General features: G+C 48.2%; 1 protein-coding gene across 1 annotated transcript; it reads left to right on the top strand.

Annotated features, from left to right (window-relative positions):
- The first annotated feature begins 30254 nt into the window (after nt 1-30254).
- On the top strand, nt 30255-70250 carry Cdh5 (cadherin 5). Its single transcript, XM_059264252.1, has 12 exons — nt 30255-30344; nt 41526-41748; nt 54333-54621; nt 55410-55526; nt 56934-57098; nt 58170-58357; nt 59781-60031; nt 64078-64220; nt 65173-65297; nt 65646-65754; nt 67837-68082; nt 69651-70250. Exons 2-12 carry the CDS (start codon nt 41545-41547, stop codon nt 70172-70174), a joined length of 2361 nt encoding a protein of 786 aa, XP_059120235.1. The 5' UTR covers nt 30255-30344; nt 41526-41544; the 3' UTR covers nt 70175-70250.
- The last annotated feature ends 1681 nt before the right edge of the window (nt 70251-71931 follow it).

Raw genomic sequence — 71931 nt, 5'->3', positions numbered from 1 at the left:
AGAGGGAGGGATGCATGACCTACAGGACACAGACTTAGGTGAGCAAGCAGGTGAATGAGGGGGAAGAGAAGGGAGGGCCAGTGTACCAGGCACAGTAATACACACACATAATCACAGCTCTCAGGAGGCTGAGGCAGGAGAATCATGAGTTTGAAGCCAGCCTGGGCTCCATAGCAAGATCTTGTCAAAGACCCAATAGAGAAGCAGAATTGAGAGGATCAGAACATCACTAACAGGTGAAGGGCCACTGCTACCAAGGTGGTACCAGCAGGACCGAACCCCAAGAGAACAGTGATGAGAGAGGTGTTAAAAGATTTCTAGAAAGTCGCTGTGGCAGCTTGGACTCCCGTCAGGAATTGGCAGTAAAAGCTGGATGAGAAGAATGAAGTGGCTTGCTAACACACGGAGCACATTGAAATGAGAGAAATCAGGGTTGGGGAGCTGGGTTTACTGCAAGATGCTACAGTTTAGGTTAGAACTGTCTCCCACCGACTTGTGTTTTGAATGTTTGTTCCTCAGCTGGTCACCCTACTTGGGGACGTTCTGGAAACTTTAGGAAATGGAGCCTGGCTGACAGAAATAGATCCGCAGGGATGGGCCCCTGATTCCTGCCATATTTTGCCTCCTGTTACTTGGTGATGTGGACAGTCTCTACCAAACAAGCCCACGACACCATGAGCTTCCTGCTCCGCCATACCTGCCACACACTGGACTGAAACCTTGTGAAACTGTGAAACAAAATAATTCATCCCCCGTAAGTTGTTGGGGTCCGATGTTTTTGTCACCACCATGAGAAACGTAACTAAAATACGAAGGCAATGTGAACCAGGACTGTAAACAGGTGTCTTTAAAAACAAGAATTTATTGCTTCCATTCTGGGTTCAGAGAATCTGAAATCAAGGTGTTGTTCCAGCTGTCCTTCCAAGAGCTGTGATCAAAGTATGTACTCCCGGCGCCCCACCCCCACCCCTCGTGTGCATCACTACATCACCTTCCCTCTGCATGCATGTGTCCAAACAGCCCCTCTGTATACAGACATGCAGGATGAGCCCACCCCCCACAACTTCATTTTAATTTGTTTACTGCTCCAAGTTATCAATGTCCAACAAACATCCTGAAGTTTTGTTAATTAGGAATCCAGCATAATTTTTTGGGAGGGAGGGGAGACATTTCAACCCCAAACACCCCCAAACCAAACTGTCTTAATAATAAAACTGACAAGGACCCTGGGGTTGTACATAACACCTGTGTGTCATAACCTCATTTATGGGGGCTCCATTCTGCACAGTTCTGATGCCCTGTTTTCACAAGAGAACAAGGCTCTATGCTGTTTTCAAGTTTTCCATTCCAGTCACTTATTTATTGTTCCTGCAAACTCATCTTCCTAGGAGGACAAATGGCTTCATTTGTGCCCCTAATTGAGAATCAACACAGTGCTTTGTGTTGGCTGGGCTCATTAGAGCGAGGCCCAGGCGGGCTCATTTTCACAGAGCTGGTGAATGAACCCAACCTCTTATGAAAATCAGAGTTTGCAACTTGAAGTGAACAAACACAGTTTTCTCCAAACATTCTAATAAATTTAGTCTCTGTAACAGATATTCATGGTCTCCAATGTGAAAGTCTACGGTCCTTGGAACTATTAAAATAAACCTTTCAATATTTTAGGAAAACGCCTCGCCCCTTAGGAAAGATACTCGGACAGAAAATCAACTTTATGATGACAAGATACAGAATAAATACAGATTTAACTTGAATTTCATGGTAACTGGTATGTAAATATTTGGAGCACTTCTCTCGTCTGTCTAAATAAAGGCTGATAGCTAATCCTGAGGTTTGCATTTGCAGATTGCTCATGCCCTCTCAAGGTACCTGCTGCTCAGGCTTCAGGCCTCCAGCTCTGCCTTTTAATCAAGTCCGACTTAAATGTTGAGTTTATAAGTTTTTTTTCATACTGGGACTCAAACTCAAGGCTCTGCTCGGACTACACAAGTGCTCTACCCACGAGCTATGTCCCCAGCCCTTGGTGTCTGTGAGTTTTAACTCTACAGAGCTACTGAGAAACACTGAGCATTTTTGTAGGAAGGGATCATGGGGTACCTCCGGAAAGATGAAGGCTCTATCACACATTGGCACCATGACCTTGAATGAGTGGCTTGTAGAAACTCCCTTCAGCCTCAGTGTCTTTATTTGTAAAACAGACACAACACTGAGACCCATTTCCTTAGAGTTCTGTGGGAATTAAGTGAGATAATGTGTGGGTGGTGGATGCTATGATGTGCCCCCGCTTCAGAACCAAAATCCCTCCTTCCCCAGAGGCTGGCCTCTGCCAGGAGACAGTCTTCAGCTACCAGCTGCAGAAAACAGCCATGTTCAAGTCATACCTCCTTCCAAGGGAGCCTGTGACAATGCTGATCAGTGGAAGGATGTGAGGGCCTGTCCCAACTCAGTCTCTTAGTTGAGACTACATGAGCCACAGTTAAGCCACCGCCTCTACCCAGCCCTGGTACCTGCTCGTTGCTTCCCCCGGTATGGATCCCAGGCCCTCTCCTCTCCTCCAGGAACACCCATCACCTCTATCATAGATGCTGCAAGAACATGCTAATAGGAGAGGAGCGAGAGAAAAGTGCAGGGTGCATAACCATCACTGTTTTTAAATGTTCCTGCTGCACTGGAAGGGAGAAGAGTCAGAGAATGGCCTCTGTGTCCTGGGAGCAAGCCGGTGTCTGGATCCAAATTTGTCTTAGAGATTGACACTTCTGGGAAGGTCTTAGAACAGTGGTTCTCAACCTGTGAGTCACGACTCCTTTGCGTATTGAACGTCCCCTTCCACGGAGTTCACCTAAGACCGTCCTGCATATCAGATATTTACATTACAATTCACAACAGTTGCAAAATTACAGTTATGAAGTAAGAATGAAAATAATTTTATCTTTGGGGGTCACCACAACATGAGGAACTGTATTAAAGGGTCCCAGGGTTAGGAAGGTTGAGAACTCACTAGTGGAGAAAGCATAATCAGAGTGTGTGCTGCCTAGCCAGGAGAGCCCTGCCCAGCTCCCTGAGGGCGGCTCTGTTCCTCTCTGTCCTGAAACCATCCAGCAGAGTCTGGTGAAAAGGTAAGAAATATGTGACTTCTGCCTCACTGTCTCTCTCTCATGGTCTCTCTCTCACGTTTTCATATTGGTTTTATGTAGTGTGTGTGTGTGTGTGTGTGTGTGTGTGTGTGTGTATGTACATGCGCATGTGCAACCATGTACTCCTACAAGCATGCAGAGGTCAGAGGACAACTTGTAGGAGTCAGTTCTCTCTTTCTACCATGGAGGTTCCAGGAATCAGAGTTCCCGGGACCAAACTCAAGTCATGAGATTTGGCAGCAGGCACCCTGACCCGCTGAGTCATCTTGCTGGCCCCCTGAAGTTTTGTCGTTTAATACGGACTCTCCAGATGACTTCTGCTCCTATGGTTCAGTGTTGTCTTAGAGCAAGAACAGCTCTGGTAACTGGAGAAGCAAGATTTAGAGCAGACGTCAGGAGCAGCTCCTAGCCACAGGGGCCTGGGGCAGGATGTGAGTCTTCCACTAAAACTTTCAAACGCACAGTTTTTAAAAAGTTATTCTGTATTATTGTGTGTGGGAATGAATAAATGTGTAAAAACAACAAGGGATAAAGAGAGATACACCCCTGCACTGATATGCAGACACAAATAAGCAGGATGTTTAAGAAAATCTTAGGTGATTTGTTTGGGCTGGAGTTTGTAGGAGATAAGAACTGTCTTGAGAGGAAGTCATGGAATTATGGAGGGTTCCGCCCAGAATCCCACACCAAAGAGTTTAAATTTTACTCTGAAGATGATGGTGTGTCCACAGGCTCTCTGAAACAGAATGTGTCACTTGGGTGTTGGTAGGGGAGATAAAGTGACACCCTCAGCTTGTGACAAGGATGCCTTTCTTGATTGGGCTGCTCCACGAGAAGACAAAGACCCACGTCTTCTCTTCTACAGGAAAGCCAGAAGACAAACATGGGTTTGGAAAAGCCAGGAAGCTCCCAGTTGGAGGAAGGCGAGAAACTGAAGCTGCCTCCCTCAAGCAGCTGTGATGCGCAAGCCTTGGATTCGGTTTGATTATTTAAATAGAATGTGCTTCTCTCTGTCTGTCCTTGTTTTATATCAACATCTGAGGTGGCCGCAACAGTATCCAAATTATCCAGGGACTTGCTCTGCAAACAGCAGACGTTCAGCCACAAGCCACAGCTGGAAAGCCCATTTTACTATGAAGTTCTCAGCTGTAAAGGGATCCAGATGTTCTCAGATGATGGGGGGGGGGGGGGCTGAAAAGATGCCAGAGTTTTACAAAGACCTGCCAAGTCTTGGAGTGAGTTTCTTAGGAACCACTCCAGAAGAGATGCTGGGAAGTGTCCTGGACAAGAAACTTGTGAGAAAATGGGGAAGGCAAAGCTGGGCAAAGGGAGGAGCTGACCCTCAATATAGCAGCTCTTGAGGTCTCAGCCAGTCCTACAGGAGCTAGGGAGGTCCCATATGAAGAGAAGGAGGCTCTTCTTACCACCTCTGTCAGCCATCACTCACCAAGGCTCATCTAGGATCTACAAGTGTCTACTAGTGGATGGCAATGTTCACCGAGTGACCCTTTCAGCTACTGAGAAATGGGAACATGCCTGGAGAGGGGATCTGGCAGAGACTCCTGTCATAGCTAGCTTCAGTTGTCAACTTAACACAAGAGTCACCTGGAAAGAGAGAACCTTAACTGAAGGGTTTCCTCTATCAGATTGGCTGGTTGTCACATCTGTGGGGACGTTTCTAAATGGCTAACTGATGTGAGAGGGCCCAGGCCACTGTAGACAGTGCCATCCCTGGGCTCATGGTCCTTGGTTGTAAAAGAAAGTTTTAGCTTGGGTTTTTATTGCTGTGAAGAGACACTGTGACCATGGCAACTCTTATAAATGAAAACACTTAACTGGGGGGCTCACTTACAGTTTCAGAGGTTCAATCCATTAACATCATGGCGGGAAGCATGTCAGCATGAAGGCAAATGGTGCTGTAGTTGAGAGTGCTACATCTTGCAGGCAACAGGAAGTCAACTGACTATCACACTGAGTGAAGCTTAAGAAAAAGACCTCCAAGCCCACCCCCACAGTGACCCACTTCCTCCAACAAGGCCATACCTCCTAACAGTGCCACTCCCTTTGGGGGCCATTTTCTTTCAGGCCACCACACCAAGTGAGCCATGTGGAGCAAGCCTGTAAGTGACATTGCTCCATGGTCTCTGCTTCAGGCCCTGCCTCCAGGTTCCTGTCTTGAGTTCCTGCCTTGCCTTCCCTTGATGACGGACACTAATCTATAAGCCAGGTTTTACCAAGCCATTTTTATCACAACAGAGAGGCAAACTAGAAAACCTACCATGGGAATCCAAGTCAGCCTCCTGACCCAGGGATTCTCAAAGCGTTCAGACTGTGTGGCCAGTGCTGGGTTCTAGGACAGATCCAGGCAGCAAAGAACATTCCACATCTAGCATGGCTCCAGGCACTTGGACCTGACTGGGGTGGCAAAGAATGAAGGAAAGACAAACACGGAGACAGAAAACCTGAGGCTGGGTGGTCTGAGCTCTCAATTGGAGAAACCGCAGCACCTTGGAAGCACAACGTATTCTATATAAAGTTAAACAGGGAGGCAGGGTTATTGTGTACAGCTGAATAAGGAGACAGGGTTATTAATGCAGAGGAACAAAGAAGGAAGTGTTGTTAATGCAGATAAACAAAGGGGGCAGGGCTATTACATGCAGATAAACAAAGGGAGTGGGGTTATTACACACAGATAAACAAGGAGGCAGGGTTTATGATGTACAGCTGGATCACAGGGAAGGGTTTGGCTAATCTCAGTAGGAACAGTCTCTGTAGGGGAGCAGTCTTCAGACCGTAAATATCCAGGGAGAGAAAGCTACAGTGGACATTTTCTACACACTCTCAATGTCCACGAATGGTCCAGAGGAGGGCTCTGCCATTTCCCTCTGAGCCTCACCCCTGGAGAGAAGGCATTGCCATTTTCTCCATGGGCCCAAGGCTCTGAAGTCCTTGACAGAATGTCTTTGTCTTGGGTCAATAGGACATATTCACCTAGACCTCACTCACTCAAGACTTTCTCCACTTCTTACGAGATACCTACTTCCCTTCCCTAAGTTAGGCCTCTGATACCATCTGGGTCAGGAAAAGACTTCAAAAGTGAGGAGCTGGATTGTTAGACAATGCTGCCCAGAGCCTGGGAGCAGCCACAAAGCCCAGCTAAAAGTTCAAGACACCCGATGGCTAACCATGCTGTAAAGAAGCCAGCTGAAGTAACCCAAGTGGACATGTGGTTTTAGTCAGTGTAACACCACACACATTGTCAAAGGCTTCCCTGAAAGCTTTCTCCCAGGCAAGCTTGAACTAGCTGCTGTGTAGGTTTGTGTAAGTCAGCACAGACTAGGTCACGCACTCAAATGCTCAAAGGAATCAGGCGACCATCACAAAAAGTGAGAAAGCATAAGCCCCCTCCTGGAGAGGGCACTTGAGACTCAGCCCCAACTAGTAACAGGAAAATGGGAATGAGGTCCTAGTGAGGCCTGTGCTGTCCAGTAAACTAGGACTCTAGGTTAAATTTCTATGTTAAATTTATTGGTCTTCGTGGTGGTTTGAAAGAAACTGGCTCCCAAAGGGAGTGGCACTATTAGGAGGTGTGGCCTTGTTGGAGCAGGTGTGGTCTTGTTGGAGGAAGTGTGTCACTTTGGAGGTGGACTTTGAGGTCTTATATATGATCAAGCCACACCCAGTGCTTCAGATAACTTCCTGTTGCCTCTGGATCAAGATGTAGGACTCTCAGCTACTTCTCCAGCACCATGTCTGCCTGCACACTGCCATGTCTCACCATGATGGTAATGGACTGAACCTCTGAACTGTAAGCCACACAATTAAATGTTTTCCTTTACAAGAGTTGCCATGGTGTCTCTTCACAGCAATAGAAATGCTAACTAAGACAATCTTGAAATATTGAAAATCAATTCAAATAATTTAAACACTTCATAAGCCACATAAAACTCATTAGTGGATGTATGCTTTTAGTTCTTGGGAAATTCATGCATGACTTCAGGTGTCAAGCATGCCATACCAAGCATATGGAATAATATATACTGTGCATTGTCCAATATGGATGGACTGTCCAGCAGTTGATAGTCCTGAGATGGGCAGTATAAATTATAATGGATTAGCCAGTGTGGGTAGTCATAAATTGGACAATGTGGATCCAGTATTCTCGAGGGGGGGGTGCCTTTAGTGGATATTTGTTCAACTTTAGAGATATATTTTATTATCACAACTTGGGGGTTCACTAGCATCCAGTGGTTAGAGGTCGAGTTGCTGAGTACCACACAATGCACAACATAGCCACCCCTGCCCCAACAAAGGACTACCTGTCATAAAAATCAGTGCTGTCACCCTTGAGAAACCCTAGTGTAGATCATCTTGGATGGAAGTATAGCCAGACCCAGGCTGGAAAATGTCAAACATCCTGAACACAGCAACAAAGACAATCTGGGTCCACAAACAGCGTAGACAAGTGGTTCTCAACCTTCCTAACGCTGTGACCCTTTAATACAATTCTTCATGTTGTGGTGACCCGCAACCATAAAATTATTTTATTGCTACTTTGTAACTGTAACTTTGCTACTGTTATGAATCATAATGTAAATATCAGATATGCAGGATATCTGATAAGCAACCCCCAAGGGGGTCGTGACCCACAGGTTGAGAATCACTACTGTCTAAACAGAGACGAGATGGAACAGAGCCAGGTAGCATGGCACATGGCTGTGACCCCAGTAAACCAAGAGGCAGAAGTAGGAAGATCATGAGTTTTAGGCCATCCTGGGCTACATACAAAGGTAAAAATGTCCAGCAGACAGTGGGGCTGTATCTTCCTTCTCATTGCATCCTCTGTGCCTCATACAGATATGATGACAATAAATACCTGAGTGACTCAGTCAGTCAACCAATGTGACGACGCTGTGGGAGCCTCTGGATTCTTCCCTACCCCCAGGAGTCAGGGGAGTCTTTGCCTCTTTCTCCTGAATACATACTAATTCAAAGCTCCTACCTTCTCACAAAAAAACAAATCAATTAATTAAGTGAAGGAAGACTGAAGAGGAAGTCACCTCGCAGAGGGAAACTTTCTTATTGGCTGCCATCCCCCTTCCAATTCTTCAGCAGGATTATGTTGCTCAGAGACCAGAAGTGCGAAGCCTGGGATTCATCTTCCCCAAACAGTGTGCTTCCCTCCTGTGCAGAGGGAAGAAATCGTGGCAGAGACTGGCATCTCCAGTACAGAGAGGTAAGTGCTTGGGGGCCACAGGAAGAGCAGGGCGTGGTAAGGGCCTCAGTGAAGAGCGCACAAATGCCTCCTGTGGCGGGGACTCCAGCCCTGAACACAGAGCTAATGGTCCAGGCTACATAGTGTTGAGTAAATATGTGCACCCTCCCAGGCTCATATCCTGGTCTCCAGAGGGGGTGCTACTCTAGCCCAGTGGACACCTTCAGAGGACCTGGTAGGAGGTCCAGGGATTCAGAGAGGAGGATAGAGTAAAGCACAGGAAAGCAGAACCAGCAACTTCTGTTGTTCTTGGGGCAGTGTCTGGCTCTGGGGGCTACAGCTTCCTCCTAAAAGGAGAGGGAAATGTACTATCTTCAAGCTGAGCTCTCTCCGCTGTGGAATGTGTGCTAAGTGAGGTGGGCACTGCAAAGTCCGGGGGGGGGGCACTTATACAAGAGCAGCCTGTCTGAGTGGACATGGGCTCCTGTGGACTTGGTAGGGGCCTGGCTGACCCCTATACCTATTCACAAATGCCACAAGGAATTCTCTCACATTCCATTCCTACAGCTTGGCACTGCTCTGCCCTCCCCAAGGTGAGCAAATCAACAAGCAGGCCTGTTGTGGGATATCTGTATACTGTCAAGATGTATTGCTGTGATTAGTGTAACAAAAAGCTGAGTGGCCAATATCTAGGCAGAAGAGATAGGCGGAACTTCTGGGCAGAGAGAGAATGCTGGGAAGAAGAAGCCTGGCGTTGAGGAAGCAGGATGGGCAGAACAGAGTAATAGTAACCGAGCCATGTAAAAGAATGTAGACTAAAAGATATGGGTTAATTTAAGTTTTAAGAACTAGCTAGAAACAAGCCTAAGCTAAGGCCAAGCTGTCATAATTAATAATAAGCCTCTGTGTCATTTTTCGTGAGCTGACAGCCCAAAGACAAATCCATCTACAAAGGCCATTTTATATTGTAACTCCAGGAAGGCTGGAGGCAACATACTGGTGAGAAGCAGCTCCATGTAGTGAGGGCTCTGACTGATTCTCAGTCACTGCATCCTGAAGATAGAGTGTGAAGGGTTTCTAACTACACACACACACACACACACACACACACACACACACACACACCCCTCCACCTTCACAATCAGTCCCCACAGGGAGACCAAAGTGAGGTCTCAAGGAAGGTGGAGAGGTTGGAGAGGTAGTTCAGTCAGTAAAGTGCTTGCCATCTAAGCTTAAGGACCTGAGTTCAACCCCCAATACACACGTAAAAAAACAGCTGTAGTGGCATGCGACTGTAACACAGTGTTGGCAACACAGAGGCAGGAAGGGAGGCTCATGGGACTCACTGACCAGCCAGCCTAACCTAATTGGCAAGCCTTAGGTCCCAGTGAGAGACCTTATCTCAAAAAAGGTGGATGGCATCTGAGGAACGACACCTTAGGTTGACCTGTTGCCTAGACACATACACACACACACACACACACACACAGGAAGGTGGGAAACAGAAGTGAGCAGAAAGCTGAAAGTTAATAGGACAGGGAAGGCTCACGTTTATCAGGAGACACAAATCCAGTCCCCTCACCCTACTACATCACCTAGAGACTCCTAAGCAGCCAGAGAGGTTAACCCAGTGATGGATGTGAATCATTTACGGTTCCCCTGGGACAGGGATGGAAAAAAAAAATGATTCTCTGCCATTTGCTCCCCTCTAGAACACAAAGAACAACTACATGGACACCTAGTGCATGTCCTCTGTGTGGCTTTACCCAGATTCCAGGTGCTCTTCTGGGCCATATCCAGAGACCATGGAGCCTTGCACTCCCTCCCTTCCCATTGACACCCAACTCTGCATTTCCTGACCTGCCAGGTCTCCTGTTGCTTTTGCAATATGGACCAATGACCTGCTGTGCCAGATGCCCACATCATAAGAGTCCTGCCTCATCTTCACGATCACTGAAGCTGAGAGCAAAGCCATTCCTGCTTGTCAGACTGGGACCCCTCAGTTCTCCTGTCTGAGCAGCTGATGGACGTTCGCTGTGGCTGGAAGAACCTGGTCCTGCAGTCCTGCTTCCTCCTTGCTGTTACCACCTGTTTCCTTTCTGTTACAGCATTCCAGGGTCCATGCCAGAAGCATGGTAAGGTAGAAAAGGCGCAAACATTGGCAGCAGACATACCAGGGTTTGAACCCTGGCTCTGCCACTGACTAGGCTACATGATCTAGATAAATGGCCTTGTCTCCTCATCTGGCTGGAAATCAATAATCATAACTGCAAATCAAGGACATTGTTACTCAGGCCTGCTGAAGTTTCCATCTGGAATATCTCCTAAAGGCCCTGTACTGAAGGCTTGGTCCCCATGATGGTGCAGTTGAAAGGTAAAGGGCCTTTAAGAAGTGGGGGACGGAGGGGGAGAGTAATGAAAGAGATAGGAGAGAGATATCATGGGGATAGAGAGACACCTGGTGCTAGGGAAATTCCCAGGAATCCACAAGGATGACCCTAGATTAGACTACCAGCAATAGTGGAGAAGGTGCCTGAACTGGCCTACCCCAGTAATCAGATTGGTGAGTACCCTAACCGTCATCATAGAGCCTTTCTCCAGTGACTGATGGAAGCAGATGCAGAGATCCAGAGCCAAGCAGCAGGCCGAGCTCTGGGAGTCCAGTCCAAGAGAGGAAAGAGGGATTATATGAGTGTGTGTGTGTGGGGGGGGGGGGGGGGTATCAAGATCATGATGGGGAAATCTACAGAGACAACTGAACCAAGCTCATAGGAACTCACGAACTTTAGACCAACAACTGTGGAACCTGCATGGGACCAGACTAGGCCCTCTGCTTATGGGACACAGTTGTGTAGCTTGGTCTGTTTGAGGGCCCCTGGCAGTGGAATCAAGATCTATCCCCAGCGCATGAGCTGGCTTTCTGCAGCCTGTTTATTACCTATTGTGGGATACCTTGCTCACCCTTGAGGCAGTGGGGAGGGGCTTGGACCTGCCTCAACTGAATGTACCAGGCTTTGCTGACTCCCTGTGGGAGCCCTTACCCATTTGGAGGAGGGAAGGGAGGGTGGGCGGGGGGAGGAGGGAGGCTGTGAGGGAGCGGGAGGAGGGATGATAGGGGGATCTGTGGTTGGTATGTACAATGAATAAAAAAATTTAAATAAAAAAAGAAGTGGGGTTTCGTGAGAGGTTCATTGGGGATGAGTGGGCCTCTGAAGGAGAGTGCTCAATTCATTTTTCAATTATTTTTGTTTCCTGGCTGATGAGGTAAGTGCATTTACTTTGCCACATGTTCCTACCATGATGGGCTGCCTCACCATGGGACCAAAGCAATTGACCCAATCAATCATGGGCTGGACCTTCCAAAACCATGAGTCTAAGGAAGTCTTTGCCCTTTTTAAGTTGATTATGCTAAGATTTTTTTTTTTTTTAAGGTGATGGGCAGCTGACTAACACGAGCCCAAGCAATAACCAAAAGGAGACAATTCTATGTGTTGCAGCTCCTTGCACCAGGTCACGATATGTTCCAGAGAAGACCAGGGACCCAGAGATGTCACACAATTTGTACAAGGTCCCACAGCAGCAGGCAGGCATGGGAGCTGGGCTTCACGCTCAGGTCTCTCAACTCCATGTGCGGGGCTATTTATTCCTCCCTACCTCTTTTTCAAACTTGGTTGCAGAATAAAGCAGGTTGAGCAGCCGACAACCCAAGCGTGACAGAGACCAACAGACAAGGGAACTTGAACTTGTTTGTAAAACATCCAACCCTACCCTTACCACTTCCCCACCCAGCTGCCCAGCTCAGGAAAGGAGGACAGGGCTCAGCAAACACAGCTTTCTGGCATTCCCCCCAGGCTGCTGGCCATCAGCCACAAGCAAAACACTGCCAGGGAACTGGGGGAATCTCATCCAACTGAGCATTTAGGAAATGCCCATTGCTGCCCTCCAGTGTCCCCATTAAGAAAGCCAGCCTCTCCCAGGCTTGGCATCCATGGTCCAACAGGAAAAAGAAAAGACTTGTGGGGAACAAAGAAAGAGCCGCCAAAGCTTTAACTTATTATTATTATTTTTTACACTAAATTGTATTGTACCAGATCTTTTTTTTTTTTTTTTTTTTTTTTTTTTTTTTTTTTTTTGGTGTGGCGTGAAGCCATCCAGTGCTGTCCTCTAGTGGTGGATTCTATATCGCAGCCATTTGTCACATGGCAATTTGAATTTAAATGTTAAATAATTAAAATGAAACTAAAGTTGGTCTCATAGTCCAAGCACTCTGTGGCCACAGGTGGATAATAGCCGCCCTATTGGCCATCGCAACTGGAGACTGTTTCTCTGAAACACCGAAGCGTGGAGAGTAGTTTTCTCAAGATCAACACAACTAAAAGTAAAATCAAGTACAACTCACATTTGAGCCCATGCATGGTCAACAGGCATTCCTCGTCCATTTCAAGTTCTTTATCACCCTACAGCATTGAGTGAGCCCCCAGATCCTGTCCCTTCCAAACATAGCCTAAGGTAGGAGCTAAGGTGTCTGTTGCCGATGACTACACCATAGTCAAAAGCAGAATAAACATGGAGGGATGACCTGTGCTCTTCTTCCCACATTTCCCTACCTAGCTGTCTTTTGTTAGCCAAGATCCTGGAGTGGACAGAGATGGAGAAGAAAGATGTCTTTAAAACAAAACCACACAGTTTAGGAGACTCCTCATTTTTAATGTTTTGGGTTTGTTTTCTTGAGACTGGGTCTTATTATATAGCCCAGGTTGGCCTTTGACTCACCCGCCTTAGCCTCCTGGATTCTGAGATTACAGACATACACCATCATGCCCAGCTAGGAGAAAATGTTTTATGACAGCATACAAATCAAATACATGCTTATATTCTGGAATGCACATACTAATCACACACACACACACACACACACACACACACATGCACACACACACGAAAATAAAAATATTTAAGGACACCCATGATTGTTAATACTGACAGACAGTACCACACCCAGAGCTTTTCAGGAAGACAGCTGAGAATGTGTCTCGAAACATGTTCCCTCAGAGCTGCCTATCTTAAGGTTCTGGCTTTTCAGATTTGTCTCTGATAATTCTCCCAGTTCCAGAAACATCCGTGAAGGCTGGTTGTATGTGAAGCATACAAGCGGTCGGTCTCACAACTGGCTGACAGCCAAGGGATGCAGGTGGAGAGAGAGCGGGGCAAGAACACCCAGGGCTGAAAGGCGGCCCACAGATGTGAGTAGCAGTAAAATCAGAGAAGCAAGCACACCACATCCCCAATGTTGTACCCAGACTAAGGCTGCCAGAGTTACCTCTGGACCTCCCGCAGTAGGGTAAGACACCACAGCATCATCACAAGCCCAGGCCAAATACCCTATGCCACAGCAGCCAAACAGGTGCCCACAGAGAGAGGGGAGCAGGATAGACGGCCAGGACTGCAGCACAATAGGACATACCAGGCACAGAACAAAGCCCCAAGTGAAGGAAACGCTCTGTCTATAATTGTCCCAAACAGGAAAAAAACCCAAGTACAAATGGGAAGATGGGTAAACAAAAGGCGACAGATTGCATTGTATACAGTACATAATAGAGTATTTCCCAGCAAGTTAAAACTCCATACAATAACTACAAATGAATCTCACAGGCACAATGTTGAGCAAAAGACCTGTATGCAGGGGACGTGTGCCTGGGGACTGGGTTTATACACAGCTCCATAACTTGTTGGAGGGATCTCTATGGCCGGTCTCACTAAGCTCACCTCTGGCAGGGAAAGTGGGGATATGGACTTGGCAGGGACATCAGGCAACCTCTGAGTGACTAGAAAGGAATTTTTCCCCCATTGTACCATATATTTAAGTTGTGTGAATTCACTGCACATGTTGTTCTTCAACAATGTCTTTTTAAAAGAGAGGGAGCATGCTAATTATCTGAACCAAGTGTTAACTGTCTGAGTGTGAGAGGCTGCACGCCTGAGTGCACCTACTGAGCTTGGCCTGAGGGGGCGCCTTTTCATTGTGTGGTCCCGTCCTGTTCTCCACCCCCACCCCATCCCACCCCACCCCACCCCACCCCTCTGTAATCTTTTCCCAAGAAGCTGCAGAATTGACCCAGCAGGCCTCACAAAGTGGAGCTTGTAGGAAATGTTCCAAGACAAACAAAACCTTACCCTGATAGAAGGAAGCGCTTAGTCTCATGTGTACCCCATACCCTATCCATACCTCAAGGCCGCCAGAGAGCCCCACTGCAGGGGTGCAGGGAGGAGAAGTAGGCAGGGCAGGGTGCACCCTCTGGTCCCTCCAAACCACTCCTCTGTCCATTCAAGACCGCAAGTAGAGCCCTGCCGTCGAGTCCCTTGAAGTCTGACATCCCTCATCCCTATTGCACCGTCTCCAGTGGCTGAGCTCCCGTGGGGGTGGAGATCCCTTGGTTCTGGGGGTCCTGGGAAAACATTTCCATGGGTAGAAGGGTGTTAGCTCTGCAAGTGATGTTCCCAGATTTACACAGGGGACAGATCACTATGGCAACCAGACTGGAGTCTGGAGAGTTATAGGGCAGCTAAGCTTGGCCTCGAGAGTGGCCCGTGTCATAAAGAAACCCCATGAGGGAGTTGGAGAGGGAGGCCTGAGGATACTTGAGAGGAAGCTTTCTCATAAACGAGAGCTGATGTGTGAAGGATGGAGAGGGGAGGAAGATGAATGGTGGAACTGCTCTGTGTACCTAAACCTGAGAACACAGACCAGGAAACAGATTTAGTCCGGAAATGAAGAGTCCATTTCGGAACTATGTGGAATGCTGTGAACTAAATGGGCCTCATATTAAAAAGAATACTCAATTTGATTTTTAAGTATCAATTAAAATATGGAATAAGTGAGGCAAAATAATTATCACTGGTGGCCAAGCCTGACTGGTAGTGAATGCTGGGAAAGGTTCTAGAGCTGTGTGTCAGCTCGGATAAGTGGCATTAGCTGCAATAACACCCAGCTCCCGAAACTTGGTCACTTAAGAAAACAGTAGCTTAGTATTGGCTCACATTACAAACCACTATTTTCTTAAGTGACCAAGCTTTGGGGACTGAGTGTCAGTACAGCTAATGCCGCTTATCCGAGCTAACACGTAGTTCGAGAACTTTTAGTCAGGGTATTTTATCATAGCAAAAGGAAAAGAAACTAAGACAGCCCCACATGTGGAAGAGAGAGACGAGGGAGTTAGAGTCAAGGAAGGAAATGTTAGGTAAGAAAAACACAAGTGGAAAGCATGCCGTTGCTGGCTTTGAAGACGGAAGGAACCATAAGCCTAGGAATGCAAGATGGCTTCTGTGATGGTTAATTATCAACTTAACATGATCTAGAATTACCCAGGAGACAACCATCTGCACGTGTCCTTTCGAGAGTGTCTAGATTTGGGTTAATGGAGGTAGGAAGTTCCATCCTAAGCGTAGGTGGTGCCATTCCGTGGGCTGGGGTCCCCGACTGAACAAAAAGGAGAGAGTGGGCTGTGTACCAGCGTTCGTCTCTCTCTTTGCTTCCTGACGGCTGCAGAAGTGACCAGCTGCTGCCTCCCACTCCTGCAGCTGCGCCTTCCGCATCATGGCGGGCTGCACCCTCTAACTGTGAGCCAGAATAAGCCCTCTCTTCTGGAAGGTGCTTGTGTCAGGTATGTCGCTCCAGTGACGAGGAAAGTAGCTAATGCAGCCTCTACACCCAGGAATGGGCAAGGCGCTGTTTGAAACTGAGAACTGTTGTTTTACATGCGTGTTCCCCGGAGTACGGCCTTACTTCAGGGGGCTTTGGAACCTTTAAAGGGTGGGGCCTGGTTGGCAGAAGTACATCCCTAGAAGCAGGCTCTTGAAGGTGACAACCCAGGCCCAGTTCCAGTCCTGCTTTCCCCTTCCTGGGCCACCACCTTGTGGGAGACTTCCGAATCGGGAGAGGGTGCAAGCTCCAGGGATCCAGCGACAATGACAATGTATCCGCTGGGATGGCTGCAGCAGAGCTGGCAATAGAACAGGGTATAGTAAGGAAAGGCAGGGTGTAGCTCTTGAGGAGTAACCCCAAACTCCTTGACACAGCCCCAGAATAGCAACCCTTATTTAGCGCCTTTTCTATTTTGGAGACAGTTTCTACTTTAACTCTTACATGTGACAGTCATTGCTGGAGCTGACACATGCTGGGGCACTGACTATGGATCACACCATCCCAGCAGCTTGCACAAAAAATGCCTGAGGGAAGTGTGTTTTGTTTCCAGGTGTTAACACTGAGGCACAGAGCTTAAATACCTGCCTACAAACACACAGATAGGGGCCTGGATTCACACTGAAGTTGGTGGTGGAAAGCAAGGACTGAAGAGGACCAGGCCTCCCTTATGCTGCTCTGCTGGTGTCAGCAGTGGAGAGTCCCAGGAAGTCCTCAGAGCCCCCTCTTCTTCCCCAAACCCACCGCAGACCAAGCAGCCCTGCCAGCTCTCTGCAGCTGTGGCCCATCCAGCTCAGGGTGGGAGCAGCTCAGAGTGAGAAGATGGGAATTGAATGTCCCACCTTGCCCGCCCCTAGCAGCCGCCTGTCCATCCCCTCAAAGACAATTCTCCCTAGTGTTTATCGCCTTTGCAAGTGTTTATTAGCCATTTCCTTGACAAATTTATGCCGAATCAATGTTGGAATAACAGCTAGGCTGCGAGGATTGATTTCCTGTATTTAAGATGAAACTAGTTTAGTTTGGAAGCCCAGAGCAAAAGTCTCACACAGGCTGACAAGATAATGCTTAGCTCAAGGATTCCTGGGAAGCCTTCCAAAGCCAGAGCCCTGGCAGGCAAATGGCCTTGGCCTTCAAGGTTGGGGCCTGGGAACTTGGCCCCATCTGTGCCAAGAAGGACCAGGAAGCAGGAACATGGCCACTGAGTATTTCCCATATGCAGAAGATAGCATTGGACACTGCCTGAGCAAGTATGTCTCTTGCCCACCCTCTCCTTCCTAAACGGGGAAACTGAGGCTAACTTGGTAGCTTGGGTTTGTCTTTCTCTACGTAGGTGAGACTTCTCTGTATCTAGTGGTTACAGCTTTCTAACCCCAAAGTAAGTCCTCCTGGTTTCTGAAACCACATCCCAAAGTGAACTGTGAGCCAGGGCATGTGACCCCTTTAAAAACAGCATGAGGTATTCAATCTTGCTACTAGCAACTGAACATCCAGGTTGGGTAAACAGCCCAATCCCTGCATCCTAAACACATGAACAATAACATTGAAGCCATGATGATCGGCTGCAGGGTGAACCCCAAACATTCATGTGAAATCTGTCACAGGCCCCAAGCTCAGGAGTAAATTTGTATCATAGGAGAAACCCAAAGTAGTATCGATGATATACACTTTCCCTATATCAAACTTACCGTTATCCTGCATCACAAAGACTTTGAAAACTGCCCAAGGAGCTGGGGAAATGGCTCAGTCAGTAAAGAGCTTGCCATGCAAGCCTGAGGTCCTGAATTTGGCTCCCCAACTCACACACAAAAAACTGAGTAGAGTGGAGTGGGCCTGTAATCCCAGTACTGGGATGGTGGAGACAGAAGGAAGGATTGGATCCCTAGATCTCACCACCCAGCTGATCTAACCTAATCAGAGAGGTCCAGGATCAATGAGAACCCCTGTCTTAAAAGATACAGGGGAGAATGATTGAGGGAAACACCCAACATTAACCTCCAGCTTCAACACACATGTGCACCCAAATAATGACTTGTATATACACATAGCACACACAGGAATGGCGGGGGGGGGGAGTTCTGGTAGTACCTCTGAATTGCAGGGGGAAAGTGACCTTAGCTATTTTCCCAGTACCCGTCTCTCTGATGCTGGCAGGGTCTTCCAGCTGCACCTTGAGCAGCCGCTGGGAGGAGGGATTCACTATTTCTTGCCTCCTATTCCACCCTAAGGTAAGCTTCCTTGCAGCCATTCCCCATGCATCTCCTGCTCGCTCAAGGAGTGAACACAGTGCTCCAAGTCAGGCTCTGTCCAGGCCAGAGTTAGCAGACCCTGAAGGGGGCTTGTCCCCATTTATGCTCCGTCATCGGCCAGCGCTGATGGTCTTAGGCTAGGTATGAAATCTGTCGGATATTCTAGTCCTGTTGTTGAATGGGGCTCGGTGGTAAGACAAAGGATTGGAGATGTAGCTCAATCATGGAGCACTTGTGTTGGGGAATATTATTTTAAGGTGTGTTACTTTTGTTGATGTTGCATTTGTTTAACTCTGTGAAGCTGTGTTACTGTGCCTGTGTAAAACACATGATGGTCTCATAAAGAGCTGAACGGCCAATGGCAAGGGAGGAGAGAGGATGGGCAGGGCTGGCAGGCAGAGAGAAGAAATAGAAGGAGAAATCTGGGAGAAGGAGAAGGAACAAGAGAGGAAGGAGGAGGACTTCGGGGGCCAGCCACCCAGCCACACAGGGGACACGGAGTAAGAAGGAAAGAAAAGATACAGGAACAGAAAAAGATAAAAGACCCAAGGCCAAAGACAGATGGGATAATTTAAAGTTAAGAAAAGCTGGGTAGCAACAAGCGAGGCTAAGGCCAGGGATTTATAAGTAAGAATAAGTCTCCGTGTGATATATTTGGGAGCTGGGTGGTGGGCCCCTCAAAAGAGTAACAACACACTCACCTAGCATGTGCAAAGGCCTTGAACTCAGTCTCCATAGTGTAAGAAAATATATTTTTAAATAAATAAATAAAATTTAAAAAGAAAATATATAAGTAAATAGTACCTATCTCTGCTCTTGCATTTTAAGCCCAAGTTCAGGGTCTTCAACTCACATTTGCAAAGTTACATAATTCTTTTTTAGCCCTTGGATCCATCACTAGCTCAATCCCCACCCCACCTGGGTTCACATGGCCTATCAGCTGGATCAGTGGGCAGTCTTCTAAGTCCATCTAAAAGGACTCTTGACAGATCCCTGCGGCACTGGAGACTTTCTTCCTGGTCAGTGTTTCCCAAACTCTGTTCTTTGACATTTTTGCCTTCCTTGAAGTGTGCAGGTGTGTTTGGCAGGTGTGTTCGGGGCTAAAGGACCCGAGACGGGGAGCTAAAATAACATTAATGTTAGCAAACAAAGGCACAACATGTAATGGAGACTTCCAGGCCTTACCTTCAGCAATACAAGCTCTCAGATCTCTTCTGTCCACACTGAGCTATGTTTATGAAAGAATCACCTGTTCCCTTGCCCTTCCCCAAGCTTGCAACATACCCTTTCTCCTCCTGAAATGGCCTTCTTCCATGTCCTGCTAGTGAGACCCTGGGGCAGCCCAGTCCTCCTCGACCTGCTGTAGGGATAGGCAGCAGCCATTAACTCTGATTCATCACTGTGAGCCCCTGTTAAGACCCTGGCCAAAAAAAAAAAAAAAAACCCAAACCCAGGAGGTGGTTCCTTCCATGGCCAAACCACTGTTCTTCCTGCTGCTGGCCCACACAACTCCCTGGAAGCCTTTTCTGGTGAGAACAGTTTGCTGGGCCTTGGGGCACCAAACACCTGGAATAATCCATGCACCTCCCCAGACGTGTGAAAGACAGTGCACCTTCCTCAAGCTGTTTGTCACAGGAATGTCCGTTAGCCCTGAGGGGGCACAGAGCTGTCCTGCCTGGTGAGTGTCCATCATTTTCCGTGCTTCCTATCCGGCCTGGGACCCAGCCTTTCCTGCTTCTCTTCTAGGAGGTGGTAAGTCAGTCTCCATCTCCGGTTCAGTTTAGTTTTTCTGAGACAGAGTCAAATAGCTGGACCCCACTAACCTGTTCAACTCACTATGTGGCCAAGGACGGCCTTGCACTTCAAATCCCCCTGCCCCTACCTCCCCAGTGATTGAGTTTCAGATGAGCACCACCATGGCCAGGTTTTACACAGTGCACAGTGGGGATCAGCCTAGGGCTTCCTGCATGCTAAGCATGTATTCTGCCAATTGAGAACACCATCCCCATCACCAGTCTTTAAACCCATTCACTCTTTCTCAAAGAAGACCTTTTGTAAACTAGACTCCTCTCAGTAACGTCTGTCTCAGCACTGGCCACTAGATGGCGACAATAATATTTTTCTTCTCCAAAATGAACTACGGGAATCTCAGAGGGTTTCTCAGTAAATAAAGGGATAGTAAGAAGGGGAACGTCTGCATTTAGAACGCTCGCTCCTTCCTCAACGGTGCCGGTGCCATCCTTCACTCAGAGATGTTGTTTCTCCACCAGGGGTATGACCCTGGAGGCACCTTCTCCTAAACAGTGATTCAGCTCAGGGTGGACACTCAGACCTCCAGGAGCTTTAAAACTAATGAAGTCTCACCATCCCAGGCCAATTAGGTCAGAACATCTAGCTAGATCTGCCTTCCCCTTCCTAGTGCTGGGGACAGGACCATTTCACTGCAGCCCAAGGCGAGAGTCACTGGCTTCCTGGAACCCTGGTGCCCAAGCCTGGAGGGACTGCAGGATTTACTAATGTTGCGGGCCAAATCGCACTTCAAGAACCGTCTTAGAGAGAGGGAAAGTTCTGGAAGACAAGTGTATGAAACTCGAGGTGCTGGGATGTCCCAAAGGAGACTGTGTGGTTTTACTTCTACCTTTTCTTCTATTGCAGCGCGCCGCTGGAGTGCCCAATAATTCTAGCGAATTCTGATGACAACCAGGCATTTAGGGCAAGTTACAGGTTCACCACAAAGTCGGCTGCAGCTCTAACCCAGTTATTCATGGCAGCCCAGGTGGTTCACACTGAGAACAGACCACAGCCTACAGTCTTCCCTCACTTCCTTGGACTAACGGCTTCTTAGGTCCCATACTACAGCCTAAAATATGGGACCTTGGCATTTGAGAGATGAGCAGAAGGTCTTTCCAGCCTTCTCACCGAATAGATCATGAGACCCTCAGCAAGAACTCCCCTCCTGAACCCAGCCTGATGGTACAAGGCTATAATCCCAGCCCTTGTGAGGTACAGGCAGAAGGATCAAGAATTAAGGCCAGCCTGGGCTACATAGGGAAATTCTGTCTCAAAATAAACAAAAAGAAGTATCCTCCTTATATCCAGAGTAAAGGAGACCGTTGTTTCAGGAGATGTAGAGACACAGAAAGGAATCTGAGCACACAGGCCCTGCTGGACCCCCTCCGTTTATTGTGCTTGGCTTACAACTCCTTCATCCAGCACGATTCCCACAGCTACACTATGGCTGAGGTCAGAACACTCCAGTTCCCCCATGTCTTTGGCTCTTCTTGTTTGTCATGATGTAAAAATTACAGTAAAGAAACTTGTGTGTCCATCTCTTTGTTGTTGTTGCTGTTATGGGGACTCAGCCACGAACCTAAAATGGGAATATTTAAATAATTTAAAATAAAAAAATATTTCATTTCCCTCTTAATATCAAAGGACAGCAAAAATAGATACATTGGACTTCATTAAAACTAAAAGCCCTTGTATTTCAGAGACACCTTCAATAAGATTAAAAAGCTTGGAGTTTGGTTGAAAGTATTTATAATCATATATTTTATGATAGATTTACATCTGAGACACTTAAAAACAAAAACATCACTTTCCCCCTCCCCCCCCCAGTGCTAGTAATTGAACTAAGACTTCACACATGTCTAACTAAAGCTAGACAAGCACTCTGCCATGGAGCTACCTCCCCATCCTCTAAAAACCCTTAACATCCATCCAATAACAAGCAAGCCAATTAAAATTCTGAAAGGCAAATGATTTGAGTAGACATTTTCATGTGGCCTGTACATATAAAAAGTCACTGGAGGAACGCAGATCAAAATCACAATGAAATAAGACTTCACACCCACCAGGAGCAGTCCAATCAAAAAGTCAGTTAACGACATGCATTAGTGAAGAGAGAGAAACTGTGAAACATCCCCTCTACTTTGGGAAAATGATTTGACAAATCCTGCAAAAATTCAAGATGGACGTGTCAGTTCTGTGATTCAATAGATCCATTCTTAAATCTCTACCTCAGGGAGTATTAAAAAACGCTCATACCAAACACCGTACAGCAATGTTCACAGCAGCCTTATTTATAATGGGAGAATGGCAGACATGGCCCAGATGTCCATCAGCTGATGAATGGATCAACCAAATATGATAGACCCATATAGTGAACATGCTTCACCATGGAAATATAGGAGTTCTGATACATGTTACATTGTGAATGGTCCTTGAAAACATTGCACAGAGTGAAAGAAATCAGTTACAAAACAGCCACCTCATAAACATGACTCCATTTGTGTGAAAACCCATTGCGACAGAGAGATTATCACCCGGGGATGGGGGAGGGAGAAATGGGAGCCACTGCTAAGGGGCTTCTTCAGGAGGTGATGCCAATACTCTTGAGTTAAGTACTGGGGATCAGGACAAAGTTTAAGAGTGCACACACACACACACACACACACACAGAGACAGAGACAGAGACAGAGAGACAGTTGGAGAGGTCAGGAGTGGAATTCCAGGCAGTGGGCAGTGGAAACCGTCTGTACAAACGCCCTGTGACCTAAGAGCATTGTGCTTGTTGGGAAAGCACTAATCTGAGAGATGATGTCTCTGACCTAGGCAGGGGAAATCCCAGAGGAAGCCAGGTTCTCGGATAGGGAGTGGAGGAGGGGTGCAGAAATAATACCCACCCCCCGTGGGGCATCTGCCCTGACCAAAGACCCCTGCTTCCTTTTCAGTTGGCCTGACTGTCCCCTAAGGACTCAGGGTCCCCACAGAGTTCCTGTCCTTTCACCCTGCCTCCTCCATTCACACTGTCAAGTTCTGTCCCCTCCCCCCCCATCATCTGTGGTCCCCTCTGGCCTTGGTGACAGTCACAGGGAGGCAAGAGCCTTCATCACAGTTTATGGAGTTCTTAGAGAGCTGTTACTGAGTTGATTGTGAGGTCTGAAGTCAGTCATTTCACAGAGTAGACTGAGGTAAAGGTGCTATGAGCCACCAGGGGCAGATCCCGAAATGAAGAAGACTCTAATTAAGGGTCTGCTGCTTACTTCCACTGAGCCCCTCTGCCCTGGAGAAGCCCACTTGTTAGCTTATTACAAGTTCATAGAAACGAAGTCCACAATGTAGGCGAAGAGGAACTATTTCTGTTTCCCCGAAGGTATCAGTGGGATGGAAAGTGGGGCAACTGGGAGGTCCCCAAGACCCCAAACAGCTTGAGGACTTGGTTCCATCCAACCCAGCCTCTCTCTAGCAGCTGCCCTTGCAGGACTAGCACATGCTGCTGCCTCTCCCCGGCTGCACTGTGCTCAGAGGACGGGCCTCAGACCACAGGAGGCATTGTACACTGCATTGAGGGTCTGGGAAAAGCTGGAAACGGAGCTGGAGGGCTTGTTTAGATGAGAAACTGGTGAAGGACCCAAGTCTGTTTGCCCCATCAAGCTGGCCAGGCCGGGCCCACCTTCCTGCCCCACAGATGGGGAAGGCTCCTACCCATTGTTCTCCAGGATGCTTTGACAGAGAGGGAAGGGAATGTGGGGCCTAGAGACAGGAAGGTTCAGCTTCCAGGCACCAAGGTCTGCCAGACTCAGGCCTGCCCTCCAGACAGGAAGGCTGGTCCTTGGTCCCGTGCAGTCCTGCCCAGCTGCTGGGCCACCCCAAGCAAGGCCTCACCCTTTCTGGGCCCTTGTATGAGATGGGGTACAGGAGGATTTGTAAGTGAGCTGACACAGGCAGAAAATTCCAGAATGTGGAGGAGGGAGATGTCCAAGGTTTAGACCTCCCTGGGCCCAGCTATGCCACTCAGTGCACGATGGCACTCCAAATACTGCACACAGGACACATCCACAGGAATGCCTTGCACACGCCACGCTTGGTCTCACACACTCACATCATCAGACAAATACCACGCACACAATAGCATCTCCTACGTACTCACTGTTGCCCATTAACCTCTTTGCTCTTTCATTGTCAACGCTTACTGAGTAACTACTGTATACTTTGCGTAAATCTCTATAACTCCTCCCAACATCCTTTGAGGAAGGCACACCATCACCCCCATAGTACAGAAAGGAAACCAAGGCAGCAAAAGCTATGTGGCTGGTCTGGGATCAGCTAGACGAAGCTAAGTGGAAGATATGGGCAATCCCAACCAGCTCTCTTCAAGCTCCACGCTGAGCTCTTTCAGCCTGGCTGTTCCAGCATCAAGGTCCGTGGTCCTCTAGTGGTACTTCCCCAACAACTTTGGTAGGATGTCTGGGAGAAAGCAAGCAAGACAGCTGGGAAAGTGCTCTAGGCGAAGTTAGGAAGTTAGTCCCCTCCGCCCCAGGAGCTTTCTAAGCGGCATTGTTCTCACCATCAGGAATGCAGTCCCCATCTGCTCCTTCCTGGCCTAGGACGGGCTGCCCAGCACCCCTCTTCCTCCTCAGGGTCAGCAGCCGTAACTGCCACAGCATCTGGACTCTCCTGTCACCGTGATTCAGATGATCCCACCCCCCACCCCACTCCAACACACACACACACACACACACACACACACACACACACACACACACACGGGATCACCCCATGGGGAGCTTACACCTAGATAGAGCAATCTTCCTAAAACAGAACCTCTTACATTTGGCCCACATTTCAAAGCAGCTTGGGGGACAGCAGCCAACCTCTCTGACAATGCCCAGCATGAAGGCACGTTCCCTGTCACCAGCCTGGGTCCCTTCCATATGGCTCGTGCTCACCTGGGGATCTCCCACTAGATGGTAAGCTTCCCCACGCCTGGCACAGAGCTAGGAAAAGCTTGGGTGTCATTGGGTGGGTTTGTTTGTTTTTAATGAGACGAAAACACCGACAAACAGTGACAGGGTCCTGGATGTCTCGTGGCGCTTCACAGGGAGCACTGACCTCCAAACACAAAGGAAAGTTAGGATCCTGGCTCTGCTACTCTAGCGGAGACTTTGGGCAAGTCAATCGGCCTCTCTGAACTCCACCTCCCCCATCGGGAATGTGGGTGGGTGGCATTTACACCTCAGGAATATTGTGAGGACTCCCGCCGGGAAAGAGCCTGTGTTAGTGATTTTTCTCAGCATTGTGCTAAAACTCATGACAAAGGCAACTTAGGGAAGGAAGGGTTTGTTAGGCTCAAGGTTTGAGGGGCCGCAGTCTGTCATGGTGGAGAAGGCATGTCAGCTGGAGCATAGGCAGCTGATCACATCATGTCGAGACAGGAAGCAGAGAGAGATGCATGCTGGTGCTTAGCTGGCTTCCTCCTTTTCCCCTGTTTATTCAGTCCACAGTCTGGTGCTGCCCATCTTCAAGGTGGGTCTTTCTCCTCGGTGAAACCTCTCTGGAAACCCTCTCACGGTCACATCCAGGGGTGTGTTTCCTAGGTGATTCAAATCAAGTCGAGTTGCCAATGAAGAGTAACCATTATGGAGTGCTGACGGCAGGCTTCGCAACTGAAGTGTGGCAGGAGTTGGGGGTGGGGGAGGGGAGGGATCTGGTAGACTGGGTGAAAGGTGGTGCATTCGAGCTGGGCACTGAAGGGTTGGTTGGGAGGGCCTGGGCTGGCACAGTGAGGAAGGAAGAACATCCTAGAAGAGAAGGACAGCCTGGGCGAAGGCTCAGAGGCAGGAAGCAGGAGTGGCCTGGCCTGGGCTGATCTACAGTGTTCAGCAAGGCCGAGCAAGACATACAGAAAGGAACTTTGGTTGGAGCTAGGCACAGTTACATGGGGGCAGTCACTCAGTGTTGTAAAAAGGCTAGCTCCACCCCCTGCTCTCACAGCCACCATATCAGAGATAGGATATAAATCCTAGGACCAGGATGGCACACAGTAGGACCCACAGGAGGAGCCTCAGAGCTGCCTCTGGTATCAAGAGCATCTATAAGAAGAAAAGGAGAAAAAAATAGGAAATTTTTTCAGCAACCAAATCTGACTGCAGACGGACTATAGGGTAGTTAGGTGCCACACAACTTATCTGAATAGGATCCACTCCCTGTTCCTCAGCGACGCTCAGCTCGGGTCAGAGTATCAGGTAGTCAGCCCACACTGGCAAAAATCGAGACAAAACCAAAAGGAATCAAGAGCCAGGAATGACCAGTGCAAACCTGTGAGCTCAGTATTCGAGGGAGGGGCTGAGGCAGGAAAATCATGAGTTTCTGCCCAGCCTGGGCTACAGGGCAAAACCCTGTCTGAAAAAAAAAAAAAAAAAAGAAAAGAAAGAAAGGAAGGAAGGAAAGAGAAAAGAAAGAAGGAGAAGAAAAGAAAAAGAAAACCAAGAAGGAAAGAACCTTTCCTTGAGCTGATCTCAAACTCCCAGCAAGGCAGCCCTGGGCTGGGAAGGGATGGAGGGGTACTGTAAGCCCTCTACTGAGTGCACATAGTTAGGGTGGAACACGGGACAGGCTCCTGGGGAAGCTGTGGGACATGCAGTCACTGGGGAAGCTGTAGATCCGCCCTCAGTGCCCCAACAATGGTTCTGATGCATGCACAGCTCCAAGTCCCCAATTAGGGAGAACCCCATCTATACTCCACATCAGCACAGCAATGAGACACATGTGGGTAGGACAAGAAAGATGAGCTGGTGAGTGAGATCATGAATCCTAAAGCTGCTGCAGAGGAGGTAAAATCAGGCAGATCAAGGGGCTTTGCAAACAGAAGAGAAAGGAACGCAGGAGATGGAAGAGCATGGGCAGAAGGTGGAGGTCACATGGCTTTACAACAACCGCCTGCGATGAAGCCAAAGGCATCACCTCCTGCCCTAAAGTTCAATGCTCAGGACTGTGGGGAATTTTTATTGACAGAAAACTAGAAATTTTTATAGACAGAAAAACCCGGAAGAGTTCTGTTGACGCACTGTCGCAAGGCAGGAAAGCCTGCTGGGTAAAGAGCTTCCTTGTGGAGCCGAAGGCCTGTTTCAGAATTGGCATTGCACCAACAACAAGCTCTCTGACCTCAGATAGCCCTAAACTCCCAGACTCAGTTTCCCCATCTGTGTAGCGAGACTAATAACAACTAACCCCCGGGCTTGTCCTGGGAACTAAATCAAGAGCTCTAGGTGGCAGCAGCATGCAGGGAGGCTGTGGTCATTGGATGTGTGGATGTGCGCGCTCAGTCACAAGCCCCAGGGGCTGCCAGCCTGTAAGTATCTCCAGGCATTGTCTCCACCCACCTCAGGTGAGGTCAAGGTCCAGTCCCTTTACCCACCCTGGTGATTCTGAGGTAGGAGGCTTAAGGACCGCACTCATTTTTTTAAAAGATGTATTTATTTTTATTTTGTGTGTGTGTGTGGGGGGGGGGGATTTGCCTCCTTATATGTCTGTGCACCACGTGCGTGCAGTGCAAGAGGAAAGCCAGAAGAGGGCATCAGATCCTGTGGAACTAGAGTTACAGATAGTCATTAGTGGCCATATGGGTGCTAGGAACAGAACCCAGATCTTCTGGAAGAGCAACATCACTCCTGCCCCCAGAGACCACACTCACATGAAGCACATGTTCAGTATGCCTTCTAGGGTTAATGATTCCCGATGTGCATTTGACCCTCCTTACAGTCCTGAAAAGTATGACCTGAAGGCCATCCCAAAGGTGAGGAAAGCAGCCCAGAGAAGCCAAGCAACTGCTCTAGGTGACACAGACAGGATCTGGCCCTGGGTCTGCCAGCCCCACAGCCCGCAGTTCCTCACACAGGACTCCCTCCCTGGTCAGGCTAGGTGGGCATCCCCTGGCCCCTCACAGCCTTCCCTTCCACGCCTTCCTCTTCTAGCTTGCTGCTAATCAGCTATAGCGGACCACTGCATTTCCTGCCTCCCTGACAGCCTCCTGGGCTCCCAGTGCCATGTTCCATGCTGTGCCCTCCTGTCACCCTCTTTGCCTCCTTTAGGCTTGGAGCAGGGGTCAGGAAGTTCATGAAACCAGGCATGAGACCCACAGGGGCATTAGCCTGGCCTTTTAAGGTCTGAACTTCCTCTGCTATGGAGATCTCCACTGCCATCCCTGGAGCCCCGGGTACATTCAAGGCTTGTCCATCCGTTGTTGACAGATGACAGCAATGACAGTATTCAGGGCAGGCATACCCACCAGGACTACAGTACCAAAAGAGTTGGCAGTTGTAGCAGGACAGGCCCTGCCCCTGGTGGCCTGCTAGGGCTGAGTATGAGACCCAGTGGAAAGTACTGCCCAGGCAGACGTATTCCTTGAGTATGCAGACCACCAGGACAGGCAGACCTCACGGGAGAGCAGGCTATGCTGGGCCAGCCCACCCTGAGGGCAGGGGACAGAGCTGATGCTGGTAGAGAGGAAAATGTGGAGCTATTGTTTGCTATTATACACACACACACACACACACACACACACACACACACACACACAGAGTGGTTGAATGTTATGGATCCTTCTCAGCTCCTGGGACAGTTCCCCTGTCAGCGGCTGCCCTCTTTACTCTTATGTGACCATCTGTCTTCACATGGCTTCGGAACATAAATATTCCATCCAAGTTTAGACTCCATCTCCGTGCCTCTGGTCCAGTTCAGTTCTCAGGGAACCTGGAGGGAATGACTGGCTACACTGACTTTGCCTCCTTGTCCCCCTCCCCAACCCTGACCATCCCCTCCAATCAGTTTTGTTTAACCTGCTACGATCAAGTCTATGACCTCATTTTTCAAGCCCAATGTCTGAGACCGTCCTAGCCACACCCTTACCAAGGGTGACTCAGCTGTCCACCCTACTGACCTCACTAGCTCCCACAGCCCCTTTATTACAGCACTATCTTGTAATGGACCCACAAACTTCAGAGGGTGAGCCCTCCCTCCCCACAAGCTGGTCTACTCCTATGGATCAACTTGGCTTCTCTTTGGATGTCACCCATCCACTTACCAACCCCATGCCTCTACTTGGTGTCTAATGGGAGTCTCCACAACCACCTACCCCAAACAGAAAATCTTCTCCTCTATGCTTTCTCCATCCAGTCACGGATGCCTGACAAAGGCCTGCTCTCCTGTAGTCCCCCTTTGCCTCACTGAATAACAGGTCAAGTTGGTGACTTCCCACCCAGGAAGAAACCTGGGCAACTTGCCAAAGGGTACATTCTTGGGGCCTGCCTTGTAAGACTGCAAGTCAGTTAGTCTGGGCCAGTACCCTGAAAATTTTACTAGCCCACTCCAGAATGAATGAACAGAATCTTGACCTCATCTCCCCAACATCTTGGTTCTGAGGGACTCTGGTCTACCTTCTGCTTCACTGTTTTCTAAGTTCCTCTTTTGCTGACTCAAGCCCATGGTTGTACCCATTTTACAGATGAGTAAACCGAGGCACAGAGCCCTGACTGGCCCACAGTCACATCAGAAGTAAAGCTATATCTCTTTGGCTTCACCCAATATTTGTAAAGTGAGATGGTGCCCACCAACTGACTCAGGCTGGTGTCTTGGAACTGAAATCCACACCACCCTGCCCAGAAGCCAACAGGCACTCCAGTGCTGAAAGTGATCATCTGCCTCATTTCTAAGCCACCCCAACCCTGAGGCTGCCACTACCCCCTTTTCGTCACATCGTACCATGGAGTCGCTGTGGAAAGCCATCTCTGTGGAGAGGCTGAGGCTGGATTTCTGTCTTGGTTACTCCGTCCAGCTGGGAGTCCCTCAGACCCACTAAGCTTCAGCTTTCTGGACTGTTAAGTGGGGGGGATATGACAGCTGCCTTCAGGGTATGGTTGAAGGTGCTGATAAAAGTCCAGGGCCCCACAGCTGGTGCTAGCCTCAGCCCCAGGGGCGAGACCTGGAATTAAGGTGTGAGTTGAACACCCGCGGGTCCAAGACCTCCACAGGGCCAGGCTGACGAGGCTGAGGCCGCCCACCATGGGCTTGCCGATCTGCAGGCAGCTCACAAAGGAACAATAACAGGAAACCATCCCGAGGGGAAGTGGGCCAGGGCCAGTTGGAAAACCTGCCTCCCTCCCAGGCTGGGTGTGGCTCCCCTCTCCCCTCCTGAGGCAGTCAGCAGAGCTCTACACAAAGCTCAGCCCTGGACAGTCTGAGGAGAGGAGAGTCTTCAGCTCACAGACACGGTAAGTGAGACTCCCAAACCTCCCTCTTCTCCTGTCCCATTGAGCCCGAACTAGGAGGGCCCTGGCTTGTTCATATGGAGGATGGGCACGGTAGGACTCCTAGGGGACGACAGCCTCTCCAGGGCCTGAGTCTCCTCTGGGGCCAGAGTAGGGCTAAGGAATGTATATCTCTTAGTGTGCAAGGACGCACATGTATCTCAGAGCCAATGTGGGAGAAAGACTCGGAAGTCTTACTAGTAGACTGTCTCACTCATGAGACTCCAGTGACCTGAAGTTTCGATGGATAATAGGTTCAAAGAGGACAGGATTCCCAGGGTCACCCAGCATGCTAGAAGACTGGCCTGGGCCTTGGATTTGAGTGGGATCTGCTTTGTGTGGAATGGGCAAACAATAGCTCTGCGCTTCCCTGTCTACCAGGAGTAGCTCTGTCTTCTGCCCAAAGAACAGAGCTAAAGGGGAAGGTTTATCAAGGTCTGACTTACCCTCCGTCGTTGCTACCTGCAACTCCTCAAGGGACTGGGGTGGGATTTTGGAGGGCTGAAAGGGGTACTCATTCCCTCTGTCAGTGTCTCCCACTTTCTTTTCTTTCCTTCTTTTTTTTGCGGGGTGGGGGGTGGGGGTGGGGGGGTTTTCATGACAGGGTTTCTCTGTGTAGCTTTAGAGCCTGTTCTGGAACTCACTTGGTAGCCCAGGCTGGCCTTGAACTCACCGAGATCCACCTGCCTCTGCCTCCCAAGTGCTAGGATTAAAGGCGTGCGCCACCACTGCCCGGCGTGTTTCCCACTTTCAGGATGGGCATTCTGAGGCTCAGCTCTGGACACTTGAGGCCCTGTTTGTGAAATCTCTTCCCTCGTCTCCCCCAGACTCTCGGGCCAATTTGTGCTTTGGCCGCTGTAAGCAGGAAGGCAGCCTGTCATTTCTCCCCCAATACCAGATACTCAGGGCCTAGAGCTCAAGAGCTCCTGTGCAGCTGCTGTGCAGCTCAGCAAAGTCTCTGGAAAGCCCTGGAGACAAGGACCTCTGAGCCAAAAGCCCGGCTTAGAGACAGTGACTCTTAGCACCGATCTCAGCCTACTCACTTCCGTGTGGCCTTGGGATGGTTACCTAAGGTCTCCAAACCTTCATTAGGAGAGGCCATTTTGGGGTGTAGTTCTATTCACAATCCATGGTGGGCAGTGAAGACAGTACATGTAGAAAGAATACTCCAAAACAGAGGCTACTGGATTTGCTATCCAGTCCCAAGGAGGTAGGTAGAGTCTCTCTGTACTCAGAAAAAGCAACTGAGATTTGGAGACGAGTCAGGATGAAGATTTGAACCTAGAACTCGTCCTCCACAGCACAGGCTCATTCTGGTAGCTGTGGTTACCCAGGGTCTCTGGCTTCTAGAACATAAAGTGGGGGAAACATCTTCACAGTCCTTACACGTGATTTACACCCTTGGCTCTTGAAATGGCTCATAGTGAGAGGCAGATAGCCAGGGAATCGTGGATGGATTTACCCACTGCCCCAGAGCAGTAGGTGGCTGTGAATACAATAAAAATGTGGAACCCCAAAGCACAGGCACAAGCCCCCTCCTCACCTCCTGTCAGGGGGCAGTACCTAGCATGGGAAAGGAAGAGCTGAAGTGAGAGGCCATCTATTCAGATGCCCAAGCTGTAAGCTCCTTCGGGCATCTGTGGCTTGTTCCCTACCCCTGGAGGAAAGAGCTAGGCAGGCAGGGCTCCAAGAGCAGGTGATGGGGACACGTGGAAAGCTTGGAGGGTCTGGGAGGCTGGTGGGAGGCTAGGTTCCTCAGAGCAGGGCACAGAGGAGGCTGAGTAGCAGGAAGGTTTATGTCAGCCCAGAACAATTAGCTGTCCTCAGGTGGGCAAGGGGGTCACAAAACTCTCCTGCATCTCTGGCCTGAGCCCAGCCATGTATGGACTGGAAAGTACCGAGCGACCCCCAAGGGGCCCGGGGGCAGCTGAGCCTCAGGGGAGCCCTGCTAATTCTAACTTTCAGAGCTAGGAGCTGGGAGAAGTTCCCATACCTTGAAGGGGTTAAGCTGTCCACTCTGTAGCCTCAGCCCAGCCATTGTGCAGCCAAACAAGGGCCGGACATGGGGCAGGAAGCCAGAAGGGCCACACTTATTTTCTCTCAGAGTTAGATGACTCACAGTAACACAGCTACCTCAGAGACCGCAGACACGAGCCATCATCCCCGCAAAAACTCAAGCCCCTGGCCGAGAGGACCATTTCCAGGTGCTTTTATCACCTCTTGGGCACCCCTCAGTTGACATGACTAATTCCCATGTGGCTGATGGGACCTCTGAGGTCCAGAGAGGCTAAGCAGACATTCTGAGGTCACACAGTAGTATAAAGTGGACGGGGATAGGAGTGAGACCAGGTCTTCTGACCCCATAGCCATATTCCATATTGGAGTTTAGAAAAGAGACAATCAGCTGACTTAGACCACAGTAGCCTGCATAAGGACAAGCCAGGATCCTAGAGGCTCCGGGGACTGCCCTTACAGACTGGTTCTACTGCTATTGGAGAAATACAAAAAGCCCATCATAACTCTGGTCTAAGTTGGCATTGAGAGGAGAATTTACAGAGAGCTTCTTGAAGGGAGAGTAGGAACTTGGAGTTCTGGGAAGATTACTACAGATCCCACAAATTCAGCCTCAGTCTCCCATCTCTCTGTGGCAGAGGATGGTCCTTAAATCCACTCAGGGACACTCCCATCCCCCCCCCCCACACACACACACACCTGGCAGATACACAGCCAGGCAGGGACAAATGGGGCTCAGGGGTGGACAGACAATGATGAATAACATTATCCCTTAAGGAGAACAGGGGACCAGAAGATGAGCCTAAGGCAAGACCAGGAAATGAGGTCAGATGTGAGGCAGCCAGGGGAAGGTACAGCTCTAGACTGGAGAGGACAGGTAGGCGGAAGTCAAGCAAGGTACCTGCCCACTTGTGTCGGGCTTCGCCTCTTCTTATCCTCCTGTCCAGGAATTCAGCTTTTGTTGCCTTTACTAGAGATGCAGCAGCTGAAGCCCAGATACAGCAAAACCTACAGCCAAGACCACAAAACCCAGGAGTAAAAGCACAGGTTCAAACAGACAAACATAAGGACCTCGTTCTGATTCCCCATCATTGCCACACAGCCCCAGCTCGGAGGAGGTTGAAAGGCTCCCTGGGGTGGGAGTCCTCTGCCTGATACTTGAGCCTGTCCACAGGAGACAGGGAGACATCACTGTGATTGACTAGTGATGTCTGCCATGGGTGTGGGAAGAGGTGAGTAGCAGCAGCCTATGAGATCTAGTGTGGCTGCTATGCCTTAAGAGGCTCACTGCTCAGGGGTATGTGCGTCCTCTCTGGGGACCTGTATGAAAGATGATCTCATTGTCCTGAAGAATCAAATCTTGATGGGATCTAGCAATGTGATGGCTGTTAGAGGGCCTATTTGGGAAGAAGCAAGAGCTTTTCTCAGTTAAACCACAGATGGTGTTTGCTCTGGCCACCCCTGGTGCTGTCTGCAAATATGCATGCTGGTTTTTAAATCCTGTGAGTGAAAGCAGAACGGAAAGCAGTTTCAGAATGGGAGACTGAGTCACAGGAAGGGGTGCGGATTCTACACCCTCAGGTTCCAGATCTGGACGCTAGGATGAAATACAGAGTTGGACCCAGAATGTTTCAGGGCAGAGAACGCTCAGGCTAGGAAGCAGAGGCTGGGCTGGGAGCTGGTGGCAATCGGAAGACTGCATGGAGGAGGTGACCTGGGGCTGCATTCACCCAGGGAACAAAGCTAAGGAGGGGTACCCCAGCATGCTGGGTAGAGGGCAAGCATTGTGCATTCTAGAAGCCTTTAGGATGCCTTGGGTTGGGAGGGGTAGGAGGGTGGAAGGTAGAAGAGCTGGGGGGGGGGGGCTGGCAGGGGACGTGCTCTGCTAGCTGGCTGGGGAGCTGCAAGAAGAGCTTAGACGGGGAGACACAGAAGGGAGCCAAGCCAGGAAACAACCCCAGGGCAGCAGCAGGTCTGGGACCCCTAAGCACAGGTCTCAGGGCTCAACTGAGCTACAAAGGAGGACAGAGCCCCACGGGGCCATAGCTGATGGGCTTCACTCTCCCATCCTCCCGATGCCCACACTGACAAAACCCAGTTGCAAACATGGAGCCTCAGGAAGGCAGTATAGGAATCACTGGAGAAGGCGGTGTGTGTGTGTGTGTGTGTGTGTGTGTGTGTGTGTGTGTGTGTGTGTGTGTATGTGTATACCTTTAGATCCCACTCCTGTCCTAGCTGAGGCTCAAAGTGTGGGGTAGGCAGCAAGAGCTGCCCAGGGCCACACACAGCGCTCAGGCTCCAAAGCCACTGAACACGCAGGCACACCCCTACATGTTCTGAGCCATCTCCGCCCACCGCCCTGCCCCTCATCCCTGACCCAGGCCTCCAGGCTGGAGTCCACAGTCTGCAGGGGGCTGGGGTGGGGCTGAGCATTCCGTCCTCAGAGGCCCTCCCTGGGGCTCCGCTTAGCTGCCAGATCCAGCCCTTGTCCTCATTGAAGGCCATAGGCCAGCTAGGGGAGAGCCCTTGTTCAGGAGTCACCTTTGTAGAGGTGCTGTGGGAACACGCCTATATCCAGGGCCATTGGGGACTTAAACAGTCTCCTTGAAGGATATTGAGGCTCCAGGAGAGAGAGAGAGAGAGAGAGAGAGAGAGAGAGAGAGAGAGAGAGAGAGAGAGAGAGAGAGGAGAGGACAATTAGTTAGTTAGTTAGTTAGTTAGTTAGTTAGTTAGTTAGTTAGTCAGTTTTCCTAACCCCCAGAGCCCTCCAGGATAGTGAACAGCCTCCACAAAGCCAGAACCTGGCAGCTAGAATCTACTCAGGCTTAAGCGAGGCCCCATCAGATGCCTGTGGCAGGGGAGGACAAACCCAAGACCCTGGCCTTATGCCCCGCTGAGGGGCTCTAGCTGGAGCCAAATTTCCTACATCTGTTCAGCTACAAAGCCAGAACATAGTCCCAGGGAGCCCCAGAGACACTCCAGCTCCTCCACAGCCCCTCTTCGGTGGTGTCTAAAGCCTTCCTTCTGCCTGCAATCTGTAGATTCAAGGTTGAGCCCAGCTCACATTCCCTTTAAGGCCAAGTCCTAGGGATAGATGGGCTGTAGAGACAAGGGAAAAGGGGGACCTTGCCTGATCTCTCACAGTGGATGAATGAGAAAAAAGGGCTTCCTTGTGGGACTCAGGCTGCATGCCAGTCTGTCCCTCCACACACACCCTCTTACAGCTTCTTAAATCCTTTCCTCCCAGCACACTTCTCATTTTTGTGTATGGTGTGGTTCGTGCCCACCTTCCCAAGGGTCCACAGACACAGAGGCCTAGGTAAGGTATGTGCTAGCATGCGAGTGACTGTGTAATCTTGTGCTCTCTGAGCTTCCTGAGGAAGTGATGTTGTATGACCTAGATAGGAAGGAACAGCAAGCCGGTGGGAATAGGAGGTCCTGGAGTTAAGGTCTCATAGCTAGGACTATGTTTGGAGTCTCAAAGGGAACCCAGAGAACAGCAGACAGAGCCACAGGGCCCTGTCCCATCCTACTCAGCTTGGCCTTCAGAGCCACCTCTCAGTCCCCAGACTCTGGCCTGGGTGTCTTGTCTCTGGCACCTTGAACCATGGCCACTCTATATACAGACTCCAAGAGCCCCCAAAATCCTTACCTATCAGGGCAGAGTTGAGTTCAGCCATACTCAGGCTCTCAGAGACTTGTGTCCTCTGTCCTGGGCTATGCTCCACATTGGCACATTCTTTGTCTTCGAATCTGGGATCTTCTTGGCATTCTTAGACTGATGGAAGGCAGGGCAGGCACTGTCGTATTTTTGGAATTTGTCATGAACATGGCCCCAGAGTTGGGGCATCATGGCAAGGAATGGCAAAGGATGGCAAGGAATATGGGCAACCCCTGAAGGTCCCACACCCACAGCTGAGCCACTAGGCACTTCCTGTTCCCTGGCCACTGTGTTCACACGAGTTTCCAGCTGTCCAACTGGGATGCTCAGCATAGAAATCCCCAGTCCTCAACCCTTCCAAATGTCATTGGTGCTGTGATCCCACCAGAGACAGTCTAAGCATTTTCTGAAGCTGGTAAGAAGCCAGGGTGATAAAGAGAGTGTCACCTGGACAGTGTCCAATACTTAGGAGATTTTATTTCCATTGAGACTACAGCCATCCTAGCTCCTAGACAGAAGGAGGGGACAAGGGTTGTCCTACAAAACCCTTCCCCTCTACTAAATTGCTAACACTAAAGGCAATAGACTCAAATAAGCATGGCTACTGGGTTAGAAAGTCCCCTGGGAAAGTCCCCCTCTGAGGCCATATGCAGAAGGTCAAAATTTAAAAGAAGGCAGATGTGCCATGGGCAATCTCTAGACTTTGATTTCCTCACCTGTGAAATGGGAATGAGAATGTCTGTATCCTGGATGTGCTGGGGAGAATGTGAAATTTAAGTGAAGAGGTAGCTCTGAAAGCCAAGCACTGGAAACTGTTATGGTAAGTGTTGCTGGAGCTAGAGGTGATGCTACAAGGGCTATTTTAGCCTGAGCTTCCATGGAGCCTTCCCTTCCTCATTTGAAAAAACGGACAATTGGTAGTTGCCTCGAAGGGTTGTGGCAAGGTTTGAATCAGATAACATGCTCAAGGAGGCCAGCCCACGCCACACCCCAGACCCCAGCTTTGGGAAGGAGACAGCCTTACACGATCCCACCTCCCAAGGGCCCAGACTCCATGGCTCTGCCTCCTCACCCACAGCTGACCGACAAGAGGGCTGAGTGAGCAGATCTCCCTGTCCCCTGATGTAAGAGGTGCTGTGAGAGCAAAGGCCATTCCTACTAGAGGTGGGGCACTTCCAGGTGACCTTGTGGACCAGAGGCTTTCTTTCGAGGGCTCACAGCAAGATCTCTGTTGGACACAGTCAACTGAGAACTCTGCATGGCCAGCCAAAGCCCACCAACAGGCTAGTGTCCCCTATGAGCCAATGAACTCTGCTTCACTGAAGTCCAATATAAAAATGCCGTCCTATAACTGACTGCTGTTGTCAGCCCTCAGAACCCTTCACTCACCCCAACAGGTCCCAGGAAAGAAACCATGTTTGCTCATTGCGTCGTGCAAAGTCCCCGCAGGGAACTTAATATCCAACTCAATGTCCAGTGTAGGCTCTATGAAGGGACTGCCAGCCAGGGTTATGGGGCAGGAGGAGGCCGCAAGGACCTTGAGGAAGCACCCAGAGACCAGCAATGGAGGGAAGCTATTGTCTCCAGGGCCGAAGGGGCAAAAGGGCAGACACTCTTGGAGCCCAGAGCCCAGAGCCTAAATCCCACAGATGCTGCCCACTAGGAGCTGGCGTGATGGAGGATGCAACCACAAAGGGAAAGACAGACCAGAGGGATGGAGAAGAAGTGGCCTATTTCTCTCCTCCCATAACCATAGTACTCACTGGACACCTCGTGGCCAAACACAGCTGGAGGCCAAGGCCAAGGCTAGGAGTCCCAGGGGAAACTCTGGGGTTCAGAGCAGAGGTTGGTGAGGGCGAGGAGGAGATCTGGGAGACAAAATGATCTACACAAACTCTCAGAAAATGATTGGGTGGAGTATTGTTGTTATTGCTCTTTTGAGACCCCATCTTGCTGTGTAGCTCAGACTGGCAGTCATCCTCCTAAGTCCTGGGATTCTAGGCAGGTGCCACTTAAGGATTGTCTGTTCAGGAACAAGTACGATAAGCGGGCCATAATCCTCCGATGATGGTGACAAGCTACCACAAATCTGAGGGCTTAAAGCCGCATGTGTTTATTTATGTATCGCTTTACAGTTCTGAAAAGCCAGGAGTCTGAAATGGATCGCAGAGGGCTGAAGTCAGAGTTGTCACCCCTCTCCAGGCCTTGCAAGGAACTCATGCCCAGACCTCTTCCAGCTCCAGGGGCTATTTGTGTCACTTAGCTAATAGTCTCTCAGCACCTCAGATGAGTCTCACTACATCTCTTTGTGGTGCTGGACTCCAGACCTTCACATATTCGAGACAAGTGTCCTACTGTATAACTGCATCCTGAGTCCTCTCTTTACATTTTATTTTATTTGACTTTATTTTTGAGGCAAGGTTTCATGTGTCCTGGGCTGGCCTCCAGCTTCCTATGTGGCTGAGGGTGACCTTTGAACTTCTGAACCTTCCAAATGCTGCTCATTTGCATGGTGCTGGAAATAAAGCCCAGGCTCTGTGCATAATGGGCAACAGTCTACCATCTGAGCTACATCCTTATTTACGACAAGGGTCTCCCTAGGTTGCCCACGTTGGCCTTGAACTCACTCTGTAGCCAAAGAAGACCTTTATCTTGAGACCCTCCTGCCACAGCCACCTAAGTAGCTGGGATAACAGGCCTGTCCCACCAGGCCTAACTACATCTTACTTTTGAATCTGACCCTCCTGCCTCTATCTTCAAAAAACCCTGGGATTATCCTGGGTAATCCAGGATCAACTCCCCATTCAAACCTCAAGCAAGATCCTCCATTTAAGCATATCTGCCCAGAGTCCCTTTAGCTGTGTAAGGTGACCTTTCAGGTTCCAGTGTATAGGACATGGATATTTGGAGGATATCATTCACCTACCACACTGACGTAGCCCCTCTCCAGTGCCTTGGCCCTTGCTGCTCATTTCTGTCTGACCCAGGGGACATCATTGCTTCCTCAGACACGGTAACTGCTCTTCTAAATTGGTGCTTCACTCCTGCTGATGCTGCGTCCCCAAATCCTCTTCTTCCCTTGGCCTCCTTAAAACTGACACTCAGGCATGGTCTTAAATAATTTTCTGCAAGGGCTGGAAATGTGGCTCAGTGATAGTGCACTTGCTTAGCATAAACGAGGCCCCTGGTTATACCCCCAGTGCTACAAAATACAATAAAAACCATCTCTGAAAGGCTACCCATGGCCCTCCAGTCTCTCATGGCCACTTCCTCCTCACAGTTGCGTCTCCCAATAGGATTCCCACTGTCTTATCTTCCTGTTGGTCCCAGTGTGGGGAACAGCTCCAGGGCAGGTCTTCCCATCTCGAGGCTATGCTCCATGGACTAGCCATCACCCTCAGCAGCGCAGAGTTTAGGCTCTTGTCCTCTGCTTACCCCAGGCCTGAGAACTCTTCCCTTCCTTCTCTGTTTCACTTCCTACTATATTACTTTTCCATTTCCTAGTCACTTCTTACTTGAGGGGAACAGAAAACCCCCGTGCCTGGCAGTTCTTCCCCGGGCAAAGAAGGAAATGACTCACATAGTATGCCTGTAAGGCAGAGGCAGAGAGTCACACTACACCCCCCTGAGTCAGGACCAGATTCCTGGCCGGTCTTCTGCCTCCACTACCCTCCCCCACCCTTTGTTCACTGCCTTCCTCCTGCCTGGCATCTTATTCCAAGGGCCCCCAGAATGTTCTAGGCAGACCCCTTTGTTGATGGTTGAATAAGATGACAAGGTCTGGGGAGAGAGAGCTTCCCCTAGGCACATAGCGTCTATATCCAGGGTTCCATTCTAGGATACTGGAGTCCACTTCCTTCTAGGACAGACTTGGAGGAGCTGAGGGGAAGGAACCATGGGTGTTAAGGTCAGCACAGACAGCCCAGCCCTTGCTGAGGCCAGCCTGGCGCCAATGGTCCAGAGATGATGTTACTAGAGTTTGCAAACCTCCTGTGATGCACAGGGCCCACGCCTTCCCTCAATAGTAGGGGAGGAGATCGTGCCTTCCAGCTCCCTGAAGGCACTCAGCTCTCTCCAGGCACACTTTTTCTTCCTCCATACCATCCAAGGAACTGCAGGTCAGTGACACAGGGACCCGGGATGGGTGGCAGGGGAGGTCAGGGCTGAGAAGCCAGGGGGATGGCCACAGACATGGGCTCCACCACCACAAGACACTGGAGATTTTCCATTCTTGAAACTTAGAATAGAGGCGAGACTTGATCTCTAGGTGACCCACATTCCAAGCCTACAGGTGGCCTTCCAGAATGCACAGCCCGTACAGTTGCACAGGGCCCTCACTTCAAGGGGTCTCTGTGATTTAAAATTCTTCCATCTTTATCTCAAAATTCCTCATTTAAAAAAATAAAGACCCACAGCTCTATTTTACATTTGGACCCACAAATTATGAAACCAGCCTGTATACACACAGTCTCTCAACTCCCACCCAACCCACCCCCTAAAGTGGCCATCACCTGTGAGTTCTAGACTGAAGGGCTAACCTCTGGCCATCACCTGTGAGTTCTAGACTGAGGGGCTAACCTCTGGCCATCACCTGTGAGTTCTAGACTGAGGGGCTAACCTCTGGCCATCACCTGTGAGTTCTAGACTGAGGGGCTAGCCTCTGGCCATCACCTATGAGTTCTAGACTGAGGGGCTAACCCCCCCCCCATTAAGATGTTTAGGATTCCTAGGAGATTCCTTAAGGCAATGTCAATGCTAGAGGCACTTTCAGGCTGGAGCGTGCTGGAGAGATGCTTGGAGGAGCCTTTAAATCTACCCCAGAGCAGCTGGTGGGACACGGAAGGCATCGGGAAAGAGCTGGAATTTTGGGCCACACAGATTTAGTCCAAGTCTTGGCTCTGTTCCTTACAGTCTGGGTGATTTGGGGAGGTTACTAATTGTCTATGTGTCTTAGTTCATTTGTAAAATGAGAGTTACAATTACACCAACCTTGGGAGTTGGGAGGAAGAGAGAGTGTGCCCAAAGCTCTTGGAACAGAGCCAGGCAAAAGTGAGCTCTCAATGAAGGTGACTGATTGTGGTCAGTGTCCAGGCTTCATTCTCAGCTGCACCATTTAATCAAAGGTGAAGATGACCTCTCTATGCCTCAGTTCCCTCATCTGTAAAATGGCAATAATCTGAGTGTCCCCATGGTGCTTTGCGAGCATGAGCATCGGTATGCCAGGTGTCCTTCCCAACCCCCTGGGGATCTCATACTCCTGCGCCTGCATTCATGCCAGTCTATGTAGGTGTAAGGAGAAAGAATCTCTGGGCTTGCCTTCCCCGTGTAGACCAGAGTCTGGTTCTGCTGGTGTCAACTGAGTGGCAGATAAAGGAGGAGAGCGGCAAAGAAACTTTGGTTCCTAGAGTGAACCTCTCATACCCTAGGACAGTGGCCACTCTACCCTGACGTTGTCTATCCTCTTTCCTCAGATCACTTCCTCCTGGAAGGATGCGGAGGCTAACGGAGCTGGCCGCTGCTTTGGGCACCCTCTTGGGCCTGCTGGCAGTGGCAGCAATGGCAGACTTTAACCTTCCCCAGCTAGACACCCCCAGCAAGCTGCCCGCCCACCAGCGCCAGAAGAGAGCCTGGATTTGGAATCAAATGCATATAGATGAAGAGAAAAACAGCTCACTGCCCCACTATGTGGGAAAGGTAAGCCTTGGGCTCCGGGGTGATGGACGTTATCAACAACCGGACCATAGTCACAGCCACTGTAGCACAGACGGTGATGAATACAGGGGTGATTGTCACTGGAGGGTGGCAGCAGCAAAGGTGGAGGTGGTGGAGGTGGTGAACATGGTGGTAATAATGGTGACCATGACAACCGTGCTGTAGTTGTGATAGGGAAGAGGAAAGTGATGATATGGATGGTAATAGTGATGGGGATGGTGGGTAGGAATAGTGAGGGGGAAATAAAGTAGGTGGTGATGGTGATAATGGTGTCAGTGGTGATAGTAGAGGTAGTAGTCTTGGTGATAGTAATTTTGAGAGTGAAAATAAAGGGGAGGGGGTTAGTGGTCACGGTGGCTGGGGTGGGGATGGTAGTGAGGATGGTGGTGGTAATGATGATAACGGCAGTGATGGTAAGACGGAAGGAAGTTGTATTAGTTCCTTTTCTGTTGCTGTGACAAAAATATCATGACCAAAAACAACTCAAGAAAGGAAGAGTTTATTCTGGCTTACTTGTCCGGAGGGATAGAGTCCCTCGTGGGAGGGAAGGCACGGTATGGCAGTAGGCACAAGATGCTGGCTGGGTCCCATTTCATCTGACACAGGAAGCAGAGGGAGAACAGTAAATGAGGCAAGGTTACAGCTCCTTCAAGCCCACTCCCAGGGACACACTTTCTCCAGCAAGCTTCCACTTCCACTATGTCCCATAGTGCCCCCCCCATAGTGAAAATAACTGCTCAGCTAATGAGCCTCTGGGAAACACTTCTCATTCCGAACAGAACAGAAGGTGAGGGGGTGGATAACAATGTGAGTGGAGGTACTAATGGTGATGGTGGCAGGGATGCTGGTGATGGTGATGTGATGATAATAATGATAGCTGTGATGGCGAAAGGAATAGTGAGGAAGTCCATGGCGTCAGTGATAGTGATGACCGCAGTGCTAATAGAAAATGGGAAACTGAGGGAATTAACAGTGATGGAGGTGGTGGTGGGTGCCAGCAGTGTTGGTAGTGGTGATGGTAACAGTGAGGGCAGTGGGGGGCAGGATTGTGATGTTGGTGGTAATGGAGATGCTGTTGGTAGTTTAGGAGGTGGTGGGAAGTGTGTCAATGATAGTGATAGTAGAGAAGAAGATGATGAAGTTAACTGTGGTGGTAGTGATAGTGATGGTCATGGTGGTGATAGGGATGGTGGTGGCGACGGGTGAATAGGAAGGTGAGGAAGCTGATGGGTGGTGGTGGTGGTGGTGGTGATGATGGTGGTGGTGATAAGGTGCTTGTCACAGTAATGTGATGGCGGTGGTAATGTCAGTGATAATAAAGATAATGATGGTGAGATAGTAATACTAACTGTCATGATGATAGTGAAGGGGAAGGGAGGGAGTTAGTGGTAATGGTGGCAGCCATGATGGTGGCGAGTAAAGGTGGTGGTGGCAGTGGTAATGATGACCGTCACAGTTAGAGTAGAGGGGAAGGGAAGGAGGTTACGGTCGTGATGATCGTTGTTGATGGTAGTGATGGTCATGATGACATGATGATGGTGAGGATGGTAGTGATGGTAAAGGGGAAGGGGAGGAGGTTATGGAGGTAGTCACAGTGGTAATGATGGTGGTAACAATGATCATGGTGGTGATAGGAAAGAAGAAGATAAAGGAAGGGACAGTATGGTGACAGTAATCTGAATGAGGAGGTAACAGAGTCTTTGAGTTGGATCTTAAGATGCCTCCCAAAGGTCATGTGCTAAATTTGTTGTCAACCTGTGGTGCTATAGGGAGTAGGGCCTAGCGGGAGGTCATCAGCAGTGTGCACCCAAAGGTGATATTGGGACTCCAATCCCACACACACACATGCTCTGCTTCCCAGACACCATGAAGTGAATAGACTAGCTCTGCCATGGGTTTTCCACCACATTCTTCTCCCTTTCCACAGGCTCAATACTACACAGCCTTTTGAGATTAAAGGCATGGTCTTAGTTGTGAGCCTTTAAATTAATGCATTAAAAACAAACCAAATACTTTACAACAGGATGATAGGAAAGATGCCCTTAGGGTACCTCAGGAATCAGCAAGACACCACCCATCTCAGGTCCAAAGAGAAGAGAAGCTCCAGAGTCCCTACACTTACAGGACTGACTATGGAATCATTTCCCCTATGTTTAACCCCTCAGACACCCAGAGGCCACTGTGCTCATGATCTGAGATGGCCTGGCTATCTGGAGCCAGTGTTGTACCTGGGCATCATCATGAGGTTGGTGTGTGGTTATGCAGATGTAACAGTTACGGGGTCACAAAGGCTTCTACCAAAATTTCAAAGGGAAACCTAGAAGGTCAGATAGCATGGTAATTATGGAGTCAGTGAAGGCATCCCCTGAGAAGATGGTCTCCGAACCTGAGAAAATGAAGGTGAATCTCTAATAGAGATTCCAAAAAGTTAGATATGCCAGAAACACAGAAGTAGAGCCAGATCAACGGGGATACCATGGAGGCTGCAAACAGACAGGCCACAGGGGACAGGCTGCCTAAGGCCTTTGCATGTTACATCATTATGCCTTGGACTCAAGATTTCAGAAATGGAACTCTAATATTCAATGTTTTCCTTGCTAGATTTCTATCATACTTGAGTCCAATTCTTCCTTTTTGTCTTGGTTTCTTTTATGTTTTCTGTGATAGAGTATTCTGACAAAAGCAACTTGAGGGAGAAAGGGTTTATTTTGGCTCAGGCTTCAAGGGTACAGTCCATCATCTAGGGGAAGTCAAGGCAGCAGGAGGTTAATGCAGCTGGTTCTATTACATCCCCAGTCAAGAACAAAGCAATGGATGCTTACTCAGATCGCTTTCTCTTCTATATACAATCCTGGACCTCTGCCCAGGGGCTGGTCCCACTCATAATGGGTGAGTAGTCCTCTCTCAATTAAAAACAAGAAAGTCCCTCAAAAGCATGCCCAAAGGCTATCCTGACATAGAAATCCCTCACAAGTGAGCCCAGAAACTTGTCTCATGAGTGATTGTAGATCCAGTCAAGTTGGCAATTAACACTCACCATCACACTTTCTCCCTTATGGGACAAGAATGCTTGTCCTGTCCCATTGTATCTTGGAGTATGTAGCTTGGCTTTTATTTTTAAAGGTTCAGAAGCTTCCTTGAGTCTCAGAAGACATTTTTTGTGAGCAAAGCAGGAATTGTAGCTACTGTAGGGACTCTTGCAGATGGGTTAAATCCACAATGTTGGGAGACAAACATGAGCCCTTGGTAGTAAGAGCCAGAATGTTATCATATGGGGCTGGCAAGATGGGTCAACAGACGAAGGTAGTTCTGTACAAGCCTGACAACTTGAGTTCAAATGTAGCAGGAAAGAACACACACACACCTGCCCTCACATACATGCACACAAAATTTATTTGTTTGTTTGTTTTGTTTGCTTGTTTATGGGCCAGAAAGATGACTCAGTGGGCAAAGGCACTGGCCATCAAGCCTGACAACCTGAGCTCAATCCTCAGGACTCACATGATAGAATGAGAGAAATGACTCCCACAAATTGCCTCTGAGGTTGATGCATGTGCACACATGCGCATGCGCACACACACACACAAACACAAAACCCCACATTAATTAAATTAATTAATTAAAAAGGAATGTTATAGTTTGAGTCTTCAATGTCCCCTAAAGACCATGTGCTAACGGTTGTGGCCCCCGAGGGAATGGTGAAATATTTCAGAGCAAGACCTAGGAGAAGAAAGTTAGGTCATTAGGGATGTTCCCTTGAAGGAGATATGGGGACCCTGGTCCCTCTTCTCTCCCTTTGCTTCCTGAGTGCCATTAGTGAACCCATCTCCTCTGCTACATACTTCCACGAGGAAATACTGCCTTACCCCAGGCCAAGACACAGAGTCTCATGATTGTGGGTGGTGGTATTAGTGACCATAGCAGTAACAATGACACTTGTATTACTTTCCCATTTCTTTCTCTGCTTTTTTTCCTTTCTTTATTCTTCTCTCATACAATACATCCTCACTACCCCCTTCTCTCCCCATCCTCTCTCCCCTAGATCCACTCCTCTTCCATTTCCCTTCTGAAAAGAGCAGGCCTCCCGGGGATGTAAACCAAACACGACATCACAAGATGCAATAAGACTAGTCATAAACCTCCATATGAAGGCTAGATGAGGCAACCCAGTAGGAGGTAACAGGTCCCACAAGCAGGCAAATAGTCAGAGACACCCCCACACCCACTTTTAGGAGTCCTACAAGAACACCAAGCTACACAACCACAGCATGCATGCAGATGACCTAGTGCAGACCCATGCAGATTCCATGATTGTGGATTTAGGCTCTGTGAGCCCCTGGGAGCCCTGCTTAGTTGATTCTGTGAACCTTGTTCTCCTGGTGTCCTCAATCCCTCTGGCTCCTACAATCTTTCCTCCCCATCTTCTGCAGGGTTCCCTGAGCTCTGCCTGGTGTTTGGCAGTGGGTCTCTGTATCTGCTCCCGCTCATGACTGGGGCCTCAATTTGACCAGCCGTTGGTTGCTCACTCCCACAAGCTCTGAGCCACCGTTGCCCCAGCGCATCTTGCAGGCAGGACTGGTTGTGGGTCATAGGTTTTGTGGCTGGGTTGATGTAAATGTCCCCCCACTGGGAGCCTAGCCTGGTTACAGAAGACGGCCAGTTCAGGCTCCATATCCTCCATTACTAGGGTCACCCTAAGAGCTTTCAGGAAATTTCCACTGCACTAGGTTTCCACATTGCCTCCTAAATGCCCACCTATTCCAGTCCATCTCTCCCAGTACTTGCTCCCTCCACCCCTCCCTCCATGACCTGATCGCTCCTTTTCCTATCCCCACCGGACCCAGTCCACCCACAAAATCTATTTCTCTTCCCAGGGAGATCCATGCTTCCCCCATAGACCGCTCCTCTTTATCTAACTTCTCTCGGTCTGTGGATTGTGGTGTGATTATCCTTTCCTCAACACACCCCACAAGGAGCATCTCAAAGGAAGAAGGGTTTACTTTGACTCACAGTATCAGAAGGGATATAGTCCATCACACCAGGGAAGGCATGATGGCTCAAATGTGAGGAAGACGGTTACAATGTGTTCTCAAGTCAGGAAGCAGAGAATGGACAGGATGTAGGGCCAGGCTGTTAAACCCCAAGGCCCACTCTAATGATCCACTTCCTCCAGCAAGGCTCTTCTTTCTAAAGATTTTACCACTTTATAAAACAGTGCTACCACCTGAGAACTAAGTGTCTAAACACATAAGCCTATGGGAGTCATTTCACTTTCAAGCCATAATATTAGTGAAGGGAATGAGGGGAGATGAAAGTTGTCCTACACCATGGCCAAAGCAACTCTTACAATGGAAAACATTTAACTGGGGCTGGCTTACAGTTCAGAGGCTTAGTCCATTACTGTCATGGTAGGAAGTATGGTAGCATGCAGGCAGACATGGTGCTGTAGACATAGCTGAGAGTTCTACATCTGGATCTGCAGACAGCAGGAAGAGAGAGAGACACTGGGCCCGGCTTGACCATTTGAAGCCCAAAGCCCACTCCAGTGACATACTTCCTCCAACGAGGCTACATCTACTCCAAGAAGGCCACACTTTATAATGCTACTCCCTAAGCATTCAAATGTATGAACCTCTGGGGGACATTCCTATACAAACCACCACAAGAGTGGAGGCCATTACAGAGATAGCAGTGGGTAATGTTGATTCAATGGTGCAGATGGGTGTGATGGTTGGTAAAGGAGTAGATGGTAGAGGTGATGATTGTGGTAATGATGGTGATGGTAGTGACAGTGAAGGAGATGGAGAAGGTGGGAATAGTGGTGATTATGGAAGTGTGGTGATAGTGATGGTGGCAGGTGGCCCTGATGAAGGAGAGTGAAAGAAATGATGGTTATCATGAGGGATGCATCTGTGGTAGAGGCAGCCGTGAGCATCATGGCTCATTTTCTCTCACACTTTGCTCTGCAGAGGAGAAATCACTAAGAAGGCCACCCTATGCCAAGGCTGAGGTGATCAGCCTGGCCTGAGGGCTCAGGACTAAGGGAAGAACCAGCTAAAGCTGCATTCAATGTTCCCACTTGAGAGATCAGGAAAGGTCTGAGCGGCCTTCGACAAAGTCACACAGGTGACAATGCTGATCACCCAGGCCACACTTTGTCAACCCTGGCTTTAGGCTCTGAGTCTCAAAAAAACAACAAAACAAAACAAAACTTTTCATCAAGCATAGTGAGTAAACCTGTAATCCTAGCATTCAAGAGACCAAAACAGAAAGATCAAGAGTGATCAAGAGTTCAAGGCTAGCCTAAACTAATCCCCTATCATGAGGTGTTTGACCCAGGTCTGTCCTCTGGAGAGGTAGTGTCAAGGTCTTCACAGTCCATCTCTAAAATATGACCCCACAAGTTCCAAGATTTTGAAGACAATCTAAATGAGTGATGAACATTCTCACAATGTCAAATTGTCAGAGACATCAAAATCATCCAGCTCTAATTCAAAGGATTAACCCTCATATTGGGATTTCGCATGCAATGAGAGGTCAATGAATTAAGCATTTTAAGAGCTATCTGGGAGAAGAATGTTTCTGACAGCATTGAAATCTCGCCATGTCAACTTCTTTGAATCCACACACTAGCTGTAAGACCAACCAGGTCAATGCACTTCTGGAAGAATAAACAGCTCCAAGCCCTACATTGAGTGCTAAGAAAACAGCACTGGGCAGAAATGTGCTCACCACTCTCATGGATAGTAATCCCTACAGACGTCTGCCTACAGGCCAAACATGGCCCTCTACCCGGTTTTATGAATTAAGTTTTATTGGAACTAAGTTGGAATTAAGTTACTAACTGTCCATGGCTGCTTTCATATTATAATGGTAGCATGGAGTAACTGTGACCAAGACCATACAATCCAAAAGGCCAAAACTGTTTTCTCTGGCCCTTTACAGAAATAATTTACCATCCTCTACCTGGGCCTAGAGGAGGCCAACTCTCTGTGCCTAAGGAATTTTTATACAACAGGTTATATAGATACATAAAATAGGCATACAAATCAAACACTTACTGATAATAAATCATAAACTCATTTTTAGACAATTCTTTGGTATACATATAACTTTATCACATATTACAATTTAAAAAATTTACATAATAATGATATTGATGCACTTATTTATTTTTGCATAAATAACTGGGTCTTAAGCTAAGTGTGGTAGTACTTGTTTACAATGTAACACTGAGAAGGCAGAGATAGGCAGGTCCCTGGGTCTTAGGAGCCAGGCAGCCTAACCCACTTGGAAAGCTTCAGGCCAGTAACAGATCAATTTCATACCCCCCAAAAGGTGGACAATGCCTCAGAAACACACACCCACGTTGTCCTCTGTCCTGCACACATATGCACACACATGTGCATGTATATACACTCCCCCACCCCCACTCCACATACACATAGACCCACACACAAAATAAAACAAAACCTTGGATGGATATTTGATACTATAGTCATAAAGCATATTGGATTCAGTGTTTTTCAGAATAGATGTGTTGGTTTATTGTCTGTCTATCTGTGTGTTAACAGGGTCTCACTTTTAGCCCAGACTGGACTGGAACTCACTGTGTAGATCAGGATGGCCTCAAGCTCACAAAAATCTGCCTGTCTTTGTCTCCAGAGAGCTGGTGTTAAAGGCATGAGCTACCCTGGCTCAATATTTTGATTCTATAATAGTTTGTGTAAGAACACTGCTTTGCATTAAAACATAGCACAAAATGGCAGAAGTATGTTTAGGACCATTTTGGAAATTCTGTTCTAATTCAAAGATAAAATGAATTCAACTATTTTTAATGAAACTCAAGCCAACAACTCAAACAGAAATTTTAAAATTAACTCTTCTGACACAACCTAAAGACACACTCATATGACTCGTATATGCTGAGGAATGATGGCAGAAAAACATTAGTCTGTTTTACAAGGCATGGTGGCACACACCTTTAATCCCAGCACTCAGGAGGCAGAGGCAAGTGAATCCCTGTGAGTTCGGGGCAACCTGGTCTACATAATGAGGTCCTGGACAGCCAAAACTACACAATGGACCGTATTTAGACAATAACATTATATAAGGATATATATACATAAAACTCCTACAATTTTATATATATATAATTGTATCCTATAAGGATATGAAGGTCTCCTTTCTTTTTATCAGTTTCTATAAGAGCAGAAAACTTTATATGCATAGTAAAATCACTGTATCCCATACAGTAGTCTCAAATCTGAGCCAAGTGTTTCAGGTGTCACTCACTGGTGTCGTGTGACATGATGCCACACACAATGCCTAGTACACATGTTGTATGTCAAGAACCAAGGCAGCAGCGAAGTTTCATGATACAATACAGGCAAGAGTTGCCAGAAAAACCATCCCACATTGGATTATGAATTAGTTTTTAGTCATTGTGTATCAAGAAATCATTCAGTGTTGCCAATTTTTTCACAACTCCTACAGCAGTTTAAAAATCTGAGATCTAGAGAAAAAGCACGTATCCGACAGAGAACTCCACAAACGATAGGGATGGGAGTGTTCTGGTGGTAGAGAAACAGGCTGGAAAGGACCTTCGATGTGAGGCACAAGTCTGGACCAGGCACCAGAATTGCCTCTCCGACTCCAGCTAAAGGAAATAGATGGAGTCATCGGGGAAGTATCTGCTAACAGCCCCACCCACAGCCAGCTGACTGGGCACCGGGCTGGTCTGGCTTCCAAGAATGGCTTTCTTCTCTGGGTGATGTAAATGCTGCCACCTGACCAGGCAGAAGGAAAGACGCACATCTAGTTACCCAGTGAGTCCTGTGTCATAGAGGGAAATGCCATAGCCCAATTATGGCTTTCCCAATGGGACAACTAGCCATGAATCATCCTCCGAGGAGAATGGCTAGTCCTAAGAGAAATCTGAAGGTTGATTCAGGAAAGGCTATCAGAAAGTGGAGGCCAATGACAAACAGGATAAGCTTTGGAGGGGTGACTGATGGTCTGTGTCTTATGATGACAGAACCTACTTGGTACCTAGCACAGGGCTAGAGGAGTAGAGGAACCACATGTGATCCCCACCCTCCTTAAAACAAGAGTACGAAGGAGACACAAACATGGGACTCCAAGGGTCCTCTCGTGACTCCGAGGACACAATCTGAAGGAAGTACGTGTTTATCGAGGTCAAAGTCTGGAGCTTTTGTTTATAAACCCAGATGGACAATAGAAGCCAGCTGGGAGCAGCCTGCCAGGGCAGGGCAGCTGTTGGCATTGAGATATTCCATCCAAACACAATGATATTAGAAAGGGGGAGGGGCAAAATCATAACCCCAGTTCAGTGGTGAGAAAAACAGAGACGTTCAAATGGAAGGATGTCTAATGAGAGTCCTGAGCAGCACTCCTCCAAACTGTCAAGGTCATCAAAAATAATAAAATTCCCAGAAACTGTCACAACCAAAATAAGCTGTGAAAACATGATAACTAAATGCTGTATGGTGTCCTGAAAGGCATCTTGGGGTGGGGTGGGGGGTGCGGTGGGGGTGACTAACGGACATGGATATTAGGTAAAAACAAAGAAATCTGCATAAGCTGTGTATGTTAATCAATAATACTTCACCTGTTTTGATCCCCTTACTGTAATAAGGGACCACACTAATGTAAGATGTGATGCTGAGGTGAAGGGGTGCAGGTGCACAGGAACTCAGTGCACTGGTGTCTTGGTTTCTTTAAGTCTAAGAAGAGTTGTAAAAACCAATGTTTATTTAAACAAAACGGATCAAGCATGGTGGTGCATGCTAGAAGTCTGGTACTATGGAGACTGAGGCAAGAAGATGGAGAGTTTGATGCCAGCCTGGGTTATAAGGTTAGAGAGAAGGGAAGGAGGGATGGAGGGTGGGAGGAAGGGAGGGAGGGAGGGAGGAAGAAAGATGGAAGGAAGCAAGGAAGGAAGGAAGCAAGGAAGACATGGGGGAGGGGAAGAGAGGGGATGGGAAGAGAAGGGAAAGGAATGGGAGGGACAGGAATAAAATACAGACTGGACAGAAGGGCACCCATGAAATCCGCACTGTTCCGTTCATTTCCAAGTTGACTTGCTTCTGCTCCACTTCTTTCACGAAGATCCACAGATTCTGACTGAGACCAGTGTCTCAGCTTAACCTGGGCCTTGCACAGGGTGTCAGACTATTCCTCTCCTTCCCCCACATGCCACAGGTTACAGAGCTGGAACAGGATTCTTGCCCCTGTTTAGCTGTTCACTATCTGTCCTGCCCATTGGGCCCACCTGCCCCCTGCACACCACAATCCCTGCTCCAGGGTCTCTGCTAGTCCCAGCCGCTGCCTGCCTTCCTCCTCCAATGCCCACTCAAGGGAAAGGGTCATCCCTCCCTGCTTGTACCCTTTCACCTGCCAGGATCTTCTCTGTGCTCTGCCATCTGGTTTTGTAGCCTTCCAGCTGTCACCCCCTCACTAATTGCTCCAATTATTGAACAACTGTTAAGCTCTAGGGACCTCATGGGATTGGTCCACACCCTTCTGGAATTTCCTTCTCCCCTGAGGCTAACATTCTTGACCTTGTGGCCACTCTCTGCTCTCCCCCCCACCTTAACAAATCGTTACCGGACACCTGCACACAAGAGCGTTGCTCTATCTGACCCCCCAAGTGCTGCCCTCCTGAAAGAAATGTCAGCCTACCACTGTAAGCCTCAGTTATGAGAGCCAGAATGGGACCTGGGATATCTGTGAATCCTACAGCATGCTTGATACCTAGGATACCTTGTGGGCATCCAATTTCTGTTTGTTTGGTTTTTTTTTTTCAAGTGGAATGCTAGCTTTTGTCATTCTAGCCTTCATTAGTTTTGAACTAATGAAATGTCATAATCTTATAGACATACTATCCTCTAGTTGTAAAACTGGAATATTCAGCACTCGAACTTTCTAATATCTTTTGGCTTGTGGGTCTGTCATTAATCACTGTCATTCACCTCAGTAATGTCCAGTACAAGGTGCTTGGCATACATTGGTTTCCCTTAAGCTACTAGTAGCGTGTGTTATAAAGAAAACCAGCTCAGTGGGCTAAGAGGTAGAGGACATCCTGAGTTAAACAAGCTCACTGGGGCTCTGTTCTGCGGATTACACGCTGTAAACCGCCAAGAAGAGAATATTTCATGCATCATTCCAAAAGCAAATTTACTGGGACCAACGCTTGCTGTGCTGATAAATGTCTGACAACTGGCTATGCAGGGAAAGTGCAGATGTGAAGAACTTGCCAATTTCGTAGTGTAAATACTCAGCCTTCAGGCTGGTGATATGTATCCCTGAAGGCAGAGTTAGTACAAGACGTACGTGGCCATACCCCATTCAGTATCCACGTGCATGGCCATACCCCATTCAGTATCCACGTACGTGGCCTTACCCCATTCAGTATCCATGTACGTGGCCATACCCCATTCAGTATCGCCACTATGCTCACACAGGAGACACAATAACCTCAAGAATGTGATTAAATGCAGTAACATAGTTAGAAACATGAATTCTGAGTATCTTTGCTTCTAACATGTTTTTATGAGTTACACTTCTATTGCTGTGAGAAAATACTTAGACAAAAGCAACTTCAGAAAGGGAGGGCTTAATCGGGCTCACAGTTTGAAGGTACAATCCATCATGGTGGGGAGGTTGGCAGTGGCATCCACAGTCAGGAAGCAGAGAGAGATGCATCCAGCTGCTTCACTTACTGTCTCTTTTTTATTCAGTTCAGTACCCCAGTCCATAGGGTAATGAATGGCACCCACATTCAAGGTGGACCTTCCCATTTCTGGTCATGCTCTTTAGAAAAACCGTAACAGACACATCCAGAGGCATGTCTCCTAGGTTGGTTCCAAATGCCCAAGTCCTAGGTTAACAAACCATTCATAACGATGACTTATTTCACTGTGTGTTCAGATCATTTAATTTTTAATATAGCCACATTTAACAGCCAGATCACACATATTCTCCAATTCTAGCCAAGTCTTCAAAGCCATGTTGATATCAGCCAGCTCCAGTATATCACTGGCATGTATCTCATTTTTGCATGGGGCAACAAAGGAAGCCAAGGTTTCTGGTGCCCCTTTCAAAGTGGGTGGCTCTACTCATGAGTACAAACCAACCTTAGAAATTCAATTAGCTCCATTTTACAGATGAGATGGTAACAATCAGTGTCTTCTAAAGGACAGTGACAACCTTTATTCCCCAGTGGCAAGTGCCTCACTGGGTTCCAGGCACCATTCTAGGCACTGGGCACAGCTGAGAAATGCCCATCACTGCTTGCAGTGACACGGTGAAGAAGATCTCACTGGTGACCAGTCGAAAGCTCTTGTTTAAGACCTTAGTGTCACAGTTAGGATCCCTACACAGCACTACACATATGGTCTTATACACAAACATGCACACATGCATACAGACATCCCCATATGCATGCATGCACGCACACAAACCTACACAATCGTGTGTGCACAGTCACAAATGCAAGCAGCCATACCTCCTATTCCTAGCTCATATTGTCTGGTCTTTCCCAGATCAAGTCCAGTGTGAACCGTAACAATGCCAAGTATGTGCTCCGAGGAGAGTCTGCTGGCACGATCTTCCGGGTCCAAGCTGACTCAGGAGATGTGTATGCCTTGGAGAGATTAGACCGGGAAAAGAAAACTGAGTACTTCCTTACTGCCCTCATTGTGGACAAGGAGACCAACGTAGACCTGGAACAGCCTTCCAACTTCACCATCAAGGTTCATGATATAAATGACAACTGGCCTGTGTTTACACGCCAGGTGTTCAACGCGTCTGTGCCAGAGATGTCAGCTGTGGGTATGTGCCTAGTCTGCCCTCTCCTCCTCTCCTCAAACCAGCCTGAAGGCACTCCTCACATCAGCCACCTCACTGCCTAGAGTCAGGCTCCCGTAAGTTCAAGGAAGTCGTTGTAATGCTGTGTTGCCTCGTTACACGATTTCAAAATTTGTCCCTAAAGGCTAACTTTTGACCTAGTCCCACACTAAACCCTGACCATCATCATAGATGGGTTCTAATCCTCATAATATGCTAAGCACTGACCACCCTGATAGCCTGGGCCCTGACCCTGATCCCAGACTATGTCATCACACCAGACACAGGCTTAGACTGTACTAGCCTGTCCTCATCCTGCTTCCAGAAGGTTCAGGAAAAGAGTGTCCAGGATCTGTGCTCAGGGCCCTGGGGCCAGACTTTTCTGAGAGAACCATAGAACTCCAGAGGCTGAGAAATGTGGTCCCCACCCCTCTGGAGGCTTCCCAATACCCTTCCCAGTCCTACATTCTCTCACCTTCAGAAGAGGCAAAATTATCCAGAACCCTCCTAAGTTTCTCTCTCAAACCCAAACATCTCCCCCTCTTCACTTTTCCTGTAACACACAAACCACCTGTTCTCTTAGTACCCTTCATGGCTGCTCTGACTGGGCTCTGCCATTGCTGGTACTTCACCCTCACAATGGCCCTCCTGGCACAAAGCAACCTTTCTTCCCCCAGCTTGGGTGGAAAGAACAGCAGAAAGTCATCTACTCCCACCAGGGAATGTGATGAGGGCCACTCATGAGCAGCTACACCAGAACTTTCTCTCCACAGGGACCTCTATCATCCGTGTGACAGCAGTGGATGCAGATGACCCCACTGTGGCTGGCCACGCCACTGTCATGTACCAAATCCTAAAAGGAAGCGAGCACTTCGCCATTGATAATTCTGGTCTGTATGACTAGCCCTTTTGGGCGGGTACCTATTTGGAGAGATTTGGGGACATGAATATTGCAGGTGCCAGTGCAGAGGGACCAGCCATTGATCCAGGGAAGGAATACATAACACACATAAAGACATGTTGGGGTAGGTTAGGAGAGGGAGCAGACAGGTGCCCAAGGCATGCATTCAAGTCCAGAATGAAAAGCAGGGTCTTTTCACCCAAGCAGAGACCAGGACTCAACAAAAATGCTGGTTGGAAGGTCTCTGTACATGCTGAGAGACATCAGATTCGAACCCTGCACTGCCACTCAGCTCTACAGTTCTTGGACAAGTCGATTAGTATCTATGAGCCTTACTTCCTTTGTCCAGAAAATAGGAACGCTCATAGTCCTTTGTGCAATAGCTCTGAAATCTGAATTAGATTATGCACAGACACAGTCATGCCGCATAATTTTTCGTGCCTTGTTAAGAGAAAAACTTTAGACCAATTAAATTTTATCAAGTTTAATTTTGCAAAGAACAGTTCACAAATTGGAACACCCCAGAAGCCAAACAAGTTCAGAGAAACCCCAGGGCTGCCACATAGTTGGGTGATATTTATAGTGCAGAAGAAAAAAAAAAAGCCTGCAGTCTAGAAACAGCTCAGTTGGTTACAGCTGGGGTGTCTGCCTTATTTGAACAGCTTTGAACAGGTGGCAGCCTATGATTAACTGAAGCACAGCTGCTGTGATTGGCTGAGCATACTCCTAAGTTAGGGGTTTGGTTTATTTACACACGACTAGGTTGCAGTTCATCACAGAAGGATTCAAGTTTGCAAAGTACAGAAGGCTTCTCAGGCCAAATTTGGTTCAGTTTAACACATTTGAAAAACTGTAAGTATTGAGTCTTGGAAGCATGAAAGAAGGCCAGTTAGACAAGCTAGGCCCACTGTCTTCCAGAAGATGAGCAAATACACAGTGCAACTGATACTTCCATGTGCACCAAGACAGACATCACTAATCCATCACAGCTCTCTCAGCACTAAAAATTGTAGCCACTTCTATATCTGTCAAGACAGACATCATTAATCAAGTACAGCATTCTCAGTACTAAAACATGGCACAGCCAACCACGTCTATTTGTACCAAGGCAGACATCACTAATCCATCATAGCAGGCTCACTCAGAGCCTGCAACTGGCCTTACGATATTTCTCAACATAAGGCTCTCTCTGGCTAGGAACAACTTGGACCCTACATTTGGCCAGCTTTTAGCCATAGGGGGCAAGGTATGGAGGCAGTGGGCTACAGTCCTGAGGTTCTCAATCTCAGGTGTATCGTGGAGTCCCCTATGTTTTCTCTAGGAACAATCTGGGCATCCAGATTTCCTCAAGGCTCCTCAGATAACACAATTCCTGTTGGGCCACTTTTTTTTTCAGGACTCATTTTCACAAAGGACAAAAACTTGGACAGAGAGACGCAGGCTGAGTATAAGATTGTGGTGGAAGCGCGAGATGCCCAGGGTCTTCGGGGAGAGTCAGGCACAGCCACTGTTCTGATCACGCTGGAAGACATCAATGACAACTTCCCCATCTTTACCCAGTGTAAGCTCCTCCCATAGAGCCTTAAGTAGACGGGAGCCGGGACAATCCAGACGCAGTGATTTGGGGGCTCTCAAAAGGGTACCCCAAACCTCTCTACATCTCCCCACATTCCCAGGGTGCTTCTGAAACCAGAATATGGAGACTCTGCTCCATCCTTATACATTGCTCCCAAGGTCCCCCAACTGTCCACTGATGGGTCCCTTCACAGACCAGACGAAAATCATACCACTGCTGATGCCACTACAGTACTTCAAGTCCCACTGTGAGGAAGAGGCAATGTCACCCAGATCCCATAGGCTTGGGAAACCTGGCCTCTGAGAATGAGAGCCCAGCTATAAAATCCCAGAAAATAGCGGTACAACAAAAGCCTGGCGTAAACCTACCCACAAATTGATTTTCCCTTTAAAAACCATCTGTCAAGAGCTTTTCCTGTGCCCTGGGGGAGATTAGGCAGGAAAAGCAAGTGGAGATGTTCATGGTACCCTCTAGCCCTGTTGTAATTCTGGCCTCTGTTGCCCCCCAAATTATCTAGTTCTGAAGTAGCTTTGTTGTATATGGCATAAGCTTCCTGAAGGCAAGATTTGTCTTTCTTGTCTATTGATGTTCCAAAGTACAGAATGAGCTTAGTACCTTAGTTGATGGAAGGATGAACAGACAGACAGAAGAAAAAGCAGGCCTCCTTGCCTTGGGACCCAGAATCCCATGGTCATAAGTTTCTTGCGTGTTTTCTGTAGCAAAATATTGTATGATATCCAGATAAGGCAGCACATGCCTGTGCCTCCAGCAACAAGAGACAGAAGCAGGAGAATTGTAAGTTCAAATCCAGACTGAGCTACAGAGCAAGCCTCTATCTCAAAAGTCCAAATGGTAGGGGTATAGGTCAGAGGTAGAGTGTTTGCCTAGCCTGGGTAAGATCTTTGGTCCAATTTCTATCACTCTGTGTGCGCGGGTGCGTGCGTGTGTGTGTGTGTGTGTGTGTGTGTGTGTGTGTGTGTGTGTGTGTGTGATAATATGAAAGGACAATTGTCTTAGCCATCTCATTAACTCATTGTGGTACTCTATGCGTATCAGCCACATACACATTTGCGGTGCCTGAAGACATCCGTGTGGGTAGCCCCTTGGGCTTTCTGTCTGTCATGGACCCAGATGAGCCTCAGAACCGGATGACCAAGTACAGCATCATGCAGGGCGAGTACAGGGACACCTTCACCATTGAGACAGACCCCAACCGCAATGAGGGTATCATCAAGCCCACAAAGGTATGTAGACCTGCAGTACTGAACCCATTCATGGGCCATTGAGTTCATAGCATCCGAAGGACACACTCAGGGGCTGTTTCTGAGCCACAGGCCATTGGAAGAGAATGTTCTTACACAGCTCAGAGGCGGTCATGTGATCATAGAGACTCTAACCCAGCATCTCAGGCTGAGTTGTTCCAGAAATAGACCAGGAACAAGGCTTTGGGTGTGAAATGTTTATTTGGGAAGTAATGCCTGCAAGCCTCAGAAGCAGTGACAAGTGGCAGGCAGCACAGAGCACGTCTCAGAATTGCAGCGAGAAGGTCAGGCGCTGGGGTAAGCAGCCACAAACCTTGCTGTGCTGACAGAGAGCACTTGTTCTAGAATCATTTCTGTTGTTATGATAAAATTACCTTGACCAAAGGCAACTTTTGAAAAGAGTGTAGTTGGCTTATAGTTCCAAGTTGAGTCCATTAAAGAGGTGTCACAGTGGTAGGAGCTTGAGACAGCTGGTCACATCACACCAACAGTCAATAGCAGAAAGAAATGAACGCACTCATATTTCCAGTCTTCAGCTCACAGCTAGCTTTCTTCTCTTACACAGTTCAGGACCAGGCCTAGGGAATGGTGCTGCCCACAATGGGCTGGGTCTTTCTACACTAATTAACAGTCAAGACAATCCCCTCCCCGCCACGCCCTGCCCCGCCCCCCCCCCCAGCCACTCCAGACAAACCCACAGGCAACCTGATCTAGGCAATTCCTCCGTTGAGGTTCCCTTCTCAGGTTATGGAAAATACGATTCCAGGTTATACGGAAAATTGGCATTTAGAACTCACCAGCACAGTGCCCACCAGCACTGTGTCCCAGGCAGTAGAAATCTCCCAGCATATATGTAAAAAATGTGCACCAGAGGGCACAAGGGACCATGGACAGAGGCTGCTGCTGGCAGCCAGCAAAGTCAGACTGACTGAATCCAGAAGAAGAGGGAGAGGAGCCTTCGTACTTTCAGAAAGTTCAGGTAGAGGACTGGGAATACACACACAGCCACCAGAACCCACAAAGCTCTCAGACAGTGGGGAAGACAGACAGACAAACAACAACAGAACATGTAGCTGGTATGTTCAGGGCTGTGCGAACAACGTCAGACAGGAAGCCGTTACCTCTGTCCAGAGCGGCTTCTGAGAGGGTTATGTCTTACTAGCAAACTCCTATTCGTTCCTCAAGACAAATAGGAAGGAATTTGCTAGGCAGACAAAAAAAAGGAGAAGTCTCTTAAGCAAAACCATGAAAGGTACTCCTTTGACTAGAACCACTAGGCTATGATCCCTTTGAGAGAGGGCTGGGGCTGTGTGTATCCTTAACACTTAGAACAGGGCTGAGGATGGAGGTGGGGCCAGTAGATGAAATGGACTAATGACAGCCACCGCACTTGCCACCCACGCAGCCCCTGGACTACGAACTCATCCAGCAGTACACATTCTACATTGAGGCCACAGACCCCACTATCAGACTCGGATACCTGAGCAGCACTGCTGGTAAAAACAAAGCCAAGATCACCATCAACGTCATGGACGTGGATGAGCCCCCTGTCTTCCAGCGACGCTTCTATCACTTCCAGCTGCCGGAAAACCAGAAGAAACCTCGGATAGGCACCGTGGTGGCCAAAGACCCTGACAAGGCTCAGCGCAACATTGGGTAAAGAGGTGGTGGGCATAAAGTGATAATGGTATGATGGTGCTGACACGGACTTGTAGCTAGAGTTTTCCTGCCTGGCCCACAGTCAAGACAAATCTCTGTCCGGCCAGTCCCACAGCCGCTCACACCCAACCAAGTAAACACAGAGACTTATACTGCTTACAAACTGTATGGCCATGGAAGGGCTTCTTGCTAACTGTTCTTATAGCTTATATTAATCCATTTCCATAAATCTATACCTTGCCACGTGGCTCATGGCTTACCAGCATCTTCACATGCTGCTTGTCATGGCGGCGGCTGGCAGTGTCTCCTCCCACCTTCCTGTTCTCTCAATTCTCCTCTCTGTTAGTCCTGCCTATACTTCCTGCCTGGCCACTGGCCAATCAGTGTTTTATTTATTGACCAATCAGAGCATTTGACATACAGACCATCCCACAGCACAGACTTCTTATGTCTAGTGGTCTGAGACCAAGGCTCAGAGAAGGACACTGGCTTCTCCCAACACCTTCATGGAAAAATGCAGAGGCTGGCCCTGGCTCTTTCCATTAACACCCTTGTCCTACCAGCTCCTATGATGTCCACCTTGTCTGGTCCAGGCCATCTCCTGTCCTTTGAAGGACTTTGGACCATAACTCACATTGGTCCCATCTATTGAGGCCTGAGAGTCAAGAGAGCAATCAGCAATCAGCAATGGTATATCTGAAGTCCCGTCACCAAAAATAGTTTAGAAATTAGTCTCCCAAAACACAAAGCCAGAAGCGTCGCTTTCACTTGGTGAAACCATACACGTCCACAAAGAAATTTGTGGTAGCTCCTGTTCCCACTGAGTTCATGGGTGGGCTCAGAGTGTGTGTTCCTTCATGACCACACCAACACACAGACACACTGATGCTGAATTTGTTGTTGTTGTTCGTATTCTTGCTGTCATTTGTTTTGGATTGTATCCTGCACATTTCATCAATACTTGTTCCTCATTCATTTTCCATGGCTATAACTTCATGGCTAGATAATTAATGAACAGCAGAGATCTGTTTATCTTAAGGATCTAAAGGCTTGGAAATCCAAGAGCACGGTGCCAGCACCTGATTGCCATTTAATGATGTCTTTCTCGCTGCCACATGGTGAGACATAATGAGCTTGCCAGTGTGTATCTTTCTTTGTCTTCTTAGAAAGCCACCAACCCACCTTGGGGACCCTACCCTCATGACCTAATCTAATCATTATTACCTCCTAAAAGCTTTATCTCCAAATACCGCAAATATATGACTTTGTGGATACCATTTCTAACACACCAGTGTCCTTGCTCGTCTGCCCTAACTAGATGTTCCTCCTCTACCCTCTGGGACAAAAGGAATATATAGATCTGCTCAGACTTCTTGGAGTCGTATAATATTTGGTAGTAAGCATGAATTCAATCCAACCTTATTTTACCCCACACATGTAGCCAGCTCTCTCAGCCCTGTTGACTAGATGTCGTTATTTCCCCACTGCTTGGGGTATATTTAAGTTCTTACATAGACCTGACTCTACCTTGGAATTGCCCACTCTATCTGTTCTTCTGTGGATTTCTACTTTAATGGAACAGCTTTCTGCTGAATTTTAATCTGTCTAACATAAGCCCTTCTCTCTCTGTTTTTTTTTATCCAATCTGAAATGACCATTCTTACATATGAACATTTTTTTCCTTCTTTTATGTAGCACACATTGGCCTTGAACTGCAATAATCCTCCTAGCTCTGCCTCTTGAGTACTGGAATTACAGGGTACATTCCACCACACCTGACTTCACATGAATTTTAATATACTTTCTTAAAGTATTTATATCCCAATGAGATTTTTTATTATTTATTTATTCCATGTGTTACGGGTGGTGCACACCACAGCACAAATGTGGAGGCCAGAGGTAACTTACAGGAGTCAGTTCAGCTCTCTCCTTGTACCACGTGGGACCCAGAGATTACAACTTGGGTCATCAGGCTTGGTCATAGGTACCTTTGGCCACTGAGCCATTTTGGTGGCCCAAGAACTGATTTTATATATCAATTTTGGAAAATCTGCTTTGTTTATTTACAGTACTGGGATAGATCCAGGGCTTCACAAGGCACTCTACCTACTGAGCAACACCCCTAGGCCTCTTTTATTTCTTTATTTTATTTTTTATTTTTTTTTTTTTGCAATTTCAGACAGGGTCTCACTAAGTTGACCAATCTAGCCATGAACTCACTCTATAGCCCAGGCGGACCTTGAAATTCTGCCTCAGCCTCCTGGAATGGTAGGCCTGCATCACCAGCCTAGCAGTGCTAGGTTTTCTTATAGAGAACAGAGCAAGCCTCTCCAGGTTTGGTACATCTCATGCATCTGGGGAGCACTATTTCACTGTCATTCTATTCTACGTGATTTATAATTCTATTTTTGGCTGTTTCTTTGATTGAAGACTTTATCTGAGAGGTTGAAGACTTTATCTGAGAGATTTTATTTTGTTTTTCTTTTACTAGTGGTGGAGGGATTGGAGGGTGGTGGTATAATATGTTCTGCGATGTAACACAGTTGTGTTGTGTCCATTTTTTTTTAAACTGAAAGATCAATAGTTTTATGTATTTTTAATTTTTTCTGACCAGTTAACTAAGATTTACCACTATTTTACCTTCATTATGTCTAATAACTTCTTTTTCCAGTGCAAGGGATAGAAGCCAGGGTCTGTGCACACAGTGCTCCACGGCTGAGCCCAGGACTGTAATTTTGCAACCCTGTGAACTTGGCCAGTTTGTTCTGCTTACCCTTCTGGCCCTCAGTGCCGTGCCACACGATGTTAAGCTTGCCCGTCCTGTTTACACGTTATTTCTGTTTGATAAATGCTCCAACTTTTACTTCTAACTTTTCTAGATTATTTGGCATTAAGCTGTCTCTTGAAAGGAGCATGCAGGCAGCCCGGCTTTGTTGTCCCAGCAGAGATGCTTTGCGTTCATCCTGCTTAGTGTTTTTTGTTGTTTTGTTTTTTAAGATTTATTTATTTACTATGTATACATTGCTCTGTCTGCATATAATCCTGCATGCCAGAAGAGAGCACCAGATCTCATAGATGGTTGTGAACCACCACATGGTTGCTGGGAATTGAACTCAGGACCTCTGGAAGAGCTGCCCGTGCTCTTAACCTCTGAGCCATCTCTCCAGCCCCTGCTTAGTGTTTTTATCATCTGTGCTGCCTCTGATCTTACCTTCCTTGTTTCTTGTTTGATATCTCCTAATTCTCAAATCTAATAGGTTTCCTCTTGCTTCTCATCTTAGCTATAATCCTTTTTTCTTATAAATATTTGACTAGAGATTTACTTCTATCTACAAAATCTTAAATGTTTTCTAGTTAAATGCATCACTCAAACATTCACCAATAGCTTTGTTTCAATTCCTTCCAAGCCAGTTTCCTACTTTTGATTGAGAAATCTCCTAAAATTTTGAAACATTTTTTTCTTTGCAGGAACAGGACCCATCTTTATGAATGATGTATTACCTAAGTTCATATATTTACATGTGTATAAAATCACTTTGCCTTCTTGTTTTAATGGCACCTGATGTACTTGTGTGATCTTCAGATCACAGACACTTCTCTTCACAAGTCCCACCTATGTGTTTTAGCATTCACCTTTGTGGGAACATCTATAGGACATCTAACTTCCCTCTCTTCTTAAGGAATCTACTTTTTTTGTTCCCGGGACTCTGAACTCTTCAGTTTTCTTACACAGCTGGGACATTCAAAGGACTATCAGCACACACCTAACTATTGCTATATTTTTCTAGTTATACCCAAATATTGATCACATCACTGTAGACTCAAGCCTTCTTCTTATCAGGAAAAATTCAGTTACTATATTTTGTATTACTTCATCTGTTTTATTTGTCATAGTTTCTCAGTAGTAGCAACTATCTTCATGCACACACATATACACATACACACACACAAGGGACAAATCCTAAAGTGCCTTCTCTGTCATGTTGAGGGCTTTGGAATCAGCAAAAGACAAGGAAAGCCATGAACCTCTTTCTTCCGGGCAGATACTCCATCCGCAAGACCAGTGACAGAGGGCAATTCTTCCGAATAACCAAACACGGGGACATCTACAATGAGAAAGAACTGGACAGAGAAACCCACCCCTGGTACAACCTGACTGTGGAGGCCAACGAACTGGATTCTAGAGGTGAGGGCCTTCATCTTCCAGGCCATCTGGGCTCTTCTTTTCCCTCATCCTTTCAAAGCTGACATGATTCATCATTTTGAACCTCCAAAGGTATTACCAGTCCCTGGGGAAGCAGTCTATGGCTGGGGTATGTTGAACTTCCATTTCTGAAAGTGCTCCTTGGACCAGTATCTTAGAGAGCACCCACAACCTTGTTGGCAGTACAGAATAATAGGGTACCACCCCAGACTAACTGACAACCTCATGTACATCGTAGTTCAAGAAGCACTGGGTAAAAACAGGCTGTTCTGGGGCCTCTGTAATGAGACTCACCAAAGTCACATGCTACACACAGTTTCTCAGGGTTTGGTCCAGGGAACAGAGACAGGATAAAGGCTGTGCCTGGACCAAATGCTGCATGACTCTTAGTATTAAATGCACTTAGCAAACACTAAGTTATATCTACACCAGTTAAAGAGCTGAGTTCAAAATAAGAAGCAGCTCTCAACTAGAGATTGTCAGGTTCTACAACAATTTGTGTAAATTCTGACCGATGCCAGGGGAGTTATGACAGTCACCCAGCAAAGAAGCATTCACTTTCCCATTGCACCCAGGTCCCTTGGGGGTCCCTGAGAGGGGATAACATTATTTAAATGAGTACATAATTATTTGTTCAATTGTATTTTAATCAGTTATATTTGTTTGCTTGATTTACTTACTAATTTAATTACAACCTCTTAAGATGCACTGAAGGTGTTTAGCTCTTGAATTCTTATAAGCAAACTTGTTCACATATGAAGGTCTACCCGCGTGTCCTCCTCCTCACTCTTTGCATCCATGACACAATCCTTGGCCCTGCAAAAAAAGTGGCCTCCGCCACACAGTGCCCCAGGACTATCCATTCAAACATCCACCAGCTCCGGAGGCCAGTGTCAGCTGGGCCCACTGTGGTGACAAGCTGTCTCTCCTGCAGGTAACCCCGTAGGTAAAGAATCCATTGTGCAGGTTCACATTGAAGTCTTGGATGAGAATGACAACCCCCCAGAATTTGCCGAGCCCTATGAACCTAAAGTGTGTGAGAATGCAGCCCGGGGCAAGGTGAGTTGGCCTCAAGTTGGGGAGGTAGGGGGAGGGCAATGTGTTTTCAGGCAGAGGGCTGAGGTGCAAACCTTCCTGCCCACCTAGAGTTCCCTCAGTTTAAAGTAACTCTATAACAGCCTGAATAAAATGCTATTCACATTTTACAGAAGGAAATTAAAGGAAGTGTCTGAAGAATGGGTCAGGGATGAGTGTGAGCAGGATAGCAGTAGACAAAGTGGCTTTGGGAAGACCATTCAAGATAGTGCTGCAGGTGACAGACAGCCATGGTCATGTCTGAACCCATCTTTGAACCCCAGGGTACTACCCCAAAACCACACTGACCATTTCCTATTTCTCACATTCCAGCTGGTAATACAGATCTCCGCAACAGACAAGGATGTAACGCCACCAAACACAAAGTTTAAGTTTGCCCTGAAGACCGAGGACAGCAACTTCACCCTCATAAACAACCACGGTGAGCAACAGAGCAGTCAGCTGGCTCTTAGAAGGGCAGAGGTGTCAGTTAAGAGTCTCAAAGCACTAGGATCAAAGACTAGACCAACGCGGGGTGACAGGTCTCCACGGGGTCTTTCAAGTCATGGGTTATTTTGTACAACTCTCATCATATACATTATACAGTTGGTTGTGCTGTGGTCAAAGCCAGCTGGCCAGGCTTCATGGTCCATGGGACATAGTCTGTAGGGTTAACTTTACCCTGAAGAGGCTTCACTGAAAAGGAACACAAAATAGATACAGGGATGTAGGCAGCCAGCTCAGTCCAAATTATCCAAAGGCCCCTTCTAATACTGGAATTTCAGTCTCAACAAAACTACAAGTTTTCATATCATTCCAAAGGGCCCAAACTGGAAATAGGAAGTCATGAATCCCAACAATGCAATGAGTTTTGTTGCAGTTCGGCCAGAGCGAGTATTTATCATAAAGTGGTCCCTGAACAGGATCTGGTCCACCAATCACAGCATAGCATAGCACATCTGTTCAGCCAATCAAAGCCCAGAGAGTCTTGTGAGGTCAGAAGTGCCCAGGCAGAGCTCTGGTGAAGACGTATGTATTAAAGTGATGATCCTGGTCTGATTTACTTCCATCTAAAAGTGGCCAGGCTTCCATGGCCTCTGCTTCCACGGCCTCTGCAACAGCCTAAGAAAAATAGACACCCTTGGGTGTGAATATAGCAACTGTTCACCCAAACATGGGAGGAAATCTCCCTGTCCTTGAAACTTACTGAAACTTCCCATTGTCATCTTCGGAGAAGACTAGGGAAGAGGGTCCCTCAGAGTGAGGGGCAGGTACAAGCGATCAGCCACAGACCCATCAAGCAAGATGAATACCATGGCCTACAAACGAGGAAGGTAGCTGTGCTGTGCTGACAGTTAATGATACAATTCAACACTCAGAAAATAACATTGTAAAAATAGCTGTCACCCCATTTCCAATGTGTACCTCAAATGAACTAAGTAGAATTGGCATCCTACCACAGACTGGGGAATTTAGGAGCTACCCCAAACACACATCCTGCAAGCAACAGAAGACAAGCCTATTGGTCTCAGAGTCATTTGCATACAAATGTCCTGCCTATCAGAGTCTCTTATTTCAATTTCATCATATGTCAGTGGCCTGTCGTTTGTTCTTAGTTACAATAGCCTTAAAACTGAAATGTAATGTAAATTATGAATAATGAGATGAAATTGGCTTTCATTTTAAATTCTTGGCTTTTGGCTGGTCTTGTATGTGCCCAACCTGTATGGCTAAGTCCTCTGAAACCTACAAAAGGCAGACCATGAGTGCCCAGAGTCACTGAGCAGCAGCAGCAGCAGCAACAGCATGTGTGTGTGTATGCATGCATGCATGCTTGTGTGAGATTTTGTGTGTGTGTGTGTGTGTGTGTGTGTGTGTGTGTGTGTGTGTGATGTAAGGGAAAGGAGGGGTCTGAAAATCAGGATGTTCAAGAAGCTCCCCCGAGGATGCTCCTATGCAGCAAACCAATGATCAGCACTGGGGGTGGGGGGTATTGTCACAGAAACTGGTCCTTGGTTGCAGAATGCCCAGGGACACCCTCTCCCAGTGACAAATGTAATCAGTCAGTGCCACTGGGAACCCAGGCTAGTGTTTACAGTTATAAACCTCCTTTGCAATGATTCAGAGGCAGCATAAAGATGTCAGCCCAGTGCCCAAAGAAAAAGCATTCTTTTCTCAATTGTGTGTGGAAGCTTGAAACAATATAGTAATGAGCTGAGCACAAAAGAAAAGGCCCTGCTATCAGGATGGGATTGGATAAGGGTAGTAGGTAGGTAGACCCACTGACCACAGGAACAGAGAGTTGGGGTTATATTCTGACAGAGCCATTCTTCCAGGCTGGGTCAAAGCAGCTGTTCAAACTACATCCTCTGCAAAGGGACAGGCCTATGCTCAAGGGGCTGAAACATGAGGCAGGGAGCAAAGAGAGCAGTGAAATCACCCAAGAGGAGGCAGCTTCCCCCTAAAGGTGCAAGAGTGCCAATGCTCCTGGTAGAGCCTCACTTTGTGGTCCTGATGTTTCCAGACAATACCGCCAATATCACGGTCAAGTATGGGCAGTTTGATCGGGAACATGCCAAGTTCCACTACCTACCGGTGCTCATCTCAGACAACGGGGTGCCCAGCCTGACTGGAACCGGCACGCTAACAGTGGCTGTGTGCAAATGCAATGAACAAGGCGAGTTCACCTTCTGTGAGGAGATGGCCGCCCAGGCAGGCGTCAGCATCCAAGCGCTGGTAGCCATCTTCCTCTGCATCCTCACCATCACAGGTCAGTGTCTCACGGGACAGGGAAGAGACGCTGAGAAGGCTTCACAGAAGAGGTGGGGTCCCAGCCCAGTCCTGCACCACCCTGGACCTCATGCTTCCTTGTATAGGGTACAGAGATAACAGATGTAGAGCCCCACCAACCCAGTGCTTAAGTGGGTAGGGAAAAGGAGAGATGAGAAGCAAGACCATTCTTCAAGCTAGCTCCATTTCAAAGTCACCTGGGGCCAGGAGTGTAGCTCAGTGGTAGAGCATGTGTCAAGCACCAGGTTCAAGCTCCACCATTTCAACAAACAAGAAAGAAAAAAAAGGAGAAAGAAAACATACACGACATTCATACATTCACTACATATATTTTGAGTTGCATACACTATTCCAGGTGTTGTTTGGAGCACTGATTTACATTATAACTATTATTTATTTTATTCATTTATTTTGAGACAAGGTCTCACTGTATAGCCCCGGCTGATCTGGAATTCGCTATATAGAGCAGGCTGGCCTGGAACTCACTTACATTTGCCTCCAGAGTGCTGGGATTGAAGGCGTGCACTACCACTCCTGGCTTTAATTGTATCTAAAATTCCTTTATAATGGAAAGCTTTGAGGCTTCTAGCTTGGAATTTCACCAGGGGATTTCTTTGCTTTTACAGACTTCCTCCAGCTTTAGGTTTTTTTGTCTTTTTGTTTTGTTTCGTTTTTCCTTTGTTTTTTGAGCCTTGTCACTTTCAGGGCATTTAGGCTCCGCCTAGGTTTCACATTCCCAGGAAACAGACCTCAGACAGGATTTGTGAAGGGCAAGCTTCCAGGAAAGGTGTTTAACCTTGTTAGCCAGCCTCATTCCCCTGAGGCACCAGGAGGTTTCTCCTTAGCGTTAGCACCCAGGAGAGTGGGGCTTCTCCGGCCCATTCGGTTGAGGGGTGAAGGCTCCTTCCAGAAAGCACTTTCTCTCTGCTGCAGCAGCCCATGCACGACACTGACAAGCTAGGATGCTGTGAGGTACGGACAGCAACTGCTCCATCCAGGCCTCTGAGCTTCCCACTGGGTGTGTCCATTTCCTGGACATTAGAGACAGACTTCCTTTTCATAATAATAGTGATGATGATAAAAGAATTGATGCCACCCACAGAACCCCATCATCACCTTCCCAAAATACTAGTGTTACAGAGCAGTCACTGTATCCACTTTGCAGACAGGAAAACTGAGGCGTGGAGAAAGGCCTCATCAGGCCATCCCCGCTTTATGTATGTAACAGATTATTAACTAACTCAAGGCTAGAAACACAGAGGAAATGGCTTCAGCCTCACTGAGGGAACTCTCTGCCACAGATCAAGGACCTTCCCACAGCCATTCCAGCCCAATTTTCAGCAGGGTCGGTATTATGCCACTGACTCATACTTTGGTCCAAACCAGATCTGTATTGGCCAGGTGCTGGCAGTGGCCCTGGGAGTCTGGGCTGGCCCCAGGAATCTGTAGGGAGGAGGGGGCAGGGGCACTCTCCCCCACTCCACCCCCACCTCTCCCCCGCGCACCCTGTCTGACCCAAGCCTGTTGTTCTGACTCCCTGGCTGGCAGTGATCACCCTGCTCATCATCCTGAGGCGGCGGCTCCGGAAGCAGGCTCACGTACATAGCAAGAGCGCACTTGAGATTCACGAGCAGTTGGTCACCTATGACGAGGAGGGCGGCGGCGAGATGGACACCACCAGCTACGACGTGTCGGTGCTCAACTCTGTGCGCGGCGGGGGCACCACCAAGCCCCTGCGGTCCACAGTGGACGCCCGGCCAGCCGTGTACTCAGCGGTGCAGAAGCCGCCGCGGCTGGTGCCTGGGTCGCCTGGCGGGCCCAGGGAGATGGCCACCATGATCGAGGTGAAGAAAGAAGAGGCAGACAATGACGGCGGTGGCCCCCCCTACGACACGCTGCACATCTACGGCTACGAGGGCTCAGAGTCCATCGCAGAGTCACTCAGCTCCTTGACCACCAATTCCTCCGACTCTGACATCGACTATGACTTCCTCAACGACTGGGGACCCAGGTTCAAGATGCTGGCGGAGCTGTATGGCTCAGATCCCCGGGATGAACTGATGATCATCTAAGGTTGCCAAGCTCTCGGCCAGGAGACCCAAATTCATTGCAGCCTAAATGAGACACATCATAAACCACCTTCCCTGATTTCCATGGAGTGACACAAACTTTCTAGCTCAGCACCCCTTGCCTCTGGGTACCAAAGACCTTTCCATCGCCAAGGTAGCAAATTCCAGGTCCTTTTAATATCTAGGGACAGAGACATAGTTTGTTGATGGCCACTCTAAATACCGGAAAAATGAGGCTAGTGTTTTGTCTGGGCTCTCACACTGTCCGGTCCTCCCGTACACCCCACCATACTCTCAATCTGTTCTAGACTTCTGTCCCTTCAAAACTGCCAAGCAAAGCTACCTATGCTGAACTTTGAGGAGTCTTCCCCAAGGGTCCCTGAGCCCCTGGTAGGGCTGTCTGTCTGAAGGCAGAAGACTGGATGGCACGAGCTGTGGGACAGGACTCTGAAGCCCAGTCCCAAGGGAGGCTGTAACTGATCCATTTTGCCTGCTCTCTCAGGAGTCCCAGCACTCTTGTGCCTCCCTCTCACCTACCCAGTGCCCAACTCCCTCCCCCCAGCCCCTCCCCAGGCCTGTCCAGGGAGGAAGGAGACTGTCTGCCGCTCCTGACCTTGGGTCCTGAGGTGATCCGGCAGGCCTGCAACTCCATTAACTGCTTTACTGAGCAATGATCCATTCTGTCGACTTCAGGGAAATGGCTTGTTTAATTCGAAGCAACTGTGAATTCACCCAGGAAGGACTGTGGAGACCTGTGACAGGTCATAGAGCAAGGATAGCCTCCAACCCACTCACCAGAAAGATCCTGGGAAAGCTAAGAAGGCCACCTGACACTCAACCCTGCCCTGGTTGCCTGTGGGAGGCACCTGCTTGCCCAGTCACTCACACCCCCTTTTCTCTTACTATCTGCTTATCTCTAGGAGGTATCCCAGATGCAGCCTCAGCGAGCCTGGCTGATGTCCCAAATCAAACCTAACTGCATCACAGAGCCACCATGCCGTTGTCTTTTCCTCTAGTTGCCACATCTCAGGGAATGACCCCCCGGGCACACCCTGCAGAATGTAAGGCCCCCGGCCCTTCCCAGGAGCAGTGGCATCTCTGGATCTCTCCAAAGAGGTCCAGGCAAGGCAGAACTGTGCCTTCAGCTCACCCTCCATTGTGGACCCCTCCCCCAACAAGGCCTCTCTGCAGGGGATTGTAGATAGCACTGGAGTTTGTTTAACCAATAATTAGGTTTTCTTATTTTTTTTTTTTTTACTAATAATACTTACAACTTTCTAGTTCTCACAAACGTAGAATAAGGGTTTTTTTTGCATAATAAGCAGGTTGCTATTTAGGTTAGCAATTTTAATTCAGGTTTTTTAGTTGAATGAACAATTCCTGTAAGTTTTTATTTCCCGTTGTAGTGATTGCTGTAAGGATAACGACTATATATTAGTCACCCTGGTGCATGAGATGTACTGTACCTTTTTATATCTAAATAAAGACATCTTGAAATTCTTCCACTTCTAGAACTGAGAGCTCGTATGAAACACATACACATGCATGCATGCAAATGCACACACGGTCACATACACACACATGCATACACATGTACACCTGCTGCCAGCCTCATCAGAGGAACTCAGAGGACAAGGGCACTTGTGAGTCACGAAGTGAATTATGGGCCTAGATAAGTGGCCCATTGGTTAAATGTGTGTACTACTCCTGCAGAAGACCCGAGTTCTGTTCCCAGCATCCATGTTGGGCGGCTCACAACT

Source organism: Peromyscus eremicus, chromosome 5, assembly GCF_949786415.1.
Source record: "Peromyscus eremicus chromosome 5, PerEre_H2_v1, whole genome shotgun sequence".
Taxonomy (NCBI): domain Eukaryota; kingdom Metazoa; phylum Chordata; class Mammalia; order Rodentia; family Cricetidae; genus Peromyscus; species Peromyscus eremicus.
The sequence above is the reverse complement of the archived record's forward strand: the minus strand, read 5'-3'. Positions and strand labels throughout refer to the sequence as shown.

Coding starts and splice junctions, on each gene's coding strand:
- Cdh5 (XM_059264252.1), top strand. CDS start 41,545: ATGCGGAGGCTAACGGAGCTGGCCGCTGCTTTGGGCACCCTCTTGGGC. Junction 54,622..55,409: donor GCCAGAGATGTCAGCTGTGG/GTATGTGCCTAG, acceptor TTCTCTCCACAG/GGACCTCTATCATCCGTGTG. Junction 65,298..65,645: donor AGAATGCAGCCCGGGGCAAG/GTGAGTTGGCCT, acceptor CTCACATTCCAG/CTGGTAATACAGATCTCCGC.